General features: G+C 31.0%; 2 protein-coding genes and 1 long non-coding RNA gene across 3 annotated transcripts in view; all 3 read right to left on the reverse strand.

Moving 5' to 3' along the window:
• The window catches only part of LOC143056759 (transient receptor potential cation channel subfamily M member 3-like), a 22,588-nt gene extending 17,193 nt beyond the window's left edge, over positions 1 to 5,395 (reverse strand). The window contains exons 1-5 of the mRNA XM_076229911.1: positions 5,183 to 5,395; positions 4,525 to 4,610; positions 2,841 to 2,889; positions 2,070 to 2,201; positions 334 to 579 (exon numbers count right to left, since the gene is read on the reverse strand). Of these exons, the coding sequence (XP_076086026.1) occupies positions 334 to 579; positions 2,070 to 2,201; positions 2,841 to 2,889; positions 4,525 to 4,556 (459 nt within the window). The 5' untranslated portion in view covers positions 4,557 to 4,610; positions 5,183 to 5,395. The remainder of the gene's footprint in view (positions 1 to 333; positions 580 to 2,069; positions 2,202 to 2,840; positions 2,890 to 4,524; positions 4,611 to 5,182) is intronic.
• A 9,972-nt stretch (positions 5,396 to 15,367) lies between these two features.
• LOC143057480 (uncharacterized) lies at positions 15,368 to 34,063 on the reverse strand. Its single transcript, XM_076230788.1, has 5 exons — positions 33,952 to 34,063; positions 31,074 to 31,308; positions 20,519 to 20,607; positions 17,216 to 17,332; positions 15,368 to 15,379 (listed from the first exon to the last, which is right to left on the reverse strand). Exons 2-5 carry the CDS (start codon positions 31,279 to 31,281, stop codon positions 15,368 to 15,370), a joined length of 426 nt encoding a protein of 141 aa, XP_076086903.1. The 5' UTR covers positions 31,282 to 31,308; positions 33,952 to 34,063.
• Positions 34,064 to 43,514: 9,451 nt separating this feature from the next.
• Positions 43,515 to 54,296, reverse strand: LOC143056640 (uncharacterized). Its single transcript, XR_012972434.1, has 3 exons — positions 54,133 to 54,296; positions 48,103 to 48,201; positions 43,515 to 43,924 (listed from the first exon to the last, which is right to left on the reverse strand). It is a non-coding gene; the product is annotated as an uncharacterized LOC143056640 (long non-coding RNA).
• Positions 54,297 to 59,349: the final 5,053 nt, after the last annotated feature.

The following is a 59,349-nucleotide window of genomic DNA, read 5'->3' on the forward strand; positions in this document are numbered from 1 at the left end:
CCTATACTGGTGTTTTGTTTATCCTACAGTGTGTCCATTATGTTTTTTCATCCTAACACTATGAGTTAAATGATCATTTAAAAGCTATTGATTCATATGTACGTTATACCTACCATACAGGAATAAATCCTATTAAATGCAAATGTTCGTTGGTATTTTAAATACCTATCACAGCATCATGATTTTGTTCACTGCTATAAAACCATGACTGAGCAAGATGTAAATACAATTTTAATGAAACGACATATGAATCTTAAATAGTAAAAACAATTTCAGCACTCAATTCTGGGATTGATCCATTGTAATGCGTAAAATGATAAACAAGGTACATACCATTTTTCGATTAATGACTAGCTTTCGTCCTAGAAACTCAGTCATGCAGGTAAAATGTAGCAATCGTGTGCACAGTGCCGTAAATGTTACCACTAATAACAATTTTGAAGTAATTTGAAAACCTGATCCTTCACCGGTTTTCAAAAGCATTCCGGTCGTATATAATGCGATCATCAGCCAATCTAATAGGTTCCACCAATCAATAGAATAATTTGTCCATTTGCCTCTGATAACAGCAACAATGATCTGAAGCAATTCAAAATGGTCGTGCATCTATTTGTTGATAATGATGTTAAATAAATCAAAATGTCAATAATTTAAGGAATCCTCATAAACTTATACGATCAAATAGAATTAAACGTAGTGCTGTTTCAAATTATTGGCTCGCTTTCCGTGGTTATTTTTGGAAACTCAATTATCTGGGGAATTCAACTACAATGTATCTCGAAAAGATGAATCTTATAATCATGTTAGGATGTAAAATTCTGTAAAATATCTTTAAATAGTTATAGCTGCCATATAATAAACTCATCATAGATACCAGGAATCAAATTTTAAATTTACGCCAGACGCGCGTTTTGTCTACTGAAGACTCATCACTAACGCTCGAATCAAAAATGTGATAAAAAGCCAAATAAAGTACGAAGTTGAAGATCATTGAGAACCAAAAATTCCTAAAAGTTTTGCCAAATACAGCTAAGGTAATCTATTCCTGAGGTATAAAAGCCTTAGTTTTTCAAACATTCAAAGCTTTGTTAACAGTTAATTTATAATTATGGACATATCCAGCTGGACATATCAATGATAACTCAAGTCAACACAAGTGCTGACTACTGGGCTGGTGATACCCTCGGGGAAATAAAACTCCACCAGCAGTGGCATCGACCCAGTGGTTGCAAATAAACTCATCATAGATACCAGGAATAAAAGTTTATTTACGCCAGACGCGCGTTTCGTCGACTAATGACTCATCAGTGACGCTCGAATCAAAAATGTTATAAAAGGCCAAATAAAGTACGAAGTTGAAGAGCATTGAGAACCACAAATTCCTAAAAGTTTTGCCAAATACAGCTAAGGTAATCTATTCCTGAGGTAGAAAAGCCTTAGTTTTTCAATAAGTAAACGTAAAGTCATAAAAACAGTTTAAATTTAAAAAAAGATTAAAGATTATTGGTCGGACAGGTTTCAGATTGTTCGAGCATTGTTCAGACTTTTGGTTAAGTATGGTTCCAACTATGAAAAACCAATCTAGAACTGGGCAGACACAGACCGAGATTGGGTTAAGACTGTTCAAAACTGATTGAGTTATAGTTCAGACTTTTTGTGAACGGCAAAGATAATGTTTCAGTACACAGCAGTACTATTGTTAAGATAAGGGTCGAGTAATATTAAGAATAATTCAGACCATTTCAGAAAAGTCGAATAAAATTTAGTACAGTCTAGTTCAGATTTAGGCCATTTCAGACTGTTTAATAGTTTGTAGTACAGGTAATGTTGTCTCTGATATGTTCGTTGGCTAGATATTTTTGGTTGATATGTTTGATATGGGTACATTTGTAAAGATAAAGAAAAATCTTTGCAAATCATATATGTTCTATTGATTTGTCAACATACTTGCAAAATCACTAACTAAAGCAGATAGTTATTTATAAACGATTACCTTTTGCACATCTTAAGGCGTGTTGTGAAATCAAAGTCAATAATTAGACTGAATATAATGTGCTAACATGACCAACCTGATTTGTTTCATCCACAAAAAAACTTGCCATCCATATAATGATGAAATAGTCAGTGTAGGAGATCCCATCAGCTCTGTAGTCGAACAGCAACATGTATGAATATGCCATCAGCAGAACTGTGTAACCAAGCTATTGCAAAAACATAAAAATATAAAATTGCCAAATTATCTATCTAATAAGAAAAAAACTAGTAGGTTATAAATCCTTCAGAACTAGAAGTGAAAGAAACAACAGATACGGCTTCCTCCACCACACTTTTAGACTTATACCTCGTATTTGACACACCTGGTCATAACAGTACCAGAATTTATGACAAACGAGACAATTTTAATTGTGACATTATCAATTTCCTTCACTTCAGTTGCAATATTCCAACTTCACCTGCATATGGAATATGCCATTCCCAACTTATTTAGTATTCGAGTGCATGCAGCTGCAACTTAGAGTTTTTCAAACGTAACCTGCGTCTGCCAACAAAGTTATTGAACCTAGGGTATTTGATATAACGTTTTTTCTTTCAAAAGGTTCATCGGAAGGTACCCCAATCTTGTTGATAATTATTTTGTATCAACCTCACACATAATACACGATGGTCTTGCAGGATATATTTTTGCTACTGATGTTGTTTATCATCTTAATGAATGACCACTGACTTAAGTATCTATAAAAAGATAAATATTTATTTTGTATTTATTGATGCAATGACCATAAAAACTCATGATATTGTGCTTTAACTTATCAAGTAGATGAAAATATAAAGTTCCTTACCATATGTATATAAACTTTCACGTAATGTAACTGATACTTCTTGTAAAACCTAAAAAAATAATTCATAAATTCAGTATTGACAAAGGTATTTGATATATACATGGCAATTATTCACATATCATATGGAAAGCCTTTAATTAATTTAGTTTAGTTCGTTTATGGCATTTAATTCAACTATGACAAAACAATAAAATTAAATTAAAAAAAAATCATTTAGTGTCTTAAGGCGATATTCCAGTCTATGTTTTCCTTTTTGATTGTTTGTTTATACAATCCAAATTAATATATCAGTGACACAAACAATATAAAATACAATGTATATTAAATAATATGAAGTCATTCAAACATAATTGAAAAGGATCCAAGTTGGAAATTACATGCACTTAATATAATATACGAATATTCTCGTAGTCTCATAGTCATAATTCCCGAAAATAATTAAGATTGTAATTATAATACCGATAGAACTGATAATCAATCATAATCAAAATTAGCAATAAAAGAAAACTAACTTACAAACAAAATATGACTGCCATTTTTTTTTATTATTTTTTGCTGTTACTGATAATAGAAACCATAAACCCCTAATCAATTCTTAATTAGCTTGAATATTAGTTCCGTTAATTGTTTGTCTTCTTAAGACGTTTATCTTTATCTTGGTTGTGCTATACAGTTAATTCCATGGTAGTGTATGAGTGTATGTGTGTGTGTTTATATCTGTGATTTGTAAACGTTTGACTTTAAACATTGTATCTTAATGTTTATTTTTACTTAACATCAGTATCAAGTAAAAGTGGTATGTGTTCTTTACTAAGTAATTTGATATGAAAAAAAGAAATCAGCTAGCTATAAAAACATACGAATGAATTTATTGAGTATGTTACGGTCTTTCTTTCTGATCCTGAAATATCCATATTAAGCTGTATAGAAATAGTATGCGGCATCTTTCATTTAGAATAATAAGCATTACAATTATAGTACTTCTCCATGTCTCTTGTATCGACATTACAGAGTGAAGGGGCATTAGGGTTACAAGTAGTGCTTCAAATAGATAGCTAGGAACCGCCTGAATATTGAAATACCATGCTTTTTACTGTCAATGTTATTTTCTTATCCGATGAGTAAATTACGACAAATTGTCACCAGTTCAAAAATCCTATATAAAGTAAGTTCAAAAATCCTATATTAAGTAAGTTCAAAATAAAACTATTTTATTGAAAATGGGATTGATCATATCCGATATGACACACCTCTTTTACATGGAACTAATTTGCCCTCAAAATTTCAGACTGTTGCAAAACAGAAGTAACAGTTCTTATAAAGGTATCCATTCACTAAACAAGATGCTATTAAGATTAACACAACAGATGTATTCGAACACTTACATCAACAAACATATGCTTGCACTTAGACTTAAAGGAGAAAGAAACAAATATTTTTTACTTATTGTCACGTTTGGGTGAATAACAGTTCACTATCCAGTATGAAATATTTTTGTTAATGCTTTTTATATGTTCAATGTCTTGTGCTGTCTGGTTAAAAGTTGTTTCACTGGCAATCATAACAGAAATAAATCTGTATATTTTCTAATTCGAAAACATCGAACCAATAAATCCGATAAACAACCTGTTACTTTATTGTGGCCTTTAACATGTTTAAAAATCATTAAACTAAAGGACCTTACCAACGTAAAAGACTGTATTCCATATTTATCATTAATAAAGGTAACACAATGATGTGGACTGCAGAAAGTACAAAAAAACATAAGGCCTGAAAATAGATTATGAATTACAAATAAACTGACATTATATGTAGTAATTTACTAACTAAAATATATATATATATATATATATATATATATATATATATATATATATATATACTCTACATTCATTTTGTCTAGTTTTTCAGACAATTTTTGTACTTATCCACTGCGGTTATTAAATGGTGACTTCTATACTGTTGAGGCAATTTGCTTATAGTTAATTCAATCATGTTCAGTTTTACAAGAAACTTAAAATTAACGTTTTGACCTATTTCCCAAAATGTCAAGCGGATACCTTAACACTGATATTTAAACAGAAGTATTCAGATAGAACGTAATTGCTTTGCTTTGCTTGTTTTTTTTTTCCATCATTGAACTAGAAAAAAACTTTTGGAGTGATGTTTTTAAACTGATGTTTTTCGAATATTTAATGTTTGTCCTTATTTTTCCCCAAATTGATTAGTTAACCGTTGTAATTTTTGGAATTTAAGCAGGATTCATCGTTTCGTTACATCCTTTCCTTGCTCGTAACAGATAATATAAATTTAAAAATATGAATAAAAATACAAATTCGTACCGATTGTCGATGTACCTCTTCTCTACCATAAAGTATCTTATTTAAGATTTTTTTAACTGTGTCACTTTCAAGATAAGCATTGTTTTCTGTATTGATTGCATCCCTTAAATATCCATGATTTAAGAGTAGTCTTCCAGCATGACTGACATTGTCAGCCAACTGTTGTTCCGCCTTTTTCCTCTCGTTCTCGTTTTTACTGTCTGTTATTTTCTTTTTGATATCGTTCTTTCTTTTCTTATCCGCTTCATAGATGTAGCTCGTTATGCTGACAGCTTTGTCTGTTAATGCTCTTTAAACATATATAATTAAAATATGAAACGACTATACACATGATGCATTTGATTTAGCAATTACGGCAAATTTAAAGGCATTATTAACGTTAATATTTGTAATATTCATATTCATACAAAGTGTTGAACCGAATGTAGTAATTATCAATCTGAGTATGTGTTGGTTAAAACCACCAGACATACGTATTTTCTCCAAGCTATTGTAATTTTGTTAACGTTTTTTTTCTAATGTATTGCAATGTTTAGGTTTCAAGAAAAAGGTATGACACGTTGTTTTTAAAACGTGCGTCCAAATCTGTACTGTAAATATTGATAATGTGTTCTATATAAAAAACTATTGATCGTGAACAAAACAAATCAAGTGCATCACTTTTTATAACATAGTTCATTGATAGCTAGTACAGTTGTACATTGAAACCCTAGAGTAAAGGGCATGGAATTCTTCATACTGTCGTATTAGAATTATGTTTCTACATATGACTTACTTTTGGATACGCTTCAGTTTTTCTGTTAAGAGTTTTTCTGTTTTCCCTTTGTTGATTTCGTCTTCTACTATAACACAACCGACAAGGATATGATGTATGCCAATCTGAATAAATAGAATTGCTAACTTTTCTGAAGTTGAGACGTTGTTATCGTATAACATATATTATTCACATATATTTATGATTCTACGTGCTCCTTTCGTTTTGTAAACAACAGCGTGATAACATTCTCGATATACATGTATCTGTACTTAGTGCAGACTCATAGATGTGCATAGGGATGGTTGTTACTAATTATATCACACGTAAATCCACATGTATCGTCACCTATGTTCGAACACTATGTCGAGTTCGTTGTTTTCAAATTGAAATTGACAAGAAACCACGAAACCGGTGTTCCTATTATAATGCATAACAGTAACACTTTAGACACAAAGGTTAAATAATGTATAAAATGACAATAAAATAAAAGTCCGCAACATTTCACGAATGTTCTTGGTGCATTAACAACATGTCAATACATACCGTCTTACGAATAAAAACGTCCAAACTGAACGTTTTCCGTTACTTATACGCCATAATTCCGAATACTATCGCGTAAAATGGGTTTTTGTGGTATGAGTTGTTTAATTTTCTATTATTTTGCACTATTACCATATTTGTGAATTTCATCATTTCATCATGCCGGCTCACACAGCAGTTACGACATGCCAACTATGAATTTGACAGTAAATAGAGACAAACAACAAAATATATTTGGATGTAGATTATAGGGATTGAACACACATTTTCTATTGGCTCATTACGGAATGATAAAGCAAGTATTTATTTGAAATGTGTAGCTTTTATCTTAAATAATAATAGCCATAACACGACAATCTTACCTTCGCTTCAGTTTTGCAATTATCGTATTTGTCCTGTTAGAATCGACATCATTCATGGAATCCATAAATTTATTTACAGAATAAAATAAACTAGATGCCCTCAAGAATCTGTGTCGCTTGTCTTGGTGTATGGGAAAATCAAACAAATCACACTATCCAACATTGTAGACGAAAATAGACCATGACAAAAATCTCTTTTGTGTTGATCTTTTAGTCTGTTTAGTTTCTTTCACTTATTAATATATCTTGCCTTGCTGATCATAATTGTGATTTAGAGTGTTTATTTATCTATCATAATGAGGCAAAACAGAAAAAAAAATTCTTTCTAAATGTCATAGTTTCAATGATAAAAGGCAAACATACAAAAATAATCGTAAAGTCATTTAGGGGCAAAACTCTTATAAGAATTTGTCGAATAGTTTTGATATATGGACAATGCATATATGGACACTCATTATTCTGAACATATTTTTTTCTTTTCAGAATTCCTCTATTTTTAACGGTTAAAAAATAAAAGACAAAACTTTCTTTTTACCCCTATGTTCTACCTATAGCGATGTCAGCTCTGTTAGATGGTAGGCAGGATTATCTGAACAATTTTTAACTATATACCTTTATGATGATTGTGGCCAAGTTTGGTTATATTTGTTTCTGTACTTTCAGAGGAGAAAACTTCAATGTGTAAAAGAATACAAAAATTTACAAAAATTGTTAAACATTTACTATAAAGGACAATAACACCAAAAGGGTCAATTGGCAATTTTGGTCATGTTGCCTTTTTGTAGATCTTAAACTGCGGAACAATTATGTTGTTTACAGTTTATTATAATATTCAAGATAATAATCCAAAACTGTAAAATTTCTATAAATTTACATATTCTATCACAGAAACCCATCAACAGGTTTGCTCATGCGTCAGAAAATTTCAGGGCAGATATGTCTTTAACTGATGAACATTTTTATTCAGGTCAAATTTGCGTTAAGTGCTCTAGTTTCGGAGATATAAGCCCAAAACTGCATATACCCCCATGTTCTATCCTAATCCATGGCGGCCATCTTGTTTGATGGGCCGGGCCATTGATATATATTTCAAAAATAAATACCCTAAAGACATGAAAGATGATTTATGTCAACTTTGGTTCAATTTGGACAAGTAGTTTCAGAGTAGAAGATTTTTGTAAAAACTTACCAAAATTTATGAAAGGTGTGAAAAGTTGACCTTAGGGAGTCAAACGATCATTTTGGTCATGTAACTGATTTTTGATATAACTTTGGTAAACAATTTTGCTTTGAACAGTTTATCTCTATCTATTTTAAAATATTCAAGATAGTACCCAAAAACTGCAAAATTTTCAAAAAATAACAATTTTGGGGCAGCAACCAAACAACGGGTTGTCTGATGCGTTTAAAATTTTCAGAGAAGATAGATCTTGTTCTGATGAACATGTTCACGCCTGTCAGATTTGCTCTTAATCCTTTAGTTTCGTAGCTATAAGACGAAAACTACATTTCAACCTTATGTTCGAGTTTAAGGAGGGGTCATCGGATTGTTTCAACTAGATACACTAAGGATGATTGAGGTCAAGTTTGGTTTCATTGGCCCAGTAGTTCAGATGAGAAGATTATTCTTATAGTTAATACGACGACAACAACGACGACGACGTACGACAGACGCCAAGTGATGTGAAAAGCTCACTTTGCACTTTGGGGCCAGGTGAGCTAAAAAAAGTGGCATGCATGATTAAGTGTCCCCATTTTAGAAGGTAAGTATTGCCGGAACGGTTGAAGTCCCAAAATGACTTTGTCAAAGCATTAATTGGTTTAATACTATATCAGTATATAGAAAAGTAATTAAAACAACTCTCTAAGATACAATGTATTAATTTGTGTATTGTGCTCAACGTCAGCAGAATCAACATGAAAACATTCTGGTTCGTCATTCACTCCATGAAACAATGTTCGATAATTCTATACTGAAAAAAACAACCTTAATTAAGTTATTGACACATTTTTTAAAGTAATTCATCACTTACATATCCATTTTCTAAGAGTTGAAGTGCTCCATCCCAATGCTGTTTTTGCAGCAAAGCAAAAAAGATAAGACCATAACACTCAGATTTCCAATTTTTTAGTTCAACTGAAATTTAATAAATCAAACTCTACTTAAAGAAAAACATAGGAGTGAAAGTTTATTCTTAATTCATAAAAGTTCTCGCCCGTCGGTACAATCGCGAAAAATGCAACATACAACACCTTGTCCTCTAAAGAAGGTAATGCATCTAATTCATATAACGGTACACAGAAATTCTAAGCATCAAGAAACCTTTCAAAAACGAAAAACAATTAATTGGTCCTGATTCACTAAAAATTTACATTCTGATATGTCGCACTTGATAATATTACTTTAGAAAAGAGGAAGTGAAGATTGCAATGACAACAACCAATATCTTTGACACATGTATTTCACACTGGTTGAACAAATCATAATAGCTTAACTTTTTGGAAATTTATTTTTAAAGCGTTCTTGCTTGATCAGCGCATTGTGTATAAGTCTGTGTGGTTAATTGCCTCAATAGTTTCAGTACAGTTTTGTATCTGGATATTAGCTGTGGCATTTTGTTTTTGAAATAAAGATTAACAAACCAGCTGCAAGTTACTTGACCTAACAAATATTAATAATATTATTAGAAGTTAACCATTTGTATAATAGATCGTGGGGTTTAAGTTTAATGTATGGAACGCCGTAACTGCCTTATGGTTCTTCATTCTCTATTATGATGAGTTTTTTCTTTATTATGATGAACTTTTTCTCTATTATGATGCGCTTTTTCTTTATTATGATGTGCTTTTTCTTTATCATTTGTTTATTATGGTGAACTTTTTCTTTTTCATGATGAGCTTTTTCTCTATTATGATGAGTTTTTACTTTATGAGGTTTTTCTCTATTATGATGAGCTGTTAGAAGGGAATCATGGGAAATTAAGAGAATTAAGATCAAACAAAAAGAAAAATTACAGAATCAGAAATGTTGAAAGTTCTTCGGAAAGTTGGCTTGATCCATATGCAGGAAATGTTTGATAAAGAAAAAATAACACCAAATTTTGTCAGCATGCTTTCAAACATGCACTTGAATATCTAGGAGTTACCATTCTAGCGCATTTGATGACACTGCGAATGAAATGCATCAAGTATGGAAACACGAAACCTGTGAAAACTGATAGTTTGGATCAAAAATACCATGTCGACAAAAATGTACTAGAATCGTTGTTGGATTGTGATTTCAAGATATCGGACATTGGAAATCTCTTACAACTCTCAGAGAGAACAATATATTGGACTACAGAAAATATATTTTTCTGACATTGAAGTTTACAACCTTGACAGTATACTTTCCAGCATTGTCGTGAACTTTCCTCGTTGTTACGAACGCATGTTGCGTGAAATAATGGAAGATTGAAGTTAAGAGATGTCATTCTTAGAATATACTTCGCTGGAACCCAAGAGAGAAAGACCGGTCGACTGCACAGACGTGTATACAACGTTAACTTTACGGTACCGATTCACTAATGGCACATAGACACTAACCATAAATTAGTAAGATGGAGATTCTTTATACTGGTTGGAGCTCGAGTTGATGGGTTCAGTAGGCTTATTATGTTTCTACATTGTTGTGACAACAACACTTCCGCTACCGTATGGAGTAGCTTCCTCTCTGGGGAAGTTTTTTTTGTATAGGTTCTGTCAGCAGTGGCGGATCCCACTGACTGCCTAAAAGGGGGCCTGCTCTAGTCATGCTTCAGTGATTCCCTATATAATCAACCAAATTTTTCCCAGAAAAAGGCCCACTCTTAATCCGCCTCTGGTCAGATAAATGACTAGAAAATGTATATATCTGTGGCGGATTTCATGTTGACAACACTTGGTGACGACAGTATGGCTTACAGTCCCAGGCACGCACAATCAGAGAATAGAGAGATTGTGAAGGGACGATAACGAGGGTGTTTTGTGCTATTTCTACAACTTATTCTATCCTATGCAAGACCAGGGAATTCCCGATCCACTAAATGAACTGCATCTAATATCCCTGCACTACATTTACATGGATGAAATTAATAGAAGACTTGATATTTGGACTCAAGCCTGGGCAAGCCATAGAATGAGAACAACAAAATCATCTCCTGTCAATATTGGTATCGCAGTTCAAATAAAGAATCCAGTTGGTACACAACTCAGTGAACGAGATTTAGTTGATTATGGATTAGAAGGAAACAATGATGCGGCTAATCTTATAGACGATCGAAAGCCAATTTTTGAGCCAATGAACATTGCAATTAATGACCAACGAATAATGAGAGCAGATTTCAATTGGACAGGTAACAAATTTGGCATTGATGACTCTGTGAATTGTGTCGAAATCCCTTCTGCACCAGCCTCATTGAGCTTTCAGTATTTTTTTGCGTACAATAACAATGTTATAAATGATCATTGTCTATTTCTTGGCCTGTATTCCCCCCAGTTGATGTCTTGTTTTTGTTATATCCATCATAGAACTCATATGGTACACCTATATACAAAGAAAATGTTGTATGATTGCCAATGAGACACCTCCCCACAAGAGACCAAATGACACAGAAATTAACAACTATAGGTCACCTTACGGTCTTCAACAATAAGCAAATCCAATACCGCATAGTCCGCTATGAAAGGCCCCGAAATGACAATATAAAACAATTCAGACAAGAAAACTAACCGCCTAATTTATGTACAAAACATGAAAGAAAAGGAAAACAAAATATGTAACACATAAACAAACGACAACAACTGAGTTACTGGTTCGTGATTTGGGACAGGCACATACATACATAATGTGGCGCTGTTAAACATGTAAGCGGGATCCCAACCCTCCCCTAACCTGGAACAGTGGTACAACATAAGAACAAACTATAAAAATCAGTTGAAAAGGCTTAACTCATCAGATAGATAAACATACAAATACTACAAATACAAGCGGACATGGCCGGATACTTGTACATCCTAACTACAAAAAGACAAAAAACTAATAAATAAAATCATGCATCTAAGACTAAATTGTCAATCAGTACAAATCATACATCTAATGAATTAAGTGCAAAGACGTCAATAAAAAGCCGGAGAAAAACCTGACCATGTGCTATGCTAAGATACAGGAGTCGACATATTGCAGATCCATGAATGTGTATATGTATATAGAAATGATATTAAGATAAAAAAAAATCAATATCAATACCAATAAAACAATATTCAATGATCTAATTACAGTGCTGAATTGGTAACCTTTTAGAATGAGTTTATTTAAATGATTTATAAGTTTACCAGGATCGTTTTAAAATTACCGGGCACGATAAACAACATTGCTGTAAAAGTGAGGATGTGCTACATGTATCCCGTTTGAAATAAGTTTTAAGGTACAACCAGACTTTAAAACCTAATCTGTATATCTATGTATGGAAGAATTGTTCATGACATGCGACCAATCTTAGTTTTACGTCTATATATGAAACAGAAAAAACTACGGATAATAGTTATATGGTAAGGAGCATTTAAACAATTGATGAAAATCTTACCAACTATTTGTCTGTTGGGTAGCAATGCTTCTGTTTCTACGGAAAAAAATGCATTGTTAAATTAAGTTTAAGACCAAATTATTGTTCTTACTAGGCTTTATAATGAAAGTTTGACCTATCTTAGGATTGTTTTATAAGATCAACACATACATGTAAAATTGACGTGCCATTAAAGCCAACGTGTGATAAAAATAGGTATTTTCGTCTATTTTTTACTTGTTTGTTCAAATTTAATACAATGCATAATTGGTCATCAACCTCATTACATTAATATATTATTTATGAACAAACTGCATGTTATCTCTTATTCCCCAAGTTCAAAATGGGTGGGGAAACGGAGGAAATCAACTTAAGCCAACAGCCATCAGTAATCAATCAAGTCAGATGACAACAGAGTTTAATGGCGACACATCGTTTTTCTCCTTTTGAAGTTTCCCAAACACATTATATTTTGATTTTAGTCGAATTTGTACTTAATTTATGATCACACTGGTTAATTAATGTTACCTCTGAAAATGTTTTATAACTATAATCCTTTATATGAAAGTATTTGCCGAAAACTAAAAACATCAATTAATATACATTCATATAAAAGATAGCTTTAAATGGTTATCAAAGGTACCAGGATTATAATTTATTACGCCAGACGCGGGTTTCGTCTACATAAGACTCATCAGTGCCGCTCATATCAAAATATTAATAAAGCCAAACAAGTACAAAGTTGAAGAGCATTGAGGACCAAAAATTCCAAGAAAGTTGTGCCAAATACGGCTAAGGTAATATATGCCGGGGATAAAAAAATTCTTAGTTTTTCGAAAAGATACATATTCAATACAAAACGTTAGTTTACTCACTTTTTACCGTTACACATTTATACAATATTGGTAGACTTTCTTGCAGACGGGTGACCAATAGTAATGATGAAACATGAGATATATATTATCATGAGGATTTTGAAATCAGTTCAATGAAATCTAGGAGTAGGACACTATTTATCCAACATTAGAGTGACCGACATATTTTTCTGAATTGACAATGACAAACTTTAGTAATGTTCGGATAATTATCGGACAACGTATTGAGAAATTGTGTATACATATACATGTCAACTGACCATGATGAACTGTCTGAATGTAAGTTGAACGTATCTGTATTGATTGCAAATAGATTGTCCTAACAGTACTTTATTAACCGCCGTAGATTGATTATGGCGACAACGTTTTATTCAAATTTGAATGATTAAATCGATTAATAAGCAAGTTACTGGATATGTTCGTGGTTTTTTTAACTGTCGAAGAACAAGACACAGTGCTTTATATCCCATACAATTAACTTTGTGTTTAGTATATTTACTAGTGTCACATACCTGAACAATTTTACTTTTAAAAGATGATCAAACCATGTATAATCTTCGATTTACACTCTTTAAACTCGTTTAAATTTCCAGAATAGTAATACAACTTACATAGCTCATGACTCAAGGTAATCTTAAAAACAATTTGTTGGACATTATAGATGGGCATGCTATTCCAATAATGGTTACCTTTTTCGTTCGACTCATTTGCTGTTTGGTCTGTATTAGCGGTTTCTGAAATGTTTTGACCTTCAGAGTATACAACGTTCGTTAAAATATATTTTTTTTGTTTTAAATCAATTCGAGTATGTTGAACTATACAATTATTTATATTATCTATGACTATAAAATATATAAATCAACAAATAAAGACGGGATAACATGCTTATATTTGAGGTATGCATCAATCATCTTACAGATATCAATCGCTTAATTTATTTGATACAACGCCTGATGAAAATAAACGTGGATTATCCCTTAAGCAATATAATTTCGATAGATCGCCAGACAAACTCCTGCGATCCCAGTAATTTCAGGCAACGGAACATGTATATCAAATGTTATTTAGAAATAACATACAACTTTTTGTGCACACTGAATAACGCGCGTAGCGGGTTATTTAACAGTGTGCACCATATTTTTTATGTTATTTCTAATAGACAGAAAAAATATAACAGTCATTTGTATCTATGATTGGTTTATTTAATTCTAAATTCCATTTTAAACCGTCAAAAACCATGAACAAACGTTGATGACGTCACGGTCACATGACTAAATTATATCTATGAACTGATAACAAAATAACGTCTGCCAATCAGAAGACGCGTTACATCCACAATTAAATTATTGTCAGATAATATATAAGTTTAAAGGTTTTCTTCACATATTAACATAGACTTATAATACACAAACTATTGTAGGCATCCTCTTTATAAGTACTAAACGAATATCGGTTGCTGATTCGTTCGCACGACGATTTGAGTTGGTATAAAAATTTACAATGAGGCTAACAAACATGAATTGGTAAAGAATGTCAGAGTAATTACAAATGATTCGACAGAGAAAACAAGTCACACGCAACTGTCATTTGAAGTGGAGAATATTTAAAAAAATATGTAAACGTTTTGTAATCAGAGAAAAAAAATTGTTAAGAATTTTATTACACCATGTGAATTTCTCGCGACTCATATGCTCTTAAGGTTGGTTTACTTTCTCGATATGTGCATTTTGTTAAACTGATAAAGATGCAACAATTCGGGTGACATATCAAACTTGCTTAATGTCCTACATATTTATGTGTTCAAAACAACGTTTGAAATTGTTGTTGTCTTCAAATGTCATATCATTAAGAGCTTCTTTTTTATTTAGAGTTTGCATTGTTGGTGACCTTTTGTTGTTGTGACTTATATATTTCCTCACATTATTAAACAAGGGGGTAAATAAAGGTTGACTTATGATATCAAAACTACTTTTGATGCAGACTGTGTTGATCTAAAAATGCGATTTTTTATATGTTTGTTTAAAAATAATGAATAGTTTAGTGCGTAAATTACATATGTATGTACCCTTTTAGACTTGTGTCTGAAATATAAATGTTGTTATTTTAATAAATGATGCAATGTTTTCTAGTCAGTTTACCTCGAAGTTCTGGACGTTTGTAATCAATTTTCGAAAAGGATGGCTGGCTAGACCAAGCAGTATCCATGCATGTTTTAGTATACACCTTAAAGAAATAATTCTTTGGTGAATATATGTTGTTTTTTCAATCCTGACTGATCATCCTCAGTCAAATAGTCAGTATCTTCATGCTTACAAACATAATCATATACAAGTTAATGTTTCGTAAATTGTCAAACAATTAAATTAAAATCTTTACGACACAACATAGACTTACGGTCACAAAGTTGGTATACTTAAACATAGTGTTAATATCTCAATTGACTTTCTCTACAAGTTGTCGCAGTTTAGGTCCTCAAGATACTTATGCAGCCGTCTTATCTGTGTTAATTTATTTTGTCAATTATTCAAATGTGACATTTTTGACTGATAATGAATGAAACTTCCATGGTAGGTGGTGTATTTATGGCAGGTTACGATTACACCGTTGTCGAACCCAGTCTTCTTTGTGAAGTTGCATGCGGTTTTCTCAGTTTATGTTTGTTCCCTAAATCGACACTAAACGCAGTTAATTTTGTTTTAGTTATTTTTTACTGCTATGCTCGATTTATTCCGCAATACATGCATCACTGTCAAACTCATCATTTTGACGGTATGTGTGTTATCATCCAATAGCAGTTGTCATGAAACAGAAATAGTCACTTCTATGTCAAAAAAGTTTTCGCGATATAGAAATAACAATTCCTAACGGAACATTGTGAATGTTTAGCAAGCAATATCCTGTTTTATTTTGTAAAAAACGTGAGAGTTATTTTCGAGAAAAAGAAAATGTCTGTCTTACATTGCTAAATATTTCCGGATCTAACGATTATAAATATGTATATGTATTTGCTGATCATTATCCGTTGCTTGACATTCCAGCTCTTTTTCTATGTCCCTTTGTAAGTATTTACCATACAAAAACATATTGTACAAAATTATTATATGCGTTGACATTGATATAGACAGTCAAATACAAAAACAATACAATCCATTAATAAATTATGGAGTTGTACATTCACATACATTCCTAGAATATGAACTTTTGAACCTTGAAATGCTATGCTATACTTAAAAGTATTTCGTTAGTTCTATCAAATTAACTCATCATAGATACCAGGAATAAAATTTAATATTTACGCCAGACGCGCGTTTCGTCTACAAAAGACTCATCAGTGACGCTCGAATCAAAAATGTTATAAAGGCCAAATAAAGTAAGAGCATTGAGGCCCAAAATTCCTAAAAGTTTTGCCAAATACAGCTAAGGTAATCTATTCCTGAGGTAGAAAAGCCTTAGTTTTTCCAAAAATCCAAAGTTCTGTTAACAGTTAATTTATAATTATAAACATATTCTTTAACATGAAAAATATTTTAAAGATATTTGATATTGTTAGTTTTATACCATAGTTTTGTTAAATTGAAATACAAGCGTCAATGTAATATATTGAATGAAAACACGTATGTCTTATATGTTACTTATATATTCTCGTTAAAATATTCAATAGTTTAGTCAACAGGTCCCTGCATATAGTTACTAGCATAACATTCTATCTAGTCGCAGAGTGTAAAAGAAGGATTTTGCTTCTTATGCGTTTCTTAAAGCTTGCGGTTCTATAAATGTGTGTTCTTGTATTAGGGTTATCATTGATTTGTGGTCACCTGTATTTAACATGACGAATGCCTATAATCACTGTATAGTTTTAAAATTTCTACTGTTTTATGTTTTCCTCAAAATTTCAAAAAAAAATAAAAAAAACTCACCTCTTCGTAGATATAGTCGAGAGCTTTCTGACTAAAAGGCCTTGTCATATCCGTCTTCGAAATTTTCCAATCCCCCATTTTTAATAAGTACATCGATAATGCAGTATGGTATTTGTCCTAAAATGCAAGTGATGTGTTACAAAATATATAAACGATGAGTAGTTAAACAGTTAATATACATTGAGCTTCAGTTACATTTACAATCTAGGAGTAGTCTATTTTTGAACATTTCTATAATACAGCAATGTGTATTTAAAAACAGAAAAAAATAAATGATAAGAAGAGATATTTATTTAAAATAGCATCATGTAAATGTATTCAAGGTTTTGTATTTCTTTTTGCAGGAGAGATCCTTACTTTAAAATTCAATAGTCATCAGTCTGAGCTGTACTGATTTTTTTCGGTAAAGATTCAGACAAAATAAATAACAAAACCAGAAAGAACAATTATTCAAATTTATTTCAGAAGAAGTGTTTTCATATTATCTTTTTTGCTTATAATTATTTGGTATTTTTCTTAAAACAGCTATTGTGTCATCTTGACTTGTTCTTAAAGAATATGATTGTCCCTTTACACCTGTACTTGGACTGTTCTAATCCGTTTGCTCTTTACCATAAAGAGGTATGAATTTGAGCATATTGAATGTTCAAATGGATCAGAATGTTATGTGCTTTCATTGTATTCAAAGAGGAAAATTAAGCTTGCTGTACTAAAAGGCATCGCATGAGACTTTTTTTTTCTCAATTTCGAAAATGTGTATCCCACGTCTTAGACATACAATAATCCACTTCTCTGAAAATGTCTCGGATTTGAATTGAACCATAATCATGTAAATGCATATCTAAGTTAACGATACGGACAGCTATGTAATAAACGGCTACAATCCACATTGTTGCCCAATTTAGATTTGAGTAACAGCTGTTTTGAAAATTGCGTAATGTGTTTTTTGTAGAACGAACTATTTAACATGTTCATCAGTAGACCAGAACTGCTAATTTACTGCAAGAGAAATGTTTGCAAATTATCAACCAGCTGGGAGGTAGACTAACTACTCTTGTTTATATATTTTTCTTACCAAAACACACTCCTTTTTCAACATCTTGACAAAAGAACTAACACAGTTATCACAAATAACACGTTTATTAACGAATATGTTGTTTAAGGATATGTTACTACAAGTTTACTAGGTCAGAATCTTGATATTTGAGTAGATATCAGCAAATAAGAACTGGGTGTCATTGAAACAACGTCTCATATTAGTTACTATCATTATCCATATGTTGTTTAAACCATGTGTTTCTACGTCCAGGAATCAGTAATATAGTGGTTCTTCAAAATATGCATGTGTTTTTCTATGTTGATATCCTTGTGGTTAGAAATCCTTTTTAGAATACACTTCCCTTTCAGTTTTAGCTCCAATTTTGATGTCTTTTGTCTTACCTTGGGCCTAGAGAGGTTAACGCTGGCATACATAGAAACACTTTATTTTAATTTTTTTTATTTTGTAGATACTTAAATACCCTTTCCATGCGGGGACCGTCTGAAACACGAAGTTATGAGGACTGAAACCAAGACAAATAGTGTAAAACCGAAGGCACATAACTACTAATCGTGTTTATTATCAAATTCGCCAAGGAAACGACTACTTCTGGTTACAAGTCTAGTTAAAGATCAAACTAGGATTGTTTTTGAATTTTGATGCAAATGACCTTCTTTAAACTGAGGTTCCCAGGTCAGTTCCACTCCAACCTAACAACTGTTGTAATAAACGTGTTCACTGGGGTCCACTCTACATGTAAAATACAGTTGGATGCATCTATTAGCATCCCTCGGACTTCCAGGTCGAGAAAAAGAACAAAAAAACGTCAAAATTTAAGCTTTTTGCACATGAGGCCCAACTTTTCGGCAAATTCATTTCTGTTTAAGGACCACTTATTCAGGTCCGGTCAGAAAGAACATACAAAAACGAAGTAATTTTGTCCATAATTAAACTACTTTGAAATATTGGATACACGTATCAAATGAAAGCTTAAGAACTGTGAAGCACTTTACATCCCGTAATTTTATTCCGAAAAATAACCTAAACAAATATATGAAATTATTTTAGGAGGGCACCTGTTGTTCAAATCAGATTGTGTACTTTCAATATTCCAGGAACAAGTTCGCACTAACAAGAAATAAAAGGTATATGGTATGGGGAATATTTAAGCACAAGTCAGAATAAGTTATAGTTTCGACTCGAAATAACTGAAGATTTTAAGACAAAGAAGCCATTAATGCTTGTTTGATAATTTAACAGAAAAAAAAGCGTTTTAAATATGAATTAATGTATTATTCCATAACAACAATATTGCACAAATCAAACTCAGAAGTAAACGTAAAAATCCCTTCTCTGAGTGGCTACAAAGTCTTATACTTCAAAATTATTTCTGAAGTACATATGTAAGATAAATGGCAACATCAACGTAGATGCATATATCTTGTTAAAATTGAAAAACATTTGTTACCATCCCTAAGTTTAGGTTGACATGTTTTATTTTTAAATGACAACATGATTCTCGTTTTGGAAAAGGGGCTGTGCTACAATCATAATTTTGCCTAGAAGTTGAAAGTGTGGGAAATTTAAAGAGTACATCTTTCTAAAATTATTTATGTTACGGAATTGTAAACTGTCTTCCGAAAATGACAGTGTGTGGTTATGTTCACACATCATAGCGGTTGAAAATTTTTGAGCATAAGCAAAAACTACAAAAAAAAACTATTCCCAGAAAAGATGAGGAACAAGCCTGAAGTCAGAAATTTGAAAGTTATTACCATTTGCTCCGTTGATTCGAGTGACACTTTGGCGTTAAAGTAGCGAGACATATGAAGTTTGTGCGTGTGTGTGTGTGTCCTTTCTGCAAAGTTATATGAATGTATTTATTATTTAACTTTCATGTGATTGCATTTTCGTCTTTTAATTTTTAAGGTGGTTGCTTGAAACATTGCTTGATGAACATTTTGGGTTGTCTTAGTCATGTTAGTAATGGTAATTCTTGAGTGTTCTGTGAAGAGTTTTCAGGACATTTGATGTTGTATTTCTATTACGAAATACACTTCCCTTTCAACACTCAGATAGTTTATAATTATAAAGATACTAGGCTATAATGTGCGAATAAACATCGCATGCAACTTGACAAGATATTTGATAACTTTGTAAATATTAAACTGACAATAATCACGTAGAACACGTTCGTCTAATTACCTTCGTGAACTAAGAAAGAAAAGAAGAACATTCGTCATCTACGAAAGAAAAATACTTACATATATGTCTTCTTCTTTTTCTTCCTTTTCTTCTACTTCTTCTTCTTTGTCTTCTTCTTTTTTTTCTGATTTGCATTCTTCCAAACACACTATTAATATACATAAAACAGTTGTCACACACTTTATATGAATATCCGAAACACAAAATAACTTAGAAAAAAATTCTCAATAAAGGACGACCACAATAACGTGACGTATATACTACTATGTCCTTTTGAAATTGATTTGAAACAATTTCTTTTCAGAATGGTCTTCACATAGTAAATGTCTAGCAATTACAAACAAAATGGGCATTCTTTATATTTTATTTCCTTTGTTTGCTCAAACCTCATTTAAAAATGTAGAAAAATTTAAATCAATAATTTACAAACATTGTATATTTGATACATAAGATGTAATACCACCGCTGAGTTTCCGCGTTTATATAATAAATTTGAACTGTTAAAATAATTGTGTATAGTTTATTTTAACTGAAGAAATAACTGACATGAGTCCAGTACTATGGACAAAATTTCACATGACATTGCATTATATATAAAAAAAAAAACAAAAAAAAAAACACCTATCCCTGAAAGTTAACCAATCAGATGTGTACCCCTTGTATCCCTATGTACGAGATTAAGCAATCTTGTAACCTCAAATTTTCAAAATTCTTTATAAAAAAATAATGGTGCCTTGAACACGTTGACTCACCCAAGATATATGTTTATGACTTATTTTGTTTACTGCCATTTGATTAAATTCCTAAAACTGTCAAATTCAAAGGAATATTTGTTGTCGAGCATTTTTCGTATGCAATCGGAAGTGACGTACTATGATTTGGTAGAATTACACATAATTTAGCATAAACAAAACGTAAAAGTGTAATTCTTGTAAATGTAATGATATCAAGTTAAGTTTACAAAGTTAACATGTAGACGACATTTGCCTTTTCAGTGATACTTAGGACAACATTTTGGAAAACCCAATACAAAAATTAAAAAAGTAATGATATTAAAAATAAACTAGATGTGTCAAAGCAACACGAATTGCCCCGCCCCAAAAAGTAGAAAAATCTGCAATTTCAATATAAACACATGTGGACACAAACATGATGGTAGGTAGTCTAACATATCAAAAATCAGCTCAAAATCTGGAGGGGAATAGAGAAAAAATCCGTATAACTGTGATTTGCAATAATTTATCAAAGTCAAAAGACCGTAAATTCAGCGAAAATTAGCGGAGCGGACAGAAACTTAAGCTTGACATGTAACTCATCATGGTTAACTCACATTCCAAAAATCAGCCCAATATCTCAAGGCGTTTAGAAAAAAAGTCCGTATAACTGTGATTTTCAACAATTTCTCAAAGTCCAAAGCCCGTTACTTCGGCAAAAATTAGTGGAGCGGAACGAAACTTTAACTTGATCTGTAACTCATGATGGTTAACTGACATACCAAAAATCAGCCCAATATCTGAAAGCGTTTAGAAAAAAAGTCCGTATAACTGTGATTTTCAACAATTACTCAAAGTCCAAAGCCCGTAATTTTGGCAAAAATTAGTGGAGCGGAACGAAAATGAAACTTGAACGGAATGACGGACAAAGGTAAAACTATATGGCACCGACAACTTCGTTGCGGGGCCATAATCATAAATAAATCATACCATGACCAAGGAATATTGCATGACGGAGAGGCATTTTCTATTTCTAATACACAATTTTTTTTTAATATCTATACAATAATATCGGTAGAAACTTGGCTAGGGATGATATACGGAATGAACAATCCACCTGCATTCACCCAGATTTTGCTAAAACATTGCATGTTCCAAATATAATGAAACGTTTTTGCACTTAAACATTTAATATCTTTTTAAGATGCACGAGACAAAGGTATTTTTATCGAGATAGTAAATGTATACTATAATGCAAGATTAATAATTTGTTAGTGTTGGGAATATAAAAAAGAAGATGTGGTATGATTGCCAATGAGACAACTGTCCTCAAAAGACTAAAATGACACAGACATTAACAACTATAGGTCATTGTACGGCCTTTAACAATGAGCAAAGCCCATACCGCATAGTCAGCTATAAAAGGCCCCGATAAGACAATGTAAAACAATTCAAACGAGAAAACTAACGGCCTTATTAATATAAAAAAAAAATGTACGAAAAACAAATATGTAACACATAAACAAACGACAACCACTGAATTACAGGCTCCTGAATTGGGACAGGCACATACATAACAAATGTGGCGGGGTTAAACATGTTAGCGGGATCCCAACCCTCCCCCTAACCTGGGACAGTGGTATAACAGTACAACATAAGAACGAACTATAAAAATCAGTTGTAAAAGGCTTAACTCATCAGATGGACAAAAATACAAGTGGACGAGGCCGGGTACTTATACATTCCGACACAAAAAGACACAATGAACAGATCTGAGAGTACTTGCAGTTATCTGACAGCTAGTTCAAAGCCACTAACAACTAATAAAAAAATCATGCATCTAAGACTAAACTATCAATCCGTACACATCCAACATCCAATGGATTTAGTGTAAAGACGTCATCAACAGCCAGAGAAAAACATGACCTTGTGCAATGTATCGACAGATTGTAGATCCATGACTATGTATATGTATAAAACATACTAGTAATATTTAGTTAGCTTTTAATTTACTGATAACAAAATCAATATTTATACCCATAAAAACAATATTCAATGATCTTATTACAGTGTTGAATAGGTAACCTTTTAGAATAAGTTTATTTAAAGGAGCAACAAGTTTACATGGATCATTTCTATATTTACGGGCACGGTTAACAACATTTCCGTAAAAATGAGGATGTGCTATCCCGTTTGAAATAAGTTTTCTACAGGTACAACCAAACTTCAAAACCAAATCTTTATATCTATGGAAAAATTTAGTAAAGGTTTTAAGTAATTTATGGTAACGATATCCCTGGTTTAATAATTCACCAGTAATACATAGATTGCGTTCGTTAAAATCAAAACGTCACAACAGACACGGGCATAGCGAACGAGCTGTGAAATATAAACACCGTAAGATGGAGCCAAAGGAACATCACCATCTAAAAATGGAAAATTAACAATAGGGAACGAAAAATCTTCTCTTTTGTCGTAAATTTTAGTGTGGAGTTTCCTGTTTAAAACCGAAATATCTAAATCCAGGAAAGGACAGTTATTACCGAACAAATTTGATTTATTTAAAGTAAGTTCCTTGGGGTAAATTTTAGCAGTATATAGAGAAAATTCTTGATTATTTAACGAAAAATATCATCAAGATAACGGTAAGTGTTGTTGAATTTATCAATTAAATACAATGTCGACGGGTCTTTACTGAGTTTAGTCATAAACTGTGATTTGTAACAGTACAAAAACAAGTCTACTATTAAAGAGGCACAATTAGTGCCCATGGGCATACCTACATCCTGTCGATAAACCTTGTTGCCGAAACGTACATAAATATTATCAAGGAGAAAATTAACAGCTTCAATCATTTCATCACACCTCCAGTAAGTAAATCTAGCATATTTACCTTTCTCATTAGAGAATAAGGCTTCAAATGAGTTGCAGCAAATATATTTGCATTCAGCTTTACCAAACGACCATTTAACTGAATAGGAAAAATTTTGTTTATGAAGATAGTGTGGAAGTGTAGTGTAAAGAGTAGAAAAATCAAGACTGTCAACAGAATCAAAAGGACCAGCAAAAGCACGTAATTTATCTAAAACATCCAAAGAATGTTTTACACTCCAAAAATGGTTTATACCACTGTGTTCATATATTTTATTACAATAGTTTATGATAAGCTCTTTAATAGTAGTTAATGAACAAGTTATTAAGAGAACTGCAAGATTAGTTGTAGAACACTTACTAGAGGCCGAGATGAAACGATATGTAAATGTTTTTTTGTGTAGTATAGGTAGCCAATACATAGAAGGGACCTTCAAATGTTCAGAAGAAGCCTTAAGCTTTGATGTGGTTGTGATATGTTTGTTTACTATATGACTCTCTGTGGAGCGGATGGACTTGAATGTATATGAATTTAAAATTGCATTCTTAAGGACGTCCGTGTAGTATTTACGGCATACCACCACCACATTGTTGGCTGCTTTGTCGGCCGGTACAAACACAAACCGCTTTGAAAGTTCTTGAAGTTTATTTCTTATTCTGGAAATAGGTGTATTATGTACTCTATTATTTACTTCTAAATTATTTTCAAAATGTGATATTCTTTTATCTACCACATTCATACATTTATTTCAATAAGAATCAAGAGATTTTTTATCAGATTTTTCCGTTTACACCACTTTTTACAAAACGAGGAAAGAGCATCTTTGGTGACTTGACGACACTCTTACCAATCTATTTTAGATGGAGCCTTTTTTCAAAAAGTTTTTAACCTCTCTGTTCTGGACGATATCGAGGTCCCCTGTAATAACATGGCCATAGGGAACATATCTAAACTTCGCCGATTCACAGTTTCAAGTTAAGGGAGTATTAATATCTATATTCACGTCTGATGCAACCGACGTATAATCAAAAATTAAATTCTGCTGTTTTTTTTTGTATGTGTATGAATTTATAGGTGGTTCTATATTTTAAAAATAGGGATGTATAAAGTTTTGAACGGTAGAGTCAATAAATATACTAGATAAGTTGATAAAATCAATACCTCTGCTTATATATTTGATTTTCAGAAAATGACGTTTATGATCTTCAGGTTTAATTTGTTGATACGCGGGAACAGCCTATGGTGGCAAAAAGCTGTAATTATTCGAGAATATTCATACAGTGGGCTGAAGAATGAGATCGTGTCACACTCTTTGAAAATATTGTGTGATTTACTAATGGGTATTTGACCCAGTTTACATAATACGTGATGCCTACCATTGTTTTCAAATATAGATAGGAGATTACCAAGTGTATAATTTGTACGATGTTTAACTCGTTGATTTCGATTGATACCTTTCCAATGAGACCTATTATTTCGTTGTTTTTTATCAATAATATTCACGATGTCAATAGAAGAAGTAGTAGATATGTTCCCTTGTCCAAGTATATTGTTATTTATACCTAGGGGATAAGCTGTTTGAAGTCGTTTAATCCAAGACAGTTCGATAATTTACGGGAATCTTCAAATTGTTTATGCGACTGCCCTTGCTGTTTCTGGACCGTTTCAAGCGGTTGAAATCTAATAAATTTAATATTGTGGTCGTGTTTACCTAAATGTTGATAAATTATACTTTTGAATTTCTTAGGTTTTTGGAAGCGGTATAGATGTTCCTGTGTTCGTTTAAAAAAACTCCCGTCCTGTTTGTCCTACATATTGTATACCACACTTTGGCTTTGTTCATGTAACCAGATAAATGAGGCTTTGGGTTTTTCATGTTATGTCACAGGAAAAGAAAAGCGAAAAAGCTCTCTTGTTCACTGTTGACCTTATAGTATTATCAGAAGATAATCTAGAACAGGTTTGTCATTTTCTGGCATTGCACGGAAATATTTGTGGATATCCATGCACGTGCATTTTTATTGAATAATCTGACTGCAGCAGCATTGCCACCTTTAACACAACTATAAAAACTGCTAAATTTAGATGGGGAATTTCCATCATGTTGAATTTCAGAATGTTGTTTTAACATGTTTAAGGGAAAACATTTTGTGTCAAGAATGTGAATGAGAAATTTTGTATTTTCTATACACAGATTGCTTTTCTAGAAAAAAAAGACTCATTTTGATTTTAATCGGTTCAACTGTACAACACTTTAACACATCTATGCTGATTAAATTTATCTCTTGTTTATAAATGACATTATCTGGTTTCGGTATTCTGGAGATACACTTACCAAGTATTGTTTTTGACAGAAATATGTATAAAGGATATTTCAAATTTATTTCATTATGTAAACGATTCTTTCGAGTACAAATTTGAAAACAGGTATCGAGCGAATGTGATTCACAGACATCTCTTTTTTAGATCATGAAATTTAGTGAACAGATAATGAAATGTAAAAAGTGGGACATAAATAGGTGTGGTTTTTTTTATTTGACGAGATTTTGTCTTTTCGTTTAACATATAAGAAAAGTATATAAAAAGCACTTGCAGAAACCTTATTCCAATGAACTGTACGAGTCTAAATATGTTCAACTTAAAAATGATAGTTAAACAGTACTCAGACTGATATATACAATTAACAGTTACCAAATTGAAATGAAAACTGACCGATTTAATGGCATTACATCATAAATATTTATTTATGATAAAAAAAAAAATTGGCATCTAGATAACACCAAATGATAGTTTTACAAAATTAGGGGGTAAATTTGTACTTTTTTAGGGGGTAAATTTATAATTTTTTAGCCAACTTTTCAAATAACGATTTCTTATTTAATAAATCAGGCAATCAAAACCCCATACAGACCTCATTTATAACTGACCACTGAATATGCCCAACAACTTCATACTATATATACTTGATGGTTTTGAGCTGTCAGTAATCATGAAATAGATTCATAAAGATCAGACCTTAGAAAACAGTAAGTAAACTCTTCCAACAATTAGCTACAGCTTGTTTCAGAACTTCTAATCGGAAAGACCTAGATGCATAAGGTTCTTCACAATATTCATCCGGTAAATGTTCCTTTTGTTTCTGATTTGGTAATTTGGTAATTTTCCTACATTACGTAAAAATGCAAAATAATTAGTTTTGTCTATTCAGTCCAATTAATTAATAGACCTTGCTTTATTTGTGTTTTTTTTTTAATAAAAACTATGCATGCAAACTTTAATTAATAAAACCGTATTAAACTAGGTTTCACTGGCCCGATGAAAACGTGTGAGGTGAGATATATTCGCAAGTCCAATGCATTATATGAAAACAAACTCTCTATAGTTGTTAATGTCTGTGTCATTTTGGTCTTTTGTGGATAGTTGTCTCATTGGCAATCATACCACATCTTCTTTTTTATATCTTTAATTTAGTCGTCCGTTATTCCCTTTTCATTTCTGAATGAAGCAAAAACACCTACAAAAACTTTTATCTTTCTTAGTGTTATCCTTGCCTGACCAAAAAAATCATATGTTATAAATCGTATTAAAACAGTAGATAAGAACCATAGTAAAAAAATATTTAAAACTTTTTAATAAGCAGTCAGTTATTTGATAAACGAAAGAGACCCCCCCCCCCAAAAAAAAAAAGAAAAAAAAAACCACAACATAAATATATAAATGGAAATTGTAAATTATAGCATTTTACAAGATCTTGTCTTTGTGTGCTAAGTACTAGTACAGAGAAATCAATTAAGTTGATTGATTGTTGTTTGCTTTACGTCCAGTAGCAAATATTTCATGCGTGTTCATGACTATTACACATAAATTTTAAACACAATAGGTAGGTCGTACAATAGGAGGTCGACAGTGAGGTTGGACGTTGAGGGTATATTGAATAAGGACAGAAATTTAGACGTGAAACAGCTGGCAATATTCGGACCACTCAAATAATAGGTGCAAGAGTTTTTAATTTGCCGAGAGCGTTGATCCATAAAATCTACCGTGAAGTCGATCATCCATGTTTACGTGTAGTTTACAATATCATATCACGCATCCAATTGTGTTAGATACTTTTAGCTCGCTTTTGTAACAGTGATAATTCTGTGAAGGTGTATTGTGTATTGTACTTTAGTTTTTGGTATGATATTATGTACTACCGATTACTACCGCTGTCCTGGTTGGTCTCGTGTGGGGGTGTTCGCCTCGAGAGCGGGAGGTCATTTTTCGAATCCCGAACGCGTCAAACAAAGACGTTAATTAAATTGGAATTCTATTTCAACGCTTAACACGTGGCTTCATATAGTAAGAGCACAGACTGGCCGGCTACGAGTCGGAAATGTGTCCGGATCCGGTGACTTTTCTTCCTGCGAACTAATATCTTGTGAACTTACACGATAAAAAAAAAACGACTCAGCTTGTCAGTCTAGTAAAAAAAACGGGGTTAATACTCTTACTATATTTACATGTTATCGTCCTGAATATTAATTTTATTTGTCGCTGGTCGTCATCCATTCTCATTATTTATTTTACCGTTATATCATACAGTGAAGACAAGTGTTTTTCTTTTACTGGTTTATAATACAACTTCTTAAATTTTCACCGATCAAAATTAAAATATAGCAGGTGAAATTTTTCAACCAAACACTTATGATTGTTGGATATCTTTGACGACAAATAATATTAAATCAAATGTGCCTTTTCGGATATATAACATTTGACGGAAAATATTATTGAATTAACTCCGTATAACTATTATTTAATCATGGGTCGGTTTTAAGCTTAGTATTCTGTGTACGCATCTTTCTATAAAAAAAAGTCCGAATGTTGACTCTTAATATTTTTATTTATCTGTGTCTTTGGGTTGCTGTTGCATTAATGTATACCTTTATCTCCTTTTATTCAAAACCAAATGATTCGCTTCGGTATAGAAATATTGACATCTCTGGAGCTATCCCGTCCCACAGTATATCCTTGCTAAATGTGTGCGTTCGTTTGGCTTATTGGGTATATAGAAACGCAGCTTTGTTCGATCAAAATATAATATGAATGCATATCCGATACCTGGTGAAGTGAGAAATTTCACGCTATCTATACCTTACAAACATTAGGGTGAAAGACGATCTACGCACGAGTTGAATGATTGAAATGTGTAAACAACAAAAAAGGACAGCTAAATCTTTTCAAATAAGTCGCATGGCTGATTTTAACAACATTTTTTGTGACTTTTGCTCGGACAGTTATAGCAGATGAAATAAAATATACAACAAAACCGATCAGCAAGCTAAAGACAATATACAAAAAAATTAAACGCTCAAAATAAGTTGAATCTTTTTATAAATTGTTGTCAACCTTTTTTATTTATTTTTTTTTGCTTTTGTGACAACTATTATACCAGTCTGAGATACAAAACTTGAAACAACAAATTTTGTCACCTAGACGAGACAGCCATCTTTGTACGCTTCAATATATGAGTTATTGCCACTCAATGAAGATTGTTTTTCTGTTCTAGTCCCCTCCCCTTTTAGTTTTGATGGAAATTATATAATGTAATCCCTGATGTGTACTACGACAACGGTTTTTAATGTTAAAAAAAATAAATGCAAAGAGAAAAATGAAGGAAGAAGTATTAAGATTTACGCATACAAATTCAAATGAAAATAATAATGAAATATGTAAAAATTTGAAAACTGTTTGAGACTATAATCAATTGAGGACAAATGATTATACATCACTAAATGAAGCTGATTAATTTATTACTCCTTTGTGGCAAATATGTCATGCATATGCTAGATGCAAAGTTGATCAATATGAAGCAAATGCTTTCAAATTTAGAGTGGCACTTTTTACATTAAGGCAGAGCGTTCGCTAGAGGTAAAACGTATGCCGTAATAGAATAGATGTGAACCATAATGATCGAACTCTTAAGTTAAGCTATTAACCTTCCTTCCCTCTTTTTTTCTCCACGATAGACGGATGCCATTAACAAAACGGCCTGAATTTACAATCAATAACGGCCACTATAAGTAATGAGATATTAACTTTTTTATAAATAAATTACTATTGCAGCCAGCATCTCCCCGTTCGGGACAGGTTATTATTTCCACGAAATACCGCCTGATTATAATTGATCGGAGATATTTAAGCAACCAAAAGCACTTTCAATCAAACAAATTCTTAAATTGAAAATTAGGGAATTTGCTGGGTGTTTTTTCACGATCCTATTTCGGACCCCCTGATTTTAAGAGGGTGTATCTAATTAGTCATGTCCGATTAACTTTAAGTAAATTGAACCTCAACTTAACTACATCGGGTAAATAAGTTCGAGGTACAATACGTAGACAATAGAAATCCTTTGTGAAATGAGATCGTCCCAGGTTTCTAAGATACTTATTTTGCGTTGAAGAACAATGTAAAATGCACGAGCAGGTTTGTAAGCTACTTTTATTGCAAAAACAAAATCGATATCGAAGTCAATTTCAAGAGCATAATTGATATCCTGGTGTTAAATGAAGTTGTAGATGCTGATGATCCGGTCAATTACCAAATACAAATTCAGCAGTATTTCTCGTTATTTTTCTTTTTGCATTGCATTGCACTTAACCACCTCTTATTGGCCGGAAAACATGTAGTATATCAACTGTTTCAGAAAAGAATATCCTGACAAAAAAGGATAACGAGACAGTTGTTTGTCTTGCGTTTAACCTACATTATAAACAATTAGATAAATGTCAAAACTTATATAAGATGAATCCATGTTTTGGTTTTGTAAATGTTTGAGGCAAAAATGTGAAATACCATTATTGGACAATTGAATAGTGTTTTTAAAAATGAAACACACCTGCAGAATCCCTAGTAGCAATTTGGAGAAAAAAAACCACACTCAAAACATTATGCTAAGCACTTTCGTAATATATACAAATGAATACATATATGACATATTTTCCGAGATGTCTACTAACGTACTGATTTCTTACTATTCTGAATACATACCTCCAACTATCATATCGCAAATAAGAATATCTAGATCACCCTGGATATCAGAAATATTTGTAATTCCTTCTGACCATGGAGAGCTTCTCTTGTATTTTTTGTCCAATTTCTTTACCCTCCAAGGCATTTCATTAACTGTTACTGTTTTGTATTCTGTGATCCCTGATTCATCGGTGTCGTCGCTTTTTAGTGCCCATAACAAACTCATTTCCTGCGTGTTTGACTGGTTTCGTTTCTATAAAAGTATGGGTTTAAATTTTTTGACTCATTATTTCAATTAATACCCCCCAAAAAATAACACGTATGCACATCATATTTGGAATGAAACTACAGCACTTCATCCTATTTCTATTTTTTTCAAAAAATGTAAATAAATACAAAATCAGGTACCTTATGTGTAAAGCATATATGTTATTAAGCAGAGCAGTAAATGACTCCGTTAAGTTTCCGGTTATCTTATTTTTTAACAACCATCTGCTGCAGTACAACCTCAGATATACTCTAAAAAAAATTAACATCTAGAATGGTCAGGACATTTTTTGTATTGACCATTTCTTTAGGTCAAATGTTTGTGACAGTATTCAGTTATATCTGGTCACCTTTAAAGATGCAATGACATTCAGCTGTTGAGCAGTCAGGTGTAAAAACGGCATATCAAATTTATACCTGTACAGGTAGATAGTTCTTATCCATGTATACTTATTTTCATGTAACATAGAGGTTTAATTCATTAAGGTTTGAAACTGATAATATGTATCGGTAGCATTGAAGTGATTTAAAATTGAGTATGTGGGCGATAATATGTTCATTATTCTGATTTTGTTTATGTTATACAAGTTATTTCTAGGTTGCATTTCTGTAAATATTGACAATACAATTTCCCATAGGAACTCCTTTTACGACTAAAACTGTACTACTTTTACTATAAAGTTTAGAAAAATATCTTATCCTAGAATTGAAAGTTCTTATGCACCACAATTTTTTTCAAAGGTCAAAATATAGGGCTGTGCGGCAATTTTTCAACGTTTATATGCCCTGAACTTCTCAGAGTTTAAACTAACACTCATTTTCTTAACTACCCCTACCTTGAATGAAAGGTTATCACAGATGTCAATGTAAACAATATGCACATGTTTATGTACTGGTAACATTCTCAAGTTATGTCTTTGTGAGATGGAACACAGAGAGCATAACTGCGAACCAGTTTGTAAACAAAATTAATTTTCTATGAATATTCAAGATTTCTCCAAAAGAGGCGTGTTTTGAGAAACAGCTGTATTTACAAAGTGCAACCTATACAGACATTTATTCAAGTAGAATACTCTCTAAAATCAGTTTTTCTCACATTAATACTCATTTATCAGAATTAAAGTCTTAAAGAAATCACTGTGTATACTCTAAGTTTTTCTTTACTATACATTTTATACCCCATCCCCTGTTTCAATTTTTTAAAGAATTTGAAAACAAGACTTTAATTATTGCCAGCTTACCCTATTTGCATATTTTCTGATAAAAAATGCCTAGAACCTGTTTAAAACTGTTTTAATAGCATATTGAAAGCATATCAGAATACAATAAATGTAATGTTAGGCAGTCAATCATTACAACATCCAAGATTATATAAAGTCTAGCCTCTGTCTCCAGTCCACATCTTACTGTATGCCTATTTGTCAATTAGAGAACACATTTTCTACCTCTAATGGTCAATTCAGAATTCTTGTCATAGCAGTATCATCTGTAACTATATATCTGACACAATTTAGCTAATATATATATTAGAAGTGTTCCAACAAAGCCATAGTTGCAATAGTTGTATGTATGCAGATACCAGTCTGAGATATGAATTCACTTAAAATGTTGTAGAGATGACTGCTAACATCTGATTTTTGCATAACTTCCAAGCATAATTATTGGTTTCTATATCAAGAACTTTAAAATCATAAAATCATAGCATTTACAAGTTAAATTATTTGTTTTATGACACAGGTGGTAGGCAATTTTCTATGTTTTTGCCCCTGGGGCCTCAAATTTCCTAAATCATTCTGCTGTTTCAAGCATTTTGGAATATTTAGTACATATTCAGTATAGAACACACTATTGTAAGTTTTCTTGAGATAGTTTTGTTTTTTCTAGCTTGTATGTATTATGCCGTGGTGACAAAAATTATCGAAAGGACACACACCCCCCATAAATAATATTCAGGAAGGATCTATGAGTTTCAATAACTGCGAAGAGTAAATATAAGCACTTCTTAACAATTTAACTTACAAATATGCAAATATTATGAATTAATTTTGTATCCAGGACTTTAAGTAAACTTTGCATACTGTAAATTGTGAATTTATGCTGAGTCATCATATTTAAGGCCCAGTTTAAATTATATATTTATTTGAATTTTTAAGTTGTTAAAATCTTAACCTTTGCCCTTGATTTAAGGAAATCAACGATTGGAACTCGAACCGTTACAATGCATGAAGAAGACATAGAATTTAACTGTTGCAAAGAAAGAAAAATCCATTTGTTTGCTTCCTCAACAAGGAAGCGAAAAACAGAACACTTTATTAATTTTGTACATGTACAAATAAAGCAATGACTGATTTATTTACCTGTAAATTGTACTATAGTTGGCTGATTGCAGAATTAAAAACAGTAAATAAGTCGTTTCTTAACTAGGTCTTTCTAACAAATGCAAACATTACATTTTGATTACATTATTTTACCTAGGATATTGGTGGCTGCCCGGAAACAAGGAATTGATCAATGTATAAGTGAACCAGGTGTTTGATAAACATACGAAATACCGAATGTTGCTGAATGTTTTTGCAAAAACGCACAGTAAAGCGATCTCATCCGTAATACGTAAACAATTATAGCCCACCTTAAAGTGAATGATAGGTATCTGTGATTCAATTGCTTTGTTCAGAACATCTTGTGATATCAAACCATTTGTTCCTAAAGATACGATAACTGGAAAAGCTCCTTTTCCAATGGTATCTATAAATCAGAAGAGGAAGACATCGGAATTATAGTAATTTAGAAAAAAAGGAAAAAATACATTATCATTCCATATTGATAGAATTTTAGTAGGTTTTTATATATGAATGGGATTTTAAATAAATTAGCATATTCACATGTAAAAGTATATTCATCGAGCAAAACGTCGTGTGCTTTTAAGTGCTTAATTTTGGTAAAAAAAACATGTGATGTGCAATTGGTTTTGGTAAATAATTGCCATCACATACATGTGGCCAACGGCCGAAGTGAGTATCAGTTTTTCAAAAGTCAATTAAGCCACATATTTACCGAAACAAAAGACATTTATTGTATAATATAATTTAATTTTAGATGTAACGCGTCTTCTGATTGACGTCTTTTTGTTTATCAGCTCATAGACATAATTTAGTCATGTGACCGTGACGTCATCAACGTTTTTTCATGATTTATTCTGGTTTAAAATGGAATTTTGAATTAAATTATAACATGTATATGAAATAACTGTAATATATTATCTGTTTATTTGAATAACATAAAAAATATGGTGCGCACTTTAAAATAACCCAATACGCGGGTTATTCAGTGTGTACCACATTTTTTTATGTTAATTCGTCATAGACAGAAAAAATATTACAGTCATTCCTTATAAAATAATAATCATAAAATAAGAAACCATTTGAAATAAAAAAAAAAAGTAAATTAAAAAGAATTATTAGGAACTTTCAAAGCAAATAGTGCAAAATCAAATAGCAAAATCAAATTTCAAACACATGAAACGAATAGATAACACCTGTCCTATTTCTGTTTTTGTACAAGTTTTTCTTTTATAGAAATGACTGATTGTATAGCTAGCTTAAAATAGCACTTGCGTGCAAAATTCCAATATCTTGACAAAAATGTGTGTTCAGAACAAAAAAGCATAATAGGTGAACATTATAAAAATAGTGATACAGCAGTCAGCATTGTGTTCTCATCCTAAATACTACAAAACACATAAATACATCAACAAAGACAAACAAAAAGGCACATTAGTAAAAACGAAAGAGGGGAATACCAAACAAATACTTAACTACAATAACACAATGACGGGATGTATAAATACCAAGCCACGTCAAATTAAAATTTCCAAAAATAGACTTAACAGTAAAAGTAATAAATTATAAAGACAAATAAAAAGACAATATAACACCGTCAGTCACTAAAATCTATTCTTCAAAACAACCGTGAATATGTGGAGTTGACACAACACATTTCTCATCAATGTCTTCTTTGGAAAATAACGAGATGGTCTTTGAAATAATTCTGGTCCATCAACTTTCTGCTCATACACTGGTGACGTTTTAAAAAGTCTGAGTAGCAACTGCCAGTTCGAAAATACTGAATGGGTTGGGGAATGTTTATCCCGTATGCAGATGCAGTTTGTATAATTGATAATTTTGAACTTAAATCCTCGTTTTTCAAAAATGCTGGTACTGAGATTACTGTGTAAGCCTAATTCGAGGTAAACATTATGCAAACTAAGCCGTGACTTATTGGGCTAGAGGATATGTTAATGGAATCCTGTCAGAAAACTCTGTTTTTTTAATGGAAAGAACATCATCGACATATCTGAATGTGAAATTAAATGATCTTTTTTTTCGATATCCATGCAAAAATAATTAATTTATAACATATAATTATTGTGTTTAAAGCGTTTAGATTGCACATGGGTAATAGCGGTATGCAGGGTTAACAAATAAAAAGTTTTGATAGAACTAATTTCAGAGAAAGATCGATATATAGAGTTATCAAAAAAATATAATCCTCGTATGGTTAATATCATTAAAAGCCATATAAGTAATATGGAATTTTTCAATACTCTAGTTGTTTATCAATATTTTTCTCAGACTAAGATTACTACAGAATCATATCTCTTCGTGTACATGCATGTCAAATACTTATCCAGATTTTCTGTCTTAAACTATACAAAAATGCAAGGATGGCTTTAATGTTTCAGATCTAATAATAACACAGATATCTCGATACGATATGGATCCATGTTCACTTACTGATTATAATCAAGTATTAAGCGTTGTCTCTTTGGTAAGTAAATTTACACTGTAATAGTATATAAGTGATTTGAATTGTTCCATAAATCATTTCATTATTTCTTTATTGAACCATTACTTATCATTCATTGTTAAACAACAATAAATATCAAATTTCTCAATAAATATCTGCATGCAAAAAAAAGTGTAATTTTTTTTTTTATAATAAAGAATGCTTTTGAAGATTTTAAAATATACTTATGCGATGACAAAACGGGAACCATTAATTTATATTTTTTCTGTCTCTGTCTAACACCTTACGGAACGTTAGTGGAATAACTTGTGATAGGCATTTTTGACCTGATTATTGCCATCTGATTATAAATCTTTGAAAAGTTCTTTCCAGTTAGGGCTCATGTAAAAACATGAATTCTTTATCCACTATTTCGACTAATTGCGACCTGACTTGTATAGTTTAATTAAGAAATAATTGACAAAGGATTGATGCAAGCTATACTCTATTGTAGTTCAAACATGGGTTTGCATTATAGTCGTGATGAGTTTTGCCCGAGCGACAGTGAGGGTGTAATTAACATGAATACAATGCCTACACATGTTAAAACTACAATAAAGTATAGCTTATATCAATTATTACGATTCTGACAACCGAGACAATTTCTATGTCCTCTGTGTATAAGTGTTTGTATAGGCTCTTCCATGAATCTCCTTTTTTCGTTTGTAAACAAGCAAACGACAGGCAATGTGATTTGTTTTACACGTTGAGTTTTTTACAGCAAACATGAACGGTTGTCGTATCTAAGTCAATTTCTGATTGCAAAACATTACAGTCACGATAAATGAATAAGTACCAACATGTGCATCATTTAAGACTTTGGAAGTATTTGAAGTTAATAAAATATAATAAATGCATGCAAATTTGCTAAAATTCACTTTCTGCAGTAGTCAATAAACGCATGTGCAATCGAATTTTATTGGATTTAGAACATGGGCTTATTCACAAAGCGACAGAAGCACGTCATGTACGATTTATAGTTTTGATAGTGCTACAACTGATAGACGGATTTTAGGAGAGAGGTATAGGTTTTTACTATTTTTGCTCATATGTAAGTAAAAGAGGTCAAGGTTTGCCATTATGAAAATTGAAATATATCATCAGGCTATTAGTCTATGAAGAATATAATTAATTGTACCAAGTCAGAAATACGCCATTTGTTATTAATTCGTTTTATGTGTTTAGAATTTTTGGTTTAGCCATTCGAATATGGACCTTTAGTTTTAGAATTTTCCTGTTCGGTATGTTTGTTATTTTACTTTTTGCAGCTAGTATATTGGCTATGTAGCTCTTTTTTTGTTGTTGTGATGCATTCTGTTGGTTTTCAAACTATATCGATATCTTAACATTGAGCTTTCCATGGTGTTTTGATTTTTTTATGTTTGCACTCAAGATCTTCCAAGTGTTTTTTTTTTAATATTTAAGTGAATTTTGGTAAAAATAATGAAAAAGATTTTAAAAAGTGTTTCTATTGTAAAAAAAGTGTTAATATTATTTTTCATATCAAAGTACTGTGTATGTGTTTAAAACACTAAAATTTATAATGTTTGTCGAAAACCTTAGACCATGCTCATGACTAGAAATCCATTAACATATCGGTTTGATATTAAAACATATTCCACTAGAAAAGTAAAGCACTATTTGTTAATAACTTGCCTTCTGCCTTTCTTTTAAAGAAAAGAAATTCGTCTTCTATTTTCTCGTTCACTCTGTCAAATTCTTGGACTCCTTTTTCTATTAGTTCCTACAACATAACAAATAATAATGTTAATGCATCTTGTTACGTTTTCTTCGTTCATTAAATTTTGGAATAACATAGCCATCGGTCTAGAATTTTGTTGAAATGAGCAAATTTTTAGAATAGTATGTATTTCATGTTGAAGAATACTCTTTTTAATTTAGAAAAGTATGTGTTTTATAATATTTAAGGGCTGAATTTACTTGTGTTATTATTTATCAAGAGGTCAAGTACAGTAACGCCATTGTTTTTATATTCTTTTTATTTTATTGCTATAACAATACATATTTAAAGTATTGACAAAATCATCTTTTGGTTTCAAACTATGATTTATGCAAAATCTAACAATTTTGCACAACTAGTGACCCATACTTTTTTTTTTATATATTTGACATAAAAGCAGAATATAAATTACATTTTGATAATTTTTGAAATATTCTATTGATTAAAATTTAAATGTAATATCTTTGACAAAGTACATGGAGTACGACAAATTTTAATGATACAATATGTGACTATATGCTTAACATCTCATCTAGAATAAAATATAACAGAACATATATAACATTATTAAATATTAGGATTTAACCATACATCAACCGTAAATTTATCTGTCCTCTGGTGAATAAAAGCAGCCGTTGAAGAACCACTGTGAAAGAAAACTTTTTGTCCGACAAGATGGCATGGTAATTCTGTCTTTTCTATAACAACATGAAACAAAGAATTGTTTACCTCCAAAACACATAGCACATGATACAAATTGACAAAATGTATATACAGTAATATAAATTTATTAATCAGTAACATTTATTTTGGTTATAACGACATTATGTCTTAGACCTAAAACATAAAGCTCGATAAAAAGTATAGGTTAAACATGTTGCCATATAAATGCTCGAGTTGTACATTTTCTTATCCTTATTGTCCATTATTAGAAAAAAGTGACTATCCTAATGGTTTCTTAAAAATCGTGTACATGATCATGTAAGTAGTGGTTATGTGTAATGTTATATTTGTGATATTTTATTGTTTCTGTCACATTGATTAAAATCATTCGCGACAATATAGACGAATATTTTTTTTATAAATCATTGTCTGTTGTTTTCTTGTTAATTTCATTTTATCTTGGTTCGTTCAAATTTACTCTGTAAAATTTGGATAAGTGACAAATCACTGTTATCAATGATCTACTGTCGAAAACACTGATATTTTGTACATTTCAAAATTGGGCAAAGGTTAATCAAAGCATTATCATTTTACAGTGTAAATTGATATAACATGACAATTAAAATACATGGTTCAAAATATATATAAGGAAATCATTATGTTTAACTATGGTCGATAATATTGTTCAGTTAATAACACCAATGTTTGAACAACTAAGTAAATCACAACAAACAATTTGGTGTTATATACTCGAAAGTTAAAACATGATATTTGCACTTTTCAGTGTATGAACAACAACAAATCATTAGACCAGGGCAATAAACGTACTAGTGGTTATCCTTCCCAAGATAAAGGTATTATACAAGGAGCAGCCATCTAGGATAGTTGTCAATATGTCAATTGTATTGGTTGCAAGGCTTTCAATTAAAGCAAAATTATAAACATGAAGAAAGGAATTTTAATTGTTGTTGATATAAATGTTAACAAGTAAATCTTTTAGATTTGTTTGAATACGTTATAGTTGATGAAAACACAATTTATGTTATATACACCTATTGTACTCCATAAGTATTGTACTCTATAAGTTCGTCCAGTTTTTACAATAACGTAATCATTTTGCGTGGCTTAATTTCACAGACTAATATATTGCACTGAAGTTGTATCATGCTCATCAATTACGTATTTTTGGGTGTATCGAATCCATTTGATTTGAGTGGTTACTAATGAGTGTTACGTACACGAAACGAGCGTCTGGCCATAATTATAATTTTTAGGTCCTTATCTTCTATTGGTTATTTCACAAAAACTATTTCGGTTTCACTGCTCTTGGAGGATTTCTTCCAAAGGTATGAACTGTGTTCACAAAACAAATTAGTGATATGCTCATAATTATATGTAACTGTGTACAAAACTAAGTGACAGTTTTTTTTCCAGGAATAGCATTACCTCGTTCGTGTTTAGAGGTTGAGCAAAAAGTAAAATCACAAAAACACTGAACTACGAGGAAAATTCAAAACGGAAAGTCCCTAATCAAATGGTAAAATCAAACAATAAAACACATCATACGAATGGACAACTGTCATATTCGTGACTTGGTACAGGCATTTTCAAATGTACAAAATGGTGGATTGAATCTGTTTTTTAACGCTAAACCTATCACTTGTACGACAGTTGCATCCAATTCTATTATATAGTCAACGATGTGTGAACAAATTGTAACAAATAGGAGTACAACAACAACATGAACCCCACAAAAAACTGCGGGCGATTTCAGGTGCTGCTCCACATGTGGAACCTGTCATGTTGTTCATGTTATTACAAAGCCGGTAAATATTCTAATTTCGTAAGTCACATTCGTAAAGAGGGAGTATCCAAATGTCAATCATTATTTGACCTATTTAATTTTTATAATTCGAGCGTCTCTGAGGAGTCTTTTGTAGACGAAATACGAGTCTGCTGGTACACACTTTTAAATCTGTTATCTATACCGGGTTATTAAGAAACTATTTCAGAATGTTTCCAGTACAATATTCGCAATTATATTTTTCTTTACATTAAAAAGCGTTGTAATATTGATTTACTGACTTGCAAAATCAATGATTTCTTTCACTTGTTTCTTTTTATCTTTGGTGTTTTCATCTTCTGCAATTATCAAATACAGGAATGATTTCAATGCAACGTTTTGTTTCTTGTTTTCCTCTTTAGCTTCCGTTTCTTTACTTGATGGACGTCGAATAAATACTTTCACCTACAGTATAAATGTATCAAGCAGTTATCTGATAAATATTTATTTCAGGTTGCTGGAAAAGTGTGCACATCGATTATTATTAACACAGCTTTATAAGATTTTTATTGTCCATCATAAATCCATTATTTGTAGAATGATTAATTATGGGACGTTGGACTACAGAACATAATACTACCGCATTTAAGAATAAGGACTAATCGTTGTCGTTTAGTGAAACTGGGTCAAAGACCACTATTTTAGGTATGATAAGGTATATCTGCATCTCTAGTACTTTATCCATCCTTCGTTGAAACTAGTCTCCTTGACTTTATGTTGTATGTTAAAATTTTATTTTAATAAGTTATTGATCTCTATATGAAATATATACAATTGCTAAACAATTGCCAAAAGTTTTACCAGTTATAATGGTTATGAAGTGTTTGTCCGTTTAAAATAATAAACCCTTGATGTGATTTTAATTTTTTTTAACTTACAAATTGCAAAAGTTGTCATGGTTAATGTATTATTCTTTTTTAACTTATATATTTCATTAAATAGGTCATTAAGATTAGTAATACAATCCTTTTAGTGTATTTTGATATGATTGAGATGACAAAGTAATTAAAATGAGTTTTCTTACTTTGATACGCGTAAGTGGTTCATCTCGAATAGTCGTCAAACCCATTAGTTTCATCAACTTTTTGTTCTCCTCTTTTTAATAGCCATTATAAACAATTTAATCATTTGTATTGCAGTTCTATTTGTAATGTTACTTATGAACCAATTACTATTACACGAAATTTTACCTTTTTGTTTTCTGATATTTCCTTACAATTGTCAAATTCGAAACACCACTCTAAATTGAAAAAAAACACAAGCATGCAGTTCAAGTTTCCTATTAATGTTAGAACAGATATTTTATTATTTAGCAGATTTTCATTATAACATAAATATGGTAAATTCAGGTATTATCTTACCTGTTTGAAATTTAAGACTACAAGAGCAATGTATATTAATTTCAAGGGCAATAATTTGACGTAAAAAATGAAATCTGTCAAAAACCAAAGCGTCCATTGAAAGTCAAAATATGCTTCAATTGTTCGTGTTGATTCCTTCTATAACAGACTACACGGTAAGATTGATTTAGTGTTGGAGGCCGTACGGTTGCATATAATTGCTGTCGCATTTGAAATACTATCACTTCTACGGATGTTCATAAGAAATCAATAGTCTTCATCATGTACTTGCGATATCAACATTTTGTAAGACCAAAACAAAAAATGTTTAAGAGCGAAAAACCTACAGGATTTAACCGAAATAAAAATGGCAAAAACAATCAATTACCACGAATACAAAATGTAAGGTTACATTCCATATTTAGTATTTTGCAGGTGTTACTTTTGTTAAAACACATAAGATAGTTATTTACAATACCTCCTTCATGTCCTTCTTCTGTTTTTTGTTTACAAGAAACGCTGTAACCGTAAAATGTTTTAAATTCGTGAAATTTTCCATCCAAAACTGCATGCTCTTGAATTTCCTGAATTTTGTTTTTAGATGCATATTAACAACATGGTAATGCAATTGAAACAGTTCTATTACTTCAAAAGTTTTACATTAGATGATTACACAATTCATGTATTAAATTAGTACAGTGCAGGCACTGTATATGATGTCACATATTGCCGTAATAACTTTGCACATATATATTTAAAGCACGATAGTTTCGCGTGCAGATATAGGGCTTGTGAATTTTTACACATAAACACACAAATATATGAATAATGGAGAGTTGTGTCATTAGTACTCATACCACATACTCATTTATTTTATCGAATGTGCCTTTGAAAAGTCGGTCATCTATTGATGTCGGCGGTCATTTACCAGCTGTCATTAAAATGATCAGGATTATTTTATAGAAATCGAATTTTCCCGTAATGTGAAAGGAGAGTAATTTTGAATAAGAATGGTCAACATAAATGCGTATACTGTACTATTAAAGAACAAACCAGTAATAAGCAGGCGTGAATACACATTTTTGAGAATATAGGATTTATTGAATTGGGGAAAAAAACAAGCTTTCCAAAACACTTTAATACATTGACAGGTGATTCATAAAAAAAAATATGTAGGTCAATGTGCTTGTTTTACGAGATATAAGCCATTGAATTTTTAGGTGTGGGGGATGTTCTTCCTTGACTTTTCATAGCTTTAGTAATAACTAGTCGATACATTTGTCTTTTAAATAAAATTTTGACGCAAGGTGGTAATGACATCGATAGAATATCAAAGATCTCATTTGTCAGCACGTCATAATTGAATACTGTAGGGTGTAAAATGGGTAAATTTGAGATTCAAAATGTAAAGATGTAATACCACCAAATCATACTACGTCATATTCGGTTGCATACTAAAAGGGGTAAAAAAAATGTCCTTTAATTATATAGGCAATTAGTCCTACGTTGCATTGCAGTATAAAAAATTCGGAGTAATACACATATATCGTGAGTGTTTCATAGCATCATACTGTTTTAATTGGATTCTATAGAATAGTTTGGAAACTCGAGGTTAAATGGTTACTCAAGCTTATTCAAAGTCGAAAAGAGATAAAAACTTCTAGAGGTGGTTATTTTCTTATAGGCAACGACAGGTTATGTGACATTCATCCTGTAGTACTGGACATAACAAAACTTTACTCAAAGGCAAGTTTTTCTATTTTTATACAAGCATAAATTTGTCAACAGTTTAAATTAACGAAAGACTAATAAATCATCATGATGCGGCTGGTATAAATTTTTTAAAATATTTTGCATTAATTGCTTTAAATTTTGTCAAACATTATACTAAATTTTTCTAAAATTGTTGAACTGATTATGTTAAAACTTACAACAGTAATGCTTGAAATAACCAGTATTATAAAAAAAATGACACAAAGGTAATGGATTTACAATCACATGTTTCAAAGTATTCATACATAATTGCTGTATAACAAGTAAGACACAAACAAATAAGACTCTCATAGTTCAATATCTGTACTTGTTCGTTGTGTTTTTCAATATAAATGAGAAGGAACTGTACCTTCGACGAGACATCATCTTCTACCTGCGATTCTTTTATAATTCCACTCTGGAAATAAAACAAACGAAAAATGCTTTTAATTGAATAGACGTGTATGCTAGGGATTTTTTTTGTTTGACTTTAGTTTATTTGCTTACGTTTATTATATGATACAGTGCATCTATATTAATACAATGAGCTAGCTATCATATTCAATTACTTGTTATACTACCGAGTAACGTTAACGTTACAATATGATCACCTTGAATTTCAGTCTGACATAATAATTTTGCTGTTATCGGAGAGTCAGGTTATACTCCATTACATATTGACATTATTTGTTCTCAAGTTTTTTGCAAATAAATGGTTTAGAAAAGGATTATTTGTTAAAGCAAGTCATTTTCTCATGTATTGACAATCACACATGAAATACATTTTGTTAGTCATCTTTTTATTCTAATATAATATATATTTGAAAATGTACTGAGGTTGATTTAGAAACTTTTGACCTTGATAAAGTCAAAAATATTTTTGATTAGTAGATATAGGATTTACTGTAAAATTACAATAGGCGATAATGCAAATGTTAATAAAGGAAAATTGCATACTTATTTTACGTTTAAAAACATATTCAAAAGGGAAGCACTTTTATGTCAAATTGATTTTCAGTACCGAAAAAGATTAACTCTATTTAGAATCAGTGCTGATCAGTTTGATATTTAAAAAGGGAGATATACAAAAAATCGACAAAGATAAAAAATTTAATGGTCAATGTAAACAATGCAGGTTGAAGACGAGTTTCATGTTTTAATGGAATGCACTATATATGAAAATTGATTAAATTTTATATTTAATGAAGCAAGCATTCAATGCAAAAACAACACTCATATTTTAACGTATAAACAGTTGATTTGGTTAATGTCATGTGAGTCAAAAAAAAGCTAATATGTCAGTGTCATGATTTATGAGTTTTTGTTTTGAAATAAGAGAAAATTTACATTCCAAATACTAAAATTACATATTAGTAGTAGTGACGTAGTTTAATTTTAATTTTTATGTTTTATCTATTACATGTGTAGAGTCAAAATATTCTATTATATGTATTTACAAACACCATCTTGTATGAAGTATAGTTACTTAAGAAGTAATATTTAATGTAATGTTTCTTTTTATCATATATTTAGTGCAAAATATAGCAATTTTGTATATCTAATAAAGGTTTTTTTTTCCAGTCTGTATCACCTATCCTGTATCGCATACCTCGTATCGCATAGCTAAACCCGTATCGCATACCCCGTATCGCATAGCAAAATCCGTATCGCATACCTTGCGTAATTATGACGTCAACGTTTGACCTATGACGTCCAGTTACTGCATTTTCAGGCTTAGGGGAAAAAATGATTTCTATTAAAAAAAAACGTCCTATCATTTCATTACGAGCGATTTTTATATAAAATAGTACAATAACATGTAGAAATATCTGAAGTTTTATTGTTTATTTGGTCATAATTTTCGTGAAGTTTGTTTCTGCACAAATGCATTTTTTTACAATTTTAATTTCGTTTTAAAAGATATATGATAAACAGAATAATACATGGCAAAATCCGTATCACACGCCGTATCACCCTCGACCAATATCATCCCTCGGAACTAAATGCCCTCTGGTTGATATTGGTATCTCGGGATGATAAGGCATATGATACAGATTTTGCCATGTATTATTCTCTATGTAATTACTGTATAGATAATATAATATATATACTTATATGCATATGCTCGGAAACGGGTCCTTTGATTGGATTTATTAAATATTTTTATTCTTATTATTATTCTTGACATGTACTTTGAATGCAAATACCAGAAAATCATTTTTAGAGAGACATGCATTCGCTTAACAATGCATCAGAAAAGCATTTTGAAGATGACAAATTTGAATACAAGGATGAGCTAGCTCAAAATCAGATTTCAACAAACACATCTAATCACATTATCAATTTTTTTTCAAGGGTTGAAATCGTTGCAAATCACTGCACATAGGCATGACTCAATCCTTAATATATTTCATATACAATTATTCAGTTTTGATATACATTATGTTGTTGTTTATCGCCGAAACAATAACTGCAATTGTTGATGGATAAATCAATATGTTACTTGTACATGTAACACGTATGATGTTTTGATAAAAGTTTGATGTTGTACATAAACGATTTATAACATCAAATAAAGCAGATGAATGAAATCATCTTTTAAGTAGCAACATTGCAACAGCACCTGCATACGGGGTATATATCTCCCAATTGATACGATATTCCCATGCTTGCATTTCCTATCATGATTTTCTTGATAGAGGGTTGCTGCTCACAAGGAAGCTATTAAACCAAGAGTTCCAAATGGTGAAGTTGAAATCATCCCTTCGTAAATTTTACGGACGCCATCACGAGTTTGTTGACCGTTATGGAATAACCGTTTCACAAATGATATCGGATATGTTCCTTACGTCATAACTACAATCCCCGTCCCTTTCATGAATGTGACCTACCGAATAAGACTATTTACCGGATGTGTTATCACATAAGCAACACAACGGGTTCCACATGTGAAGCAAGATCTGCTTTCCCTTCCGGAGCACCTGAGATCACCCCTAGCTTTTGGTGGAGTTTGTGCTGTTTATTCTTTAGTTTTCTATGTTTTGTCATGTGTACTATTATTTGTCTGTTTGTCTTTTTCATTTTTAGCCATGGCATATTCAGTTTATTTTAGATTTATGAGTTTGACTGTCCCTTTGGTATAGGTCTTCCCTCTTTTTTAAGAAGTTTTGATAGTAAGTTCATGAATGTATAATTATGTTTTTACCATTCCAAAATAAAAGACAAAAGGTAGTTGATTAAATTAGGAAAGCATAGAAATTTTCATGTCACAAGTACAGAATTTAGTAAGTATTTTGTATTCGATTATATTTTCTTGTTTATGACAATAAATAAAGGCAACAGAAGTATACCGCTGTTGGAAAGTCATAAATCGTTTTAGAAAAAAAAATCTGTTTTACAATCTAAAACTGAGGGAAACACATCAAATATAAGAGGAAAACAAGGAAACAACAGAAACACTCAAGTGAACCAAAACACAAACGACAATGCAACACACACATGAACGAACTATAAGATAACATTTTTTCTGACTTGGTAAATAAGAGAGATAAAATTTTATGACCAAAACACGTGGAGAGCTATACGATCAAGAGAGTTCAAAACCACTATCGAAATTTAACTTTTCCTTAGGAGTGGAATCTTAGTTAATTGATTATTACATGTTTTGTTAACGGAGAATAAACATGATAAAGGGAAAACTTGTTTAACCTCAGTTCAGCACCAAAGCATTGTCTACTGAATCCTGGTCCCCTAGGAATTCAAAATTTCAAGAGCATATGTTGTCAACCAAAACCAGTCCATAAATATAAAACTATATTAATCTCTTGCATTCGACGCGATTTCCTGGTTGTATTTGCTTCAGAAACGCAGAAGTGATAACAATATAAAGGCAAGAATACATAAGACCGAATCACGTGAAGATATAAAGGACTAAAGGGGCCATACTACATAGCCCACTGCATTTTTTTCTATGGAAGTTGGAAAATCAGTGTCTGGATAATTTTGTTATTGATCAGCAAAACATCATGAAAAATCTTGTTGACCTCTTCAGCAGTAACTTATGAGATGATGATACCCGCCGGAACTAAAAGCCAACCAGCAGTTTTATCAATGTCATACATTTGAAGTTTTTTTTTCTGAATTTGTCTTCATTAGCCACACTCAAGCCCAGATATTTGAAGACAAGGAGGTTACGTTACGGTGTTTAATTATAACATGAACAAAAGGGACTGGAAAAAAATCCAACGCAAAGAGGATATGGAGGTTCTTCAAAATTTTGTCATTTATCAACGGTGAATGGGAAAAAAGAGGTTTATTAAAAACTGACCAACTGAAATTTAACAAAACATTTTAATAATCTCCTCCGAATCATTCATATCCGATTTTTTTTCCTAACTTAACCTGTTTACATCAGAAACCATACTTTATAATGAGAAGTTTTCACTTGTGTAAGCATTTACTAGTTTAATAACCAGTTTGCGCATTATTACAATTTCATTTTCTCATAAAATTCAAACTTTTTTCTCAGTTTTGATTTGAATAAAAATGATTTATTTCATTATGGTGAACAATAACTCCAAATAATCTGTACCATACCTCCATACTAGGATAATTTCATTGGTTCTGCTCTTTTTATTTACTGTAAATGACCCAAATACTCAGATGATAGTAAAGTGTGTTCTGTTTTTATCCTATCTGGAAAATATAAGAAGCAAGAAACATATAATGGTCATTTTTGTTCAGACTAGAATGTTCAATCTTGATTAAGAAGTGTAAACTATTGTCCATGTACTATTTTTGTTTTTAGTACCATTGTCTTCCAAACGTTGAAAAAATATAAATAATGCTATGGACTCCAATCTATAGTAAACGAATACTATCTAAATTTGTTACGTTATAAAATTACGATGCTAGCAAAAAGGGTACATATTTCATGTTTTTGCAAAATAGGGTATTCACATTATCTAGTTAAAAACAACAATGGAATACAACTTTAGCATATTCAATTATCAAAAGAATTAGTTTATACGCAATATTCTAGGTTCTGACGATGTCTCTAATTTTGAAAACATGTTATAGTGTTCTTTCATTTGTCTGTGTAAATTATTACGTTTTCTAAGTTGTCTTTTTTCTTTTTAGTAATATCCATTTGAAATGCTTTGGTACTTATACCAATGTATACATCCCATCAATGTGCCATTGTGCTATCATGGTACATTTTAAAGTATTATTGTCTTTCTTTTTTTCTTATGTGCTTTGTCTATATGCAATTTTGATTTCATTTTTGACATATCTGGTCATTATGTGAGTAAGCGATTAAGATTATAACACAATGTGGACTGCTGTATCATTTTTTCTGACATATTACCTATACTTTTTCTTTGTTTTGTTCTCGCAGTGAGATAATACATGCCTGTACAAAGTCAGGAATATGACAGTTATTATCCGTTCTTTTAATGTGTTAGGACCTTTCCGTTTTAAATTTTGCTAGGAGTTTGGTTTGGTATTTGTGTTATCTTGTTTTTAACAAGGATTTTGTAGAAAAAAGTAAAGATATGATAGGAGGGAAATTTAATTTAAAGAGACAGACAAACGCATAAGTAAACAAAATAGACAAATGCCAATCGGAAAAAAGTAATCGATAAAAACAATCCATCATACATTTTCATTCATTTTTAAAAAGATTGATATATGAAAAGTTTTACTGTTTGATAGTTGTCAAAAGATCAATGAATAATTTGTTATGATTAAATATCAAATAATTGAACATTGTCATAGTTATCAAAGGTACCAGGATTATAATTTAGTACGCCAGACGCGCGTTTCTTCTACATAAGACTCATCAGTGACGCTGATATCAAAATATTTATCAAGCCCAACTAGTACGAAGTAGAAGACACTAATAAGTTTGTTTTACAATCAATCCTTTCCCCAATTCGTCACTTAGTCATTAATCTTTTTGTTTTATATAAAAATTTTGATTGAAATTCAAAAAAACAAATGTACATTTATAAAAGTAAAATTAACATTAAACTTAAATAAGTGTTTAACTTCAACTCTATAATTTTTATTAGAGAAAACACAGAGATGTATACCTTGAAATGTAGAATTCGCATGAAGAATAAATTCTTCGAACTGCGTATGATATTTAAAAACAAAATGTAATATTCGTATCACATATTAAATAAACTTTTTACATGTATGCGTAGACTAAAATTTAATACATGGAACATTTACTGCATATGCTATAATTATTGGTGACCTCATATTGTTTTTAAAATGTTTGATTTTTCTTTTCACTTGATGAAAAAAATTACCAAAATGAATGTTATGTGTAATTCAATGCATTACTTTGCAAAAGTAGTTGTAATGTAATGCATTACTTTGATAAATACATGTTATTGTAATTGTAATTTAATGCATGGTTTTGTCAATGTAATTCTAATGTAATGTAAGGATTATGATTTCAGCTTTTTGTACATAGCCGTTGATACTATATTTATCAGTACAGGTTAAATGTACTGTTGTTCTAATGATATATTCACATAGTATAAACAACACTATAAAACCTTCTACCGGAATAGTCATACAATGTAAGTAAATGATTAATGCGACACGATGAACATTTTAAAAAGATTGAGTAAGCAACAATACTACACACATATAAAAAAAGTCAATTTGTGTTCACGTTATATAGGATAGTGTTCAAGATAATAGGCCAAAATGAAGAAAAAAATGTTGATATTTGTCATCAAAGGTAAGTACTTCTATGAAAATTCGTCTGACAATTATGAACATTTTTGTTTCACACAGATTGTTCTATTCAAAACGATTTTTAAAATATTATACTTAACTTTAATGTTTACCCTATGTTGTTTTTTTCAGGCAAGGCATCCATGTCGGTTAGAAAGCAGGATCACTGGACACCTTTTGTAAACTAGATACCCCAATACTGATTGTGTCCAAATTTGGTTTAATTTAGCTAAGTAGTTTCAGAGAAGAGGTTGTTAGAAAAATTTAAGAACGACGACGACATATGACGATTGCGACGGACGACTACGGATGAGAGGGACGCAAATGGTTAACAAATCTCAATTTGTGCATTGGGCCAGGTGAGCAAATACTGTATTTCACCTGTTTTTATTAATATATATCAGTTGTTCATTTTAAATACTACTACCGCATTTCCAGATCAGAGTGTTAGTTATAAAATTTAGGATGAGAAAGGATTACATTCACATACAAAAAAAAACATCCATTATAAACAATTACATCATTTACAAAATCACTTTAAAAATTACAGTGTGGCATAGCCTTACATCCATCAATTGTTAAAAGTGTCCGTAGGAAGGCGGATAATTTTCTATATAAATCCGTAATTGTATCTTAAAGGTATTTAAAAAATGTATTCATTTACAAAACATTTACTGCGTTGATAGACTATATGAGTTTGAATTAAAGATAATGCACATTAGATAAAAATGAATATAAAGAAATGAAATTTATGCATATATATATATATATATATATGTTTCTCTCCAGTTGGTACATAACTTCAATTGCTCCGTATCGTTATAAGAAGTCCCCTGTTTATTATATTTATGATATGCATCCTGATTTCAGTGCAATGTCTTTCACCTTACTGTTGATTTCGTGTTTATTCGTGTTTATTGTACATGTTAAATATTTTTTTAATTCTATTGATATAATTTCATAGTATAAACTACACTATACACCTAATATCTGAAGTATTCATATTAGATGTAAATGGTTCATGCGATACGAAAAAACATTTTGAAACGATTGAGTAAGCAAAATTACTACACACCTTTAGAGGAGGCTTCCAATTTGTGGTCACATTATCTGTTATATATTTCAAAATAATATGCCAAAATGAAGAAAAACATTCTAAAATTAGTCATTACAGGTAAATACAAAAACGAAGATGTGGTATGATTGCCAATGAGACAACTCTCCACAAGGTCAATGACTTCTATGCAAAGTTGCCTGACGATTTGACGTAAAGAGACAATTGCTATGGCTCTATATTTTGAACATTTTTTCAACACATTTTTGTATTCATAATGGTTTAAAAAAACAATAGACACAACTTTCGTTTTCACCTTATATTCTATTTTCAGACATGGCGTCCAAGTTGGTTGGCTGGTGGGATCATCGGACACATTTTGTAGATAATTTATCCCAATAACGATTGTTGCCAAGTTTGGTTAAATTGACCAAGTAGTATCACAGGATATGATGTTTGTAAAAGTTAACGAACGACGACAACGAGTGACACAAAGTGACAAGAAGGGCTCAATTTGTGCATTAGGCCAGATGAACCAAAACTATATTTCAATCATTTTTTATTACTATATATAAGTTGTTCATTTTAACTGCCACATTTCAAGATTACAGTGCAAGTTATGAATTTCAAATAAATGGTAAGAAAGGATTACACTCAAACAATAAAAAAGCACCGATAATAAACAAAGGAATATAACATAACGAAATAAGACATTATGAAATAATTGACAACATTACGAAGTACAGTTTATCGATGCCTTCTTGATAGTGATATCGTGGGACAAATTGGTGGTTTCTTTATAAATTTAAAAGTGACGAAATATAACTTCCCTGTTTATAAATATCATTATGGATAAAACTTATGTGTTACACATAGTAAATATATATTACGCTGGCAAAAATATTAAAAACACAACATACTGTACCTATTACCATCAAAAAACTAGAATCGAAAGAGACATATTTTGCCACAATATATAATGTCCTTTAAGTGTTACCAAATTGCTTGAAAAAAAACCGTAATGTGAAGTTCTACAAAACCTACGAGTTGAACTTAAGGACAAAAGTGTTCGTACTTACACAATATACATGTAATTCTTGTTAGTCAGTTTTGTCAGTCACAATGAACACTTTATAAATCTATGAGGTTGAAAACCCTATTGTAAAGAATGAATGATGCATATGTACATTTCCACGAAATCATAAATCAACTGATTCCTAAAAACAAGATATGGTATTTAACATATGCAAAACATCTGAACGTATTGTATTTTCAAAGGTATTTTAAAAAATGTATTATGTTTTTTTTTTCATTCAATAATGCGCCAATGTATATTCATTCAAATATTTGTAATGATTAGTAAGTGTGTTTGTAAACTATGAGTTTTATAATGTTAGCTAACGATTCTTAGCTTGTCATTAGATACAAATGAATAGTATTTGGGAAATGTAAACAAATGTAATCTATACATATATATGAATTTTCTACATATTGGTACACTACTTCATTTGCTCCGTAGTGCACTGTTATATGCATTTGTAACATGCATTATGATTTCAGTGCGCTATTTGTACATAGCTGTTAAAACTACGTTTATTTATACATTAAATGTATTGTTGTTCTATTGATATAACCACATAGTATAAACCAGACTATAAACATTATACCTATCTGTATACAAGGTAAGTTAATGATTAATGCATCACGATACACACTTTGAAACGATTGAGTAAGCAAAAATACTACACACCTTTAGATAGAGGCTACGATTTGTGATTACGTTATCTTTTATAGTTTTCAAGATAAAAGGCCAAAATGAAGAGAAAATAAATGTGAAAATTTGCCATTAAAGAGAAATTACTTCTATGCAAAGTCTTCTGACAATAACGAGCAGTTTTTTTTCACACCGATTTTTTCTATACATAATTATTTCAAAAATATAGTCTGACCTTTAATATTTACCCTATGTCCTTTTTCTCAGGCATTGCGACAATCTTGGTTGGCAAGCAAGATCTTCAAACACTTTTTGTAACATAGAAAACCCCCCAAAAATTGAGGGAAAGTTTAGTAAATTTTGGCCAAATCGTTTCATAGAAGAAGTTATTTGTAAAACTTAAAGGACAATGACGACGGTGACGACGACGACAATGACGACGACAATAGACGATGGGCGACAACGACGAACTAAGACGGACGACGATGACAACGACGGGCGACAGACGATTGACAACGACGACGACGAACGAGAGGGACAACACCAAGTGATGAGAAAAACTCAATTTGTGAATTGGGCCAGGCGAGCTGAAACTGCTGTTATTACTATATATCGGTTTTTCATTTTAAATACTACTACCACATTTCCAGATCAGAGTAAAAGGTATGAATTTTAACTCATTGATAAGAAAGAATTACATATACAAAAACAAAAAAATATATAATTAACAAAGAAGAAGTTCATTCGAAATAAGTCAAAGTTACATAATTCACAAATTTGCTATAATAATTGCTGTGCGGCGAAGTATTAGATGGGAAAATTTTCTTTATAAATCCGAAATGAACGATATATTATCAAATACTTTCCCTGATTCGATATAGCAAATATGAATTTCTTAGATATTCTCTTGACAACAAAATATTGAAAACAAAATCACAATGTAATTTATACTTTTACTACCAAAATATAACAAGAATTGAGAGAGACACATTTTGCATCAATATATAATGTCTTTTTAGTGTATTCAAAATTGCTAGAAAAAATGTAAAAAGAAGTTCAACAAAACCTAAGTGCTAAACCTAATGATAAAAGTGTTCGAACTTACATGAAGTACGTGTTAGTCAGTGTCGTCAGGCACAATGAACACTTTTTAAAATTTTGCAAACTGGGCACCTATTAAAAAGAATGAATGATGCATGGTTCATATTTATATTTCCACGAAATTATATATCTACTGATTTCAAGAAACGAGTCTTGGTATTTAACATATTCAAAACATATGAAGCACATTATAACTGCAAAGGTATTTAAAAAATGTATTAGGTTTCTTTTGTCATTTAATTATGCGCCATATGTATATACATTTAAAAAACATAAGCAATAATTAGTAATTGTGTTGGTAAACTATGAGTTTCAAATGATCACACACGATTAAGTTAATGCAAATATATTGAAGCATTCGTTGATATAACCTTAAAATATAAAGAACTACAAACTTTATTGCCGTTGTATATTTTCGAAACAGTAACCAACTTATAAAAATGTAAAATTGTTGTGTTTGTATTGCTTTACCCTTTTGTATGTGGGTGTAATTTTTTCAATAAAGATTATATAGGTGGAAAACATGGATGTTCAAGAAGCTTTCTTTTGTTTGGTATTGATTGCATTTGTTTATATAAATTGTTGACAGTGTATGAAACGTGAATTAATCTTGCAATGTTAAACGAATACCACTTCAACAAGGTTTGTGTTAAGAATCAAATTGTGTGTCAAAATGTTTAAACATATCTGAATTGCCTGAATTAATCTTATATCTTAATCACAGATAGACGACTACATTATGTCCCTTTTAAACTATGAGAAAATAAAAAAAACTGTTTACAAGTGAAATTGAAATTAAAAGGGGCATAACGAAATCTTTGTGTAGCAGGTAAAATCTGATAAAATTGCTTCTCATTATTTTGCTGTTTAACGATTAATATTGTAAATAAAAAAGAAGATGTTTTTATGAGATTAAAATGTAAAATAAGCAAAATGCTGAACTCCGAGGACAATTCGAAGTAGAATATAATGGTAAAATCAAAAGCTCAAAAACATCAAATGAATGAATATCAACTGTCATATTTCTGACTTGGAAACTCAAATTGATATTTTTTTTCAGTATCTGGTTATGGAGTGACTTTCCTTTTAGAAAAAAATAGTTTTATCGTTTTTTTCAAATGCATGAGTGATTGATAAATATCTTAGAAAATAAACAAAGCATAGTGTTTTACTATAAAGTACGGCTTTGCTTATTTTTGAGGGCCGTACAGTGACCTATAGTTGTTAAATTCTCTGTCATTTGATCTCTTTTGAAGGTTTGTCTCATATACCACATATTTATAATTATACTTCGCAGCCCATTTGCTTTTAACTATGATCAACTATTTAAAATATGTAGCTTATCTTTACAACCAATCCCTTTTTTTATATTTCTAAAGATAACATGTCCTGGTAAATACTTCTTCTTGCCTATATGTATTCGTGAAACATTAGTACTAACACTTTAACACTAAAGACTTCATGGAAACAAGATTTCTGGAATGTTTAGCTTTTGAACAAAATTGGATAAACGTTTCAGCATGCTGTAAATTAAATATGTGAATTTGAAGCAAATTTGTGAATATTAATGTGATACCTAATGCCTCATTTAACAACAACGCAATTTTTTTATTTTTTTTTACTCAATTGGTACACCATATTATTAAATTATACAATGTTATATAGACTAATCTTCATTATATTATTAGGCTGCATGCGGTAACCACATTATCACTTTTATTTTCAAATCAATACAATTTAAGATGCTAAAAAAAAAGAATTGCAATGTTGATTAATAACATTAAGTCAATTTTCACCCATAAATATCAGTAGATTAACATAATGTTATTGATAACATCGGTATAGACACTTGTTTATGCAAAAGTGCATATTTTGAAAGCATATGTAGAAAATATAATATCCTTTTAATACAGGGTGATTGGAAGACGAAAACCGATATCTACAACCTATTTCATAAGACAAAACAAAACTTAAACAACAAAAATATATATCGTAATGATCAATTATAATATTATTTCAGATCGAGAAATACAGCAAATAAGACGTTAATATTGAATTTACATTAATGCTAACTACACTTAAATTTATTAAACCATCTTCGAAACAACACTGACGCTGTAAAGCGTTTTAGTCTTTACTGTCATAGGTAGGTTTTTTTTTGTTGATTTCCAGTTCTTTTCAATACATATGATATATTCCCGCGTGTTTATTTATATTATATCAATATATTTCATTGTGAGTTCATTGTGCAAGTTTAAATGAATTGCTCATAACACAACATTCCAATCATTTATATTACTGTATATCAGTTGTTCATTTCAAATATAACATTTCTAAACAGCAGTGCAAAAATTTAAAATAATAAATAAGAAAGAAATTTAGGAAAGCAATACTCTTCTAGACAATCTCCCCACATACAATTAACAATTGAAATACGTAGAAATGGAACAGGATGTATATATGTTTCTTACAATATCATGTTCTTAAAACCTGTCATCACGATATACCCATCATTGTGTTATTTATATCATTTGAATTGTCCTTTCATCTATCTATTATAGTTTGATTATAACATAGAATGGTGAAAATCGTCAACGAAGAGCAAACACTCATACAAGGAGTTGTCTTTCGATTTTAGCAAAGTCAGATTAGTTTAGATCTTGTATTATAAGTATTTGTTTCTCATACAATTTTCTTTGTAAATATGATAATAATCAATATTAATTGAAAAAAAGAAAGAAAACATAGCCAGTGAAAATGAACACTTTATTAAAGTATGCAAGCTTGGCACTAATGTAAAAAATTAAGGAGGCATGGTTCGTATCTACAGATTTCCGCGAAAAGATATGTATAGTTTTCTTTTAAAAAACATGACTCAGTATTTTTTCATGCTATTCAATACATCTGACCGAATTTCAAGTTGAAAGTTATTTAAAAATAATATCAAGTTTCTTTTTATACACTGATTTGTCATTTACCATAACAATAGCGTTGCTACATAAGTTGTTATTTGTGTATAACATGTCTACCTACTATAATCCTCAAAGTGGGAAAATGAATATTTTTTGTGGTGGAATGTAACCCCCTCCTCTCATATTCATAACACAAATTGTAAAAGTAAATAAGAGTTGAATCAAAACAATTAAACATACAATGTTTTTTTCATAGAAGAATACGCTGGATCTAAAACTAATAGAGACCTTCTCATACAAATCCTTTACACACTATGTATTTCCTTAACCTAAATTGCTTATATCTTTCTCTGTTTCTCTCTCATTCTCTCTCTCTCTCTCTTTCTTGTTTAATGATTAGATTAATTCATTCCATATAGCCACTGAAACGTTGTATTATTTTGTCAAACAAATAACTTTGCTGATTGGTGTTCTTTGCTAACACAACGGTGGACGTTTTTACCTGTTTTGTTGTTACTGGTATGTAATTGATAGGGTTTTTTAAAATGCAAATCTTTGATCAAGGAATTGTTGCCCTCTTTGTGTTTTTCTGTACATACACATTGTTATGTGGGATAAACTTTATATTAACGCACACATAATCATGATAATAACTATATCAATCTACACATATTGACAAAAACAATCTTAATGGTTGAAGCTCAACAACATAAACATAACAACTAAGATAAAAAAAAACAACAAAAGAGTGGGGAACCGTTGATTTGACGAACTTTCCCTTTTTTCCGTTAAAAAACGTCCGAAAGCATGCCAAGCAAATACTGAACGAGATTCAATATGGCGTGTCCTGATTTGATCATTTCTGGAAGGTCCTTTGTAGACAAGATTTTAATTTGTTCTGAATTCGTGTATGCATAGATATGTAGCTATTCGAATTACCAGTGGTTCATGCTTACATGAAATACATATATCATTGCATTGATTCGTGTGAGAAACTGATCGCATCATGTAAATCATCATCAAACAATACGTCAAAATGTTATGACGGAAAACACAGATCATCAAGTTTTTTGTGAGTTTGGGAACACTAAGATTACCGGGATATCGCATTACAATTTAACCACAATACATATGCTACATCCGTTAAACAATACACATGAGCAGAGATAACTTTCTTAATTGCTGTATAAAGTCCCAAGGTTACAGAACTTGAAATATTCAATTCAACAAATGCAGGAAATGTAAACACCTGATTTTTATTCAAGTGAAAAATTTGATATATCATAAACTACAAAAACAGTGACATTTTATTATTCTACATTTCGTATTATGTTGGTTAGTATACCGATTTCCCATATCTATATAAATTTTATTATGAAATGCATTCCGAGTTTTAGTTCTGTATATATATGCTACTGTCGATATTATATGTCTTTATGTATGTCAAATGTATAATTATATTGAAGTAATCTCAAAGTATAAACGTCACTTTACAATTTTAAATTTTAAATGATTATAAGTTAATAGTGCATGACAAGGGATTCACCTTTTGAAACGATCGAGTTAGCAAATTTACTACAGAACTTTAAATATTGTTTATCAATTGTTGGTTACGTGACAGTTCGTTAAGTGCTCTATGTCACATGGGAGGGTAAAAGCAATATTTTACTAGAAATATTTGAGGGAATAAATTCTATACAATACAAAACTTGTATTTATTATTCAACTATTATTAAATGTGAGGTGTGTGTGATGATTCAATTAACACTCATCACTATGGTAATTCTTACTCCCCATGCAGTGGCTTTAATTTCATAGATATACCCAAAAACTCTTATCTGATTGTAGAATGTAATTATTATCAATGAAACAAAATCAATACTTGAACATTTTTGTTTTATAAAAAAAAGGCTGATGAGAAACGTAACGATATTTGTCAATGGTAAAGTATAAGTCATTCCGGTATAACTTCAATGTTACGTACAAAACTAATTGGAAAATTGAAAAGAAAATGAAAAATGTTAGAAGGGGGCAGTTGCATGTAGAACTGTGATCAAAGACACACTCATTATTTATTTCATTGGCGTCTTAAAACAAAACATTCAGATCACTTTTACCACGGTTTAATTAATTTCAAAGAAATTTTGTTCATTATTTTTTTTTATAGTTTTTACTCAAAAGTAAATCAATTACGTTCATGACGCTATGGAAAAATAAAGTCAGGGCCTGCTGTGCCAGGGTTTTTAACCAGCCAAGGATGTTAAAAATCCCCATAAGTAAGTTACAGTTATATAAATTCATAATTTAGA

The sequence above is a fragment of the Mytilus galloprovincialis genome, chromosome 13, assembly GCF_965363235.1.
Source record: "Mytilus galloprovincialis chromosome 13, xbMytGall1.hap1.1, whole genome shotgun sequence".
Taxonomy (NCBI): Eukaryota; Metazoa; Mollusca; class Bivalvia; order Mytilida; family Mytilidae; genus Mytilus; species Mytilus galloprovincialis.

Coding starts and splice junctions, on each gene's coding strand:
- LOC143057480 (XM_076230788.1), bottom strand. CDS start 31,281: ATGAGTTTGTTATGGGCACTAAAAAGCGACGACACCGATGAATCAGGG. Junction 20,608..31,073: donor TTGCGATATGATAGTTGGAG/GTATGTATTCAG, acceptor GTATATTAATAG/TGTGTTTGGAAGAATGCAAA. Junction 17,333..20,518: donor AAAAAGAAGAAGACATATAT/GTAAGTATTTTT, acceptor CTTGCATTTTAG/GACAAATACCATACTGCATT.